At 38.4% G+C, this 72,089-nt stretch overlaps 3 pseudogenes; all 3 read right to left on the reverse strand.

Annotated features, from left to right (window-relative positions):
• Positions 1 to 10,989: 10,989 nt before the first annotated feature.
• On the reverse strand, positions 10,990 to 11,676 carry LOC149162067 (butanoate--CoA ligase AAE1 pseudogene; annotated as a pseudogene).
• A 3,051-nt stretch (positions 11,677 to 14,727) lies between these two features.
• Positions 14,728 to 15,870, reverse strand: LOC149162068 (butanoate--CoA ligase AAE1 pseudogene; annotated as a pseudogene).
• A 21,495-nt stretch (positions 15,871 to 37,365) lies between these two features.
• Positions 37,366 to 37,806, reverse strand: LOC149162069 (putative CoA ligase CCL13 pseudogene; annotated as a pseudogene).
• Positions 37,807 to 72,089: the final 34,283 nt, after the last annotated feature.

Consider the following 72,089-nt stretch of genomic DNA (forward strand, 5'->3'; position numbering starts at 1 on the left):
TGCCATTTTTGGTTGCCAAATTGGAAGCCACCCAGTTGTGAATTCTGCTAATTTCTTCTTCTTCTTCTAACTTAGGGTCACAAAACGACCAAAATTACATTTTTTCTGATGGAGAGATGGAATTGCAGGCAGGCCATGGTTAAAGCCTGACAAATTTGAGTTGAGGTAATCTGAGTTCGATTCCACATCTTTGCGACAATCCGAGCTTACCCGCGCAGAGGGCTTTCTTGCATACCGGAAAAACGACTCGGGCTAGAGAATTTGCCACCATGTTGCCCTTCACCACGCCATAATTGGTATCAAATCCTGCCAAAACCATCTTCCTCTTCAGCTTCCCTCGGGCTCAAACTAGACTCCTTGAAGACACACTGTGTATTGCTCAGAAACTCTTCTTTGTCTCGCCACTAAGGGGGGAGACCTTAGACCTTAGAACACGCAAATAACCTGAGGCACTTGGATATTTGGAGGATTCATTGAGTAACCGAATGGAGGCACGGGAAGTGAGGGAATGAGTGGAATACATGTAATTGGTCTGATTGTATGAATTTTCTCGTTAGGATACGATTCTGGTCATTGAAAGGCACGAAAATGACCCCTGAGGGCCAACGATCTGCACCTTGATGCGACGCTTTCGCTCATCGGATGAGCTCTAGCACTCTAGGATAGGCTTTCTTGAAAACCATGATTGACCTAGTTATGCCCTTGACAGTAAGAAATCCTTGCCCCTTCGTTTGATGGGTACTACAACTCGGTTCGAGTGGCTTGGCCAGTAGTTTTCTTTCCATCATAGGCGAGCCAATTTGCTTGTAGGGTGAGCGAGGGATGGGGCTTGACCTGAACCTTCATTGCAGGTGGGTAAGTCAGCTTCTGGGATTTTGATGAGTGTCCTCTCTCTGATAGTTCTTGGTTCCACTTGGAGATTCATGATCTGTTACTCATCCTTGGGAAAATTCAGAGAGACAAGTGTCAAATGGGTAGTTTCTAGAAGATTCTCTGGGTTTCCACCTAGCCAACTGCCTCTGCGCTTACTCATCACACCCCACAGAAGGGATTTTTAGTATGCATCACACTTTTTGCATGTGGCAGGTCAGATGCATTGCACCCTTAGCACTGAGCAGTCTGTATGGTCCAGTTTTGACTAGTTCTGAGTAGTTTTTCAAGGAGAACTTCTCAGAGATGATGTAATCAGCTGACCTTGATCCTTTAGGGTATGAAACAACACTTTTAGGGACTTATAAGCCCTTGGTTTATGTACATATGTGATTGGGGTTGCAATGCCCAAATATGTCTATAAAAGTTTCCCCCTAAAGCATGAGGTCGTAAATCTTTAGATGTCGGGTGAAATTCTTTATCATGAGGATCCGAGGTTTTTCGAACTGAAAGGCGACCTGTAATAAGATACAATACAATATATTATCTTCATAATATTTTTGTGATCTAGCTGAGGCGGGCATTCCCATGCTCAACTTTATAAATTCACCTTCATGTACATAGGACAGACAATCGTCTGTGTGGCAGACTGATGATTCTGGTAGAGCCATCATCCTTTGGCTTGGATGATTATCTGTGCAACAATGATGTACATTTGGTGTCTTTATTTTCCCGAATATATCGTAGCCCGAATGGATGAAACTAGATCCAGGATCTTCAAAACGCGTTCAATCCTCGCCCGGAGTACAAGTTAATCCATGTGAAATGATGTTTTTGTGTCGAACATGGAAAGGCATCGCCTGATTACTAGCCAATGATGTAAGTTGTTAACAGGTGCGAGAGGAATCACCGATAATGATAATGACCCTTAAGGTACTACAATTAAATACACGTGGTGTGAATACATGAGTCAATGTCGAACACCATGTAAAATATTTCGGTTGAAGGCCATTAATGTAAACCCTTCGCTGGAAGTGAGAAACTTTCCATTGAGTCATGCAAGCTTCAAAGTACTGAAAGGGTTGTTCCTAGGTTGACTTCTTGGATAATGAGCTGACGTCGACAAGAAGTGACCCGTCTAGGAGGGCATTGATGAATCCCACATCTATGACACGGAACGGAGCAAATAATTTTGTGGAGTTGAAAACGATTTGATGATATATGGTTCAGGGTGGCAGTCATGAAAGAATGAAACGTGAAGGTATTGCAGCGGATGAGACACAAGCTGGGTTGGTGAATTCTCTGAGTGACTTCTCTTGAGCATATCGGCGACACTGAAATGTATTGGTAGCGTTAACCCAAAAAATGGATGGTACAGTGGACCAATGGTGATATGACCAGTGAACGGAATAACCCAACCCGACTCAATCATGGTGATGGAGTGAAAGTTTCATGTTGAAGAGTGACCTACTACCAATAAAGTTTCTTCAAGTTTATTTTCCCCAGTCATTTCTGACTAGTATCTCTTTATTTTTGTCAAGCTTGAGGAGGATAACATATGCTTGTTCTATAATTTTCCCTTCGGTTAAACTCGTCGCTACGTTTTAACGAGCCTAGTGACAGTGAAACTCACTCTTGCTTGCATGGACAAGTTTTTATCTATTGTTTTAACGAGTTTAACGACAAAGATAAATCGGTCCTTTTCATTTTTAGAGAGTCTGAAAAAGGACGGAAAGGAAACTCCAGAATTCCTTTTTCATAATGTAATCCCTTAAGTCTGAAAAAGTATAAAACAGTATGAAAGGGATGACTTTTTGATTGTTTTAATGAGCTGAACAAGACAAACGCTCGATCTTTTTGTGTAATGATCCCTCAGGTCCAAAAATATTAAAATCTAGAGAAGGGATAACACTTTTGATTGCTTTAACGAGCTGGAGAGGCCAATTCCTCAGCGATCTTTTCAGATTTTACGATTCAGATGAAAAGAGCTTAAAGGAGACTCGTTTTTTGAGGAACGAGTGATGTTTTCGGATAGCAGCTAGTTCCAGATAAGGTTTGGAACTTTTTCAATCACGACAGTGTAAATAAGGTGGCTAATAGGATCACTCGTCGCAGTTGTTCCTCAAAAGGGATAAACAATCAAATGGAGGCATATGATTGGCTAAAAAAGAGTGGAGGTGATGGTAAGAACACGACCAAGGTTCAAAAGCTGATGATAATGCGATCGCAATGGTTATTTACCAAAGGTGGGTTCATTTTTTAATGAGCTTGAACTCTGATGGAACATATGCCCATTACTACATTTATTTTTTAACGAGCCTTAATTTTGCACAAAACTGCTCATGTCAGTCGTATAATAAGGATGTCTCATCGATAGGTTCATTTTTTAGGGAGCTTGCCTATTAGGCCCCTATATTACTAGTGTAACCCCTTATTGTTATTAGTACAACCCACTTATTATATTGATGTACCCATGTAGTGCCCATATTGTTACTATTGTGCCCCATAGAAGCCCACTATTGTTATTATTGTTCCCTTACATTATTATTGTTATGCCGGCTCTGATTATGTTATGACCCCTTAGACTCCTATATATAGAAAGGAGGTATTTTCATTTGTATCATCCAAGAATTTCTCATTTATGTAATGAAAAGGAGGTTTTCCCCTCGAAGAGGCTAAATTATAAGGTGTTGATCTATCTTTCCTATCTTTTCCTGAGCTGGTTTCATACCATTTGGTATCAGAGCTTTGGATTCTAGGGTTTCGTTGCTCCAAATAGGTCATCGTGGCATTTTCGCTACAAATTTTTTTCTGTGATATTTCAGAAGCTAAAAAAAAAACCATTGGATAATACATCGCACTGAATCTAAGGTCAAAATTTCAGAGCTTTTCGCGCTATATTTGCGGAGATATGATCTGAGGAAGTTGGTCTTTTTGCAAACTCCTCAATTACATTCCAAACAGGGGACCTGAGTAAAATCATCATAACTTTCTCTCTATGAATTGGATTGAAATTTCATAAGAAGGTATAGAAAGAGGATGGACTGTAGTTTCTTTCATATATGTTTTAGAGCCAAAGGTTGAAACAGTGACTCGTGGTATGTCATACAAGTTCGTTCTACTGAACTAGTCTATAATCAGGTCACGGTGGGAGATTTGGCATAACTCTTTCTTGGAGAATCCAATTTGGATCAAACTAGTGGCATTGGAAAGAGGACACATAGGGCTACTACAAGTCGCAATTTCAAAACTTAAAGATCCGAAAGTACAGAGTTACAGCCGTTTCAAGATCGAGCTCCTAAAATCAAGAAAAAGCAAGATGAGGAAGTTTGATGGCAAGGATCCCGTAAATTGGATACTTTAGATGGATCAATATTTTGATCTACATGGTGTACCACTATTACAAAAGGTATGTATTGCATCTTCATATTTAGAACCGGATCAATTTTTATGGTATGAAGGGATTTGTTCTCGTAAACAACTTGTTACGTGGTCAATTTTCACGGAGGAAATGGTAGCACATTATGAGGATACAAAGAGCAACACCTTCTTTAGAGAAACACCACAACAATTGGAAAGAGTAAAAGGGATTTTTGACATAGTGGAAAGAAAAATTATGGAAACCGGGAAGCATATCCTCACAACTATAAATATGGAAGTGTTGTTTCTCCTAGCCTTCCACAACCTGCAAGGGTTACACCACAACAATTGGAAGAAAAAAGAGAAAAAGGGATTTGTTATAATTGTGATAGCAAATGCACTAAAGGTCATAAGTGTGCTGAGAAGAAATTATTTTACATAGAATATGAAGAGGAGGAAGAAAAGGATCAAGAAACATCAAAAGAAGAGGATATAGGCCAGGACCCCACCCTAGAGAAAGAAGAAATGAATCAGACCATATCTTGTAAAGCATTGGAAAGAATTACAACTCCTCAAACTCTCAAGATAGAAGGAAATATCAAGAAGAAAAAGGTGAAATAAGTGAAAGATCACATCGAGAAAGAAGAAATAAATCCGACCATATCTTGTAATTCATTGGTCAAAATTACCACTCCTCAAACTATCAAGATAGAAGGACATATCAAGAAGAAAAATGTTCAAGAAGTGAAAGATCACATCGAGCATCAAGAAATGAATCTGACCATATCTTGTAAAGGATTGGAAGAAATTTCCAATACTCAAACTCTAGAGATAGAAGTACATATCAAGAAGAAAAAGGTTCAAGCAGTGAAAGATCACATCGAGCATCAACAACAAGTTCTCCAACTTTTAAAGGATAATGCCACCTCGGTGCAAAATCAGATGAAACAATAGGTAGATCAACATCGAAGTGAAAAATGTTTTGATGTAGGTGATTGGTTATTTTTACTGCTACATCTCAAGCAAGTTATTATGAGAAGGAAATGTTGGCAATACTACATGCACTTAAAAAATGGCGACCTTACCGAATGGGAAGACTCTTCAAGGATGAGGATGTGGAAGCATTGTTTTGTACTATTTCTATTATCCAACTAGATTGGATAAAGGAAGCAAGGGATGAATGGAAGAAGGATGAAGAATTATGGCCACTTATTCAAAAGTTGAAAAATATCCCAATTCAAAAAATATTGCCAAAAATTGAAGAGGAAGGAAAAATCGTATTGGAACCTGGAGTAGTCATAGAAACAAGAACCCGACAACTAAGAAATCGATCAATTTCAGAGTATCTCATCAAGTGGAAGAACTTACCCGCTGAAGATTCCACGTGGGAGGACAAGAATTTTATACAGAAGCATCAAGAACTACTCAAGCGTTGAGGACAATGCTTTTTGAAGGAGAGGGGCATGTTAGGCCCCTATACTACTAGTGTAACCCCTTATTGTTATTAGTACAACCCACTTATTATATTGATGTACCCATGTAGTGCCCATATTGTTACTATTGTGCCCCATAGAAGTCCACTATTGTTATTATTGTTCCCTTACATTATTATTGTTATGTCGGCTCTGATTATGTTATGACCCCTTAGACTCCTATATATAGAAAGGAGGTCTTTTCATTTGTATCATCCAAGAATTGTTCATTTGTTTAATGTAAAGGAGGTTTCCCCCTCGAAGAGGATAAATTCTAAGGCATTGATCTATATTTTCTATCTTTTATTGAGTTGGTTCCATACCATTGCCCCATTCGAAACTTTGCTCCTGATCCTTTCATTATGTAAGCTAGGAATGACCAATACTCTGAGTTTAAAGGGTTAAGAACCTACAAACTAAGAAAATAAATGGTTTCTTTTCACTTTCATGCAAAAAGGTTTGCATGCCCCCAAGTATAACGAAGTAGAGTTTCCAGGTTACCCTTCAATTTGTAGACATAAAACTTCCTTGGCTCTGTCGAGAAAGGCATACCTTCTTATGGAGGTATCTTATTCAAGTCTAATCCCATTTTCCTAAACAGATGGGTGTGTTAGACTAGTCATATTCCTATGCGGAATCCTACCTTGTAATTGGGGTTTTCCTACTGAAGCAGACCAAGGCGCATGCCCCCTGGGTTTCAGTCGCAATCACTGAATCACTCGTGCTCATCAGGTGGACGGACTGGAGATTGATGAGACATTCCTTGCGCAAAAAGACCAGTTAAGGATGACATTTGACTATTAGCTATGTGTGAGCCGGGGAATGAAAGCTGGTCTACGAGCTGTACCACTCTACCTTCATGCGAAAAACACATCACTCAAAAGAGTGAGGAGACAATGGCTCCCATGCTATAAATGTAGTCATGCCCAAGGAGTAGATTGTAATCTAAAGGTCCTTGGACTACCATTACGTTCAGGTAGACAATTTTCCTTCTCAAAGTTATAGGCAAACTTGTAAGGATCCTAACAGTCAACTAGTTCCTTTGTCGAAGCCTGTCAGATTTTGCATCTTAGGTAGAAGCAATGGCAAACCAAGCACTTTCCAAGCAGTTGAGGAAAGGATACTCATAGAAGCCCCTTCATCTATGATAGTCCCGACCATGATCATTCTGTAAGCTTGTACTATGATTCAGAATGGTACATTAGATGGTAGGTAGGGTCTGCCTAGTAGATTCCAGTCGAAGGAAACGACTAGGTTGCTTGGAGGTGGGACCGAATAAACGGCCAGATAAATCTCTGATGAACTCCTTTCCTACTGTAAAGGAATGGGTAGATTTCCCCCATGTTCATCGGAGTCTGTGTTTACAAAAATAATTTGAACAATGTCGTTCTCATTCTCTTTGGTGACGGTATCATCTGAAGGTGGACCCTCTGAAGACAAGATTGGGTCGACTGCTTTCTTGACCTGTTGACTTTGGTCCAAGGTGGACTCAGAGGGTTTATCTTCAATGATAGGTGCTTCGACCGACAACAAAGGTATGTCAGTCGGATTTTCAACTAGCGATGGACTCGGTAAGAGTTTCTTGTATCCAAGAGGAAGTCGTAGCGGTGAAGCAGGATGATTATCCAAGACTCTTTTAGCTTCGTCTAGGAACGAACAACGGTGGATGGCATGATCACCTTCGCAAAGTCTACAAGGAATTTTAGATCTTCCTTTTTGTCCAGTGACTTCGTTTTCACTAGTTGATGGCATACTCTCAACATGATTGTCAGAGGTTGAGGACACCGGATTGTGCAAGCGGGGAGACCAGTCCCTTAAGATCTATGGGATACAAGGACAATCTCAATGATAGTGGTCCCCTTTGGAAATGACACATGGGTATTTAGGTTTTTATGGTGCAGTGTGTGGATTTTTGCTAGACAATGCTTGGTTGCCCCCTTTCGTCATTGGCTTCTTCTTCTTCTTCTCCTTACCTTTCTTCTTCTTCTTCTCAGTTACTTGGTCCTTAGCTTTACCAGCTTCACCATGCGAAGAGGAAGAAGGAGAGGGAGAAATAAACGAAGTAGAAGGTTGGGGGGTAACTCTAGTATCATCTAGTTGCTGATTTGATTGCTCAGGAATCACTGTGTTTTGAACACAACAGAGGTCTAGAAAAGCCATATCGGCAGGTCAATTGTCAGTCCTGGAAGGGAAAATGTGGCCATATGAGGTGCACCAACATCCCCCCAAGAGGATAAGGGACTAGGATTTCCCCCAAGGGGAAACACTTGATTGGTGGACTCCATTTTCTCAACCAAATACCAACGAGTGAACAGTGGCGTTACTCCGATTAAGATAAATTTTATGATGCTTTGACACAACTTGCTTTTTCAAATTTTAAGAGTCGAGAAAAAGCTAAAGATGACTCTAGTTGCCTTTGATTTTTAATGAGCTTGAAGTGACAAGTGCTCAGATGAAACTTTTATTTTAAGGAGTCTGAAAAGGAACGAAAGTGACTACTCTGGAAATCTAGAGAGAGGGATTACCAAACCAATCACAAAGTTGCAGAATACTTTTTACGGTAGGGCAGTCAATCTTCCCGAATGATATGTTCAGTGCATTGTGATCGATAGGGCAGCAGACACGGCTTCCTAAGGATAAAGGATATAGCATATTGTGGTCTCCAATGTATACTCGACGGTACGTGGGAGCACAAGTCCGTACTGGCACTTGTCGTCTCAAAGAGGAGGAATCAACCAACCTACGATGAAAGCGATAGTTACCAGACTTTATGACGCCAGAATACGTCTCTAGCCTAGACTTCTAAATGGTGTGCGTTAGGTTCCAAATTGTTTTTATGTTCATTGAATTTATTTTACAGTTGATATTTCTTAAGAAGTTTTCCTTTAAGGTTCACTGCGTGATGTAGATATACAATTCCTAAATATGCAATCTAAGATGATAAATAGTCATCTACTCTTCTTTTTGCAATGAAAATCCTAGCTACTAAGGAAATAGAAGTGAAATTCTTTCAACATAGAGCAGAGAGCACAGACTAGATGCATTGTACTAAATCAAAATCAACAAGCAGTCTAAATTCAAATGCACACGCATGTATTTGTTTTCCACTTTCTTAATGTGTAAGTGACAAAAAGAATTCTAAGTAAAAATCTGAACTATCTTTTCTCTCAAAGCGACAATACTGACAATTTTCTCTTCAAAAGATGAAAGGAAGATGAAGACGACACTTTGCGATTTCAAATTCAAAAAATGAAAGGAAGAATAAGACGATACTTTGCAATTTCGAATTCAAAAAATGAAAGGAAGACTACTTTGTGATTTCAAATTCAAAAAACGAAAGGAAGGCTAAGACGACACTTTGCAATTTCAAATTTAAAAAATGAAAGGAAGGCTAAGAGCGACACTTTCAACTTCAATTTGAAAACTGCTTTCGACACTTGAAATACTATTAATTCAAATCAAATACAAGAGTAACAGTGTAATCGACCATCAAAAAGAGTAGGATTATTTTCTTTGACTGAAAACGACACTTGCGACACTTCCAAATCAAAAAACGACAGTTCGATTAAGCTGCTTTTTTGTAAAGGAGAACTGTAAATGGAAAAAAATACATAAAAGAATTCACAATTATTTGTACAATGGAGGCTGAATAATGCAAAGGAAGGGAGTTTCAACAGTGGTATACTGATCACAAACAGAAAAACTCCTGAAGAAAGTGGAAAACAATGAAGAAAAACCAAAATCTTGAAGCAGAAGCAGTCTTATCTGATCATCACACCTGTAACACATAGAAACAAGGATCTATCTCACCTACTGCACACGAGAGGTGCGATGCATCCATACTGTCAAAAGCAGACAGTGCGGTGGTCCAGGGATGAGACTTTAACGTCGTTTCTGGTCACAGTTTGCAGCTTAGTTCAGGGATTTAGGCTGAGCTAATGATAGTCAGTAAATACAAAGTATAGGGACTGATCTAATGAGGTTACTTGAGCCACCACCAGGGCAATTAAGATGTTTTCAAATCATTTGTTCAGTTTATAAACAAAAATTTGAGATGGATTGAAGCAGCATTGATCTACTTTACAGTTGCATAGCAAAAGCAGTTCGAAGGCTAGCTGGCTTGACTTCAGGCTCCATCTGTACTTTATAAAGCAAACAAATGTAAACAAGAAAACAAACTATTCGATCCCCAGCGGAGTCACCATTTTTTTATCGGGAAAACTAGTGTCCATTCAGAGCTGCTAGTCCCACTAAGATGGGTAGCTATCTTAGAAACAAACAAACTAAAGTCAGTTGTGTTTTCTTTTATAAGAGATAGATGAGAAAGAAGTAGAGAGTACCAACTTCAGCCTTTCGCTTGGCTCCTTTCTTGTTTCCTTTCCCCTTTGACAGAAATCCACCACTCTTTCCTCACTTGTCCTGCTTCAAAGAACACCTGTGGAGTCAAAGCAGCATGATACCATCAAAGCATAGATATCTATAACCATAAACAATATAGGATCAAATATATATTAACCATACAAATGCATATATCAAGACAAGATTCAGAGACACACAAAAATATGGAGGAAACTCAAATAGCTTTATTGATAGAAGTAATAGAAGAGAGGATTACAACCCATTGGTCTGACCCAACGCCATCCTCCCAGCATGAAAGCCCTCTTCACCTCATGAAAATCTTAGATCACCCAACTATACAATGTTGCACAGAGAAACCAACAACACTTCTTTACAAAATACAAAATTCTAGCCTCCTGGATCTCTAGGATGAGGGATCCATATATAGATGTTTGCAGGTGGGTGAGTCAGCTTCTGGGATTTTGATTAGTGTCATCTCTCTGATAGTTCTTGGTTCCACTTGGAGATTCATGATCTCTTACTCATCCCTGGGTGAATTTAGAGAGGCAAGTGTCAAATGGGTAGTTTTTAGAAGGTTCTTTGGGTTTCCACCTAGCCAACTGCCTTTGCCATTTGTCTGCTCTCGCTCATCGCACCCCATAGAAGGGATTTTCAATATGCATCGCACTTTTTGCATGTGGCAGGTGAGATGCATTGCACCCTTAGCACTGAGTAGTCTGTATGGTCCAGTTTTGACCAGTTCTGAGTAGTTTTTCAGGGAGAACTTCTCGGAGATGATGTAATCAGCTGACCTTGCTCCTTTAGGGTATGAAACAACACTTTTAGGGACTTAGAAGCCTCGGTTTATGGACATATGTGATTGGGGTTGCAGTGCCTAAATATGTCTATAACATATGTGGAAACCAAGTTCCTCCATTCTGGATAGAAATCAAGAAAGAGGTGGAGAACCACATGTCATAACATAGACAGTGTGACGAAGTAGTCTTCTTTCATGAGGTGGTGCATTTGCAATTATACTTGAAATAGTTCGTGCTACGCCTAAGTGGGTGACTTTGTCTTCCTCAATTGCGTCAAATATATCTTTTGCTTTTACATTTCTGAGAGAAATGTTGGTTCCACCTTGTGCTGCCATACCCCATGGAAAACCCCAACCATTACAGTGAAACATGGGCATAGTCCAAAGGTAAACAAGCCTAAACTTCATTTCCCACATTAAAATGATATTGATTGTATTGATAAAGGCACCTCTGTGGCTATACACAACACCTTTAGGACTAGACGTGGTGCTTGATGTATAGTTTAATGTAATAGCATCCCATTCATATTCAGGCCAGTGAGTCTCAAAATTAGGATCTCGACTTGCCAAAAGCTTTTCATAGTCTAGAACACCTTCATGATCATCATTCAAAGATACTCTAGACTTGTCCAATTCATGAATCACAATCATTAATGGTAATTCCTTTTTCACCTGGGAAAGAATCCTTACTGCCGCTTTTGTAAATTCCAAGAATTGGTAATGCACAAAGACCACCTTAGCTTCTGAATGCCTCAAAATAAAAGACATTGTATGTGCATCATGTCTAATATTTAGAGTGTTGACCACTACCCCTGCCATTGGAACTCTTCCTCCAACATAACAGGGACTATAGTGTTCGATCGAGCATTGACGAGGTATTAGTTGTCGTTGACCGTGTTGTTCACCAAAATTTAATCTAAGGTTTGGGCATTTCAATTTTTCACAATGACATTTTAACGAAATAACCTCACTTGTTTCGAGGCACATTACGATGGACATGGTCATTTTATCCAAATTTTATTAAGTTTATTTGTTTTTCTACTCAAAGTTTTCTTTTGATGCATGTTCAGGGTCACTGTTTTCCTTTCATGCATGTTGTACGTGCCTTGCATGTAGTACCCTGCATGCAGCCAGTTCCAGATGTCTAATGGTTGTGCACAGGCGTCCTTCCTCTGGAGTAGAGCAGTAGAGCAGAGAGTGAGTTTCAGTTTCGAGCTAGTTTTAGGAGCAGAGCAGAAAGCGTCAGGAGCAAAGTAGGGAGTGAGTAGGGGTTTGCCAAGGTGGGTGGAGGTAATTTCTGCTCGTTTACCTCTAGTTTTGTGCATGTGGAGGTAATTTTTGCTCTCCTGGTATCTGGCTCTCCCTATTTCTTCTTGCATGCTTGTTTGATTGAGAGATGCATGTAGTTTTTGCTAGTGATAGTTGCAAGTAGATAGTGAGTAGATTGGTTCGTTATTCGATTTCTTGGGGGTTCTAGTTCACACAGCATGGTTCGTTCGATTGCTTGGAACTCAAATAGAAGCTACCCACCGACTGCAAGAAGTGGGAAGGTTTCTACTTTCTATCGGTTACACCACCATCTTTCTCATTAGGTCGTGGGAACAAGGAGGAAGGGGATCATGGTGTTTCAGTGCTGTTGAATGGGAACCTTTTTCTGTCACTGGGCCTTGTGGCTACCTTTAAGCCTCACACTAGTCTCTATGAGTCTTTTTTACTAACAGCTTTATTGTCCACCTTTGTTTTTTCTGTCCCCACGGAGGCCGCATAGCCCTCATCGATTGCGCCACAGGAGAAACCATCACCTTGCCTCAACTATGGCGGAGAATGAAATCACTTGCCGTTGGTTTGGCCGAACTGGGCATCAGAAAATCTGATGCCGTACTCCTCCTCTCGCCAAATTCAATTCATTTCCCCATAATTTGCATGGCAATTTTGTCCATCGGAGCCGTCATCACGAAATCAAATTTGCTAAATATGGCATCATAGATAGCGAAGTAGGCCAGGGACTTTGTGGTCATATTGGCCTTCACCATGCCAGCTTTGGTACCCAAATTGAAAGCCACCTAGTTGCGAATTCTACTAATTTCTTCTTCTTCTTCTAAATTAGGGTCACAAAACATCCAAAATTGCGTTTCTGCTGATGGAGAGATGGAATTGCACGCAGACCGTGGTTAAAGCTTGACAAATCTAAGCTGAGGTAATCCGAGTTCGATTCCACATCTTTGCGGCAATCCGAGCTTACTCGGGCAGAGGGATTTCTTGCATACTGGAAAAAGGACTCGGGCCAGAGACTCTGCCACCGTGTTGCCCTTCACCACGCCATATTTGTTATCGAATCCTGCCAAAACCATCTTCCTCTTCAGCTTCCTCGCAGCTCAAACTGGACTCCTTGAAGACCCGTTGCTTATTGCTCGGAAACTCTTCTTTATCTCACCACTAAGGGGGGAGACCTTAGACCTTAGAATAGGCAAATAACCTAAGGTACGTGGATATTTGGAGGATTCATTGAGAAACAAAATGGAGGTACGGGAAGCGAGGGAATGAGTGGAATTCATGTAATTGGTCTGATTGTATGAATTTCCTCGTTAGGATACGATTTTGGTCATTGAAAGGCATGGAAACGACCCCTGAGGGCCAAAGATGTACCCCTTGATGAGACTCTTTCGCTCATCGGATGAGCTCTAGCGCTCCGGGACAGGATTGTTAAAAACCCTGACTAACTTGGTTATGCCCTTGACAGTAAGAAACCCTTGCCCCTCCGTCTAATGGTTGCTACATCTCGACTCAGTGGCCTGGCTGGTAGTTTTCTTTCCATCATAAGCGAGCCAATTTGCTTGCAGGGTGAGAGAGGGACGGGGCTTGATCCAAACCTTGACCGACTTATTTTGTTGCTTTATTCATCTGGGACTACTGGAATGTCCAAGGGGGTCATCTCCATGCACAGAAATGTCATCTCTATGGTTTTTATTTTCCTGCGCGTGCAGTGAGGGCTTTCTATTATTTCTTTCTCTAGGTTGGGTTTGTTTTCGATGGTACAAAGGAAGAATGAAACGAAGTGAGAGGCCGCATTAGGGGGGCAGGAGACACTACCTTGATACAATCCACGTGCCTCGACTGCCTTGAATCATTTCTTCAGGACAGTTTTAGAAAGACTCTAGAAGGAGATTCGATCATTTGGATGGATTCAAGTGAGTTGGTTAGCTAGGAGGTAGACACATTGGACATACAAAAGAGACATAGGTAAAGACATTGGGTATGCAAGAAGGATGAGAGGCAGGCAGGTGGTAAAATTGTGGGCCCACGGTATTTTACATGTTTGAAATATATTTTTGTATTATACATTTTTTTTTCATGTGTTACAAGTGTTTGTTTAAAAGCTCTATCTTTAGCTTAATACGTTATAGTTTGTTTTTGTTTTTATGCATTACAGTTTCAGAGGAGTGAACTGCTACAACTTTTGATGTCCAGTTTAATTTGACAGCCTTTGAAGTTCATCTTTATTTGACAGGTATTTTTGGGCTTGCGGTTCAGCATTGTTTAGGATTTCCCTGCATCATTTTCGCACCGTTTTGGATCACTTTGCACTTCAATTAGTGATCTCTTGCAAACCCCAATATTGTGGTATGCATCATTCTTTTATGTGGGAAATGATGACCATTCTTGGTCCTCTCGTACTAGGGCTATGGGTATATAGTTATGTAAATTGCACATTCAGGAAAAGGTCACTAGGTTTTGACAATAATTGTCACTCCATCACCATTTTTTCATTTTAGTGTGGTTTTTCATGTATTTTTTAATCATGATATTTCATTTTTAATGAGAATAAATAACAGTTTCAACTTCGATGCTGCAAATATTCTTGCCCCTAGATTATAATGTCTTTGATCTATCCTTGAGCTCAAGGTAGCTGTCAGAATGAATGACCCCTAAATCACAAGTGTCAAACCATCCATTTTCAAATGCTTTGGCCGTAGCTTCAGCATTTTTGAAGTATTCGTTCATGACTATGCCGCCCTTGATCATGACTTCACCAATTGTAGTATTGTCATGAAGAACACTGTAAATTGTGCTGGGATTCTTGACATCATGTTTAGAAACCCCCAAGTGAGGAACCCCTTGCCGGGTCTTCAGCTTGAATTGATCCTCTGATGGAAGCTTACCCCATTCAGGCTTCCAAACACATGAGGTTATGGGACCATAGGTTTCTGTGAGGCCATATATGTGTGTTATGTGGAAACTGAGTTCTTCCATTCTGGATAGCAATTGGGAAGGGGGTGGAGAACGACCTGTCATAACATAGACAATGTGAAGAAGTGGTCTTCTTTCATGAGGTGGTGCATTTGCAATGATACTTAATACAGTTTGTGCTACACCTAAGTGGGCGACTTTGTGTTCCTCAATTGCGTCAAATATATCATTTGCTTTTATATTTCTAAGCCAAATGCTAGTTCCACCTTGTGCTGCCATACCCCATGGAAAACCCCAACCATTACGGTGAAACTTGGGTATAGTCCAAAGGTAAACAGGCCTAAACTTCATTTCCCACATTAAAATGGTACTGATTGTATTGATAAAGGCACCTCTGTGGCTGTACAGAACACCTTTAGGACTAGACATGGTGCCTGATGTATAGTTTAATGTAATAGCATCCCATTCATCTTCAGGCCAGCGAGTCTCAAAATTAGGATCTCGACTTGCCAAAATATTTTCATAGTCTAGGACACCTTCATGATCATCATTCAAAGATACTCTATACTTGTCGAATTCATGAATCACAATCATTAATGGTAATTCCTTTTTCACCTGTGAAAGAATCCTTACTGCCTCTTTTGTAGCTTCCAAGAATTGGTAATGCACAAAGACCACCTTAGCTTCTGAATGCCTCAAAATAAAAGACATTGTATGTGCATCATGTATAATATTTAAAGGGTTGACCACTGCCCCTGCCATTGGAACTCCGAAATGCATTTCATATGTTGCTAGGACATTTTGAGCTACTACAGCTGTTAGCATCCTATACCAATAGGTTTTCATCTCTCATGATTGACAGTGGAAGTGCCAAAAATGTTCACCTTCCATGCTGCTAAGGTTCCATTTTTGTGAAAGAAGCAGACAATTTAAAAAATGTAAAGAGGGTATGCCTTAAAAGAAAAATCAAAGGGCAAGAAAATGAATTGGTCAATGAAAAAATAAAAGAAATGAACCCCAAACAAAGACCATGAAAGTGGCTAGTCCAAATTGCCACTACTATTTTGATGGGTGGTCCAAACAGCTCAAGTTGGGCCTCACCATGTTTTAAATTGCATGTTGTAGACTAGAGAGGAAGTACCTGTTCAAACAGCTCAAGCTTGACAAATGACTAGGTGGATAGAGAAAGAAAGGAGCCCAACTGCTAAATCTGGGCCCTTGGAAGTCATAAGGGTAGACTTAGACAGGAGGGCAGCAAAAAGAAAAGAGAATTATTAGGGTTTGCAAGGCTAAGTGCACCCATACAAAGGAAGAAAAAATGTTAGGCATAATAGGTAGGGTAGGCAGTTGAAGGTTGCAGAAAGCAAGATCCAAGCATATCACTTGGAATAAATCACAATGATGTCATTAGCAGGAAAAAGGCAAGAGCAGTGGCCTATTTGGCAAACTACTAAACCATCACTAACTTCCCCCTTCCCTTCAAAGTTTTTTATTAACTTCCCCATGAGCACTACAGGATCTGCTTGATCAGTCCTCCTTACACTCTTCATTTATACAAATTTCATATCAGATGTGACTTCTCTCTTTGAAAAGGAGCCACATTTCTTGTGTAAAAATTCTTTTCATTTTGATCTACACCCTAACTAAGCTTGTTTCCTAAAAACTTAGTTTCTATCACTTCCCATTCATATTCCCCTACAATACTAACTGCTAACTGTATCTACACTAAATCCCCTATGTTCCCCTTTTCCCCTACTATTATAACACCATGGTGTATAAACCCTAAACAATGTATAAATATCCCCCCTTTAGCATTATAGCTAAATAGTATCTCTATGGGAGACATTAGTCCACCAGGGACTATAGTCAACCCTGTTTTGGGAATTACTCTAACCCCTGGTTAGACTAATAGCTCACCCTTAACCCTCATTTACCCATTGCCCTAAAAAAATTCATGAGAAACCCCTTTCCCCCCTCTCAAACCTAAGTCTAACTATTTGTTGACCCCCCGACAGATTAACCCATACTCCAACAAACCCACAAAAGCCCCTTAACCAAAGTCTAAAACCCCGAAGTATTAAATTGAATATTTTAATGTGCCGGCAGGTCCCCCCCAACCTGCACGATGGGTCGAAACCCCCACCAACCCTTGATCTCCCGCCCCCTTTGATCCAACGATGGGCGGGCATTGTGAGATTTGAAGCCGTCACCCTTTAACGTCCGGGGAGAGGGCGGTTTTCCCCCCCGTACACGGGACGCGTGGCAAGCGGCGGGGGTGTTCGGAGCCCCCCTCCCTGATACCGCCTTCTCCCAAAAGCGGTGCGGGGAGACCGCTTACCACTCTCCCCGATACTGCCCCTCTGCTGTCATGTCGGTCCTACGTCACCATGACATCGTGCCACCCGCACCCGCCCTCATGCCTCGTGGCCCTCCAGGTCACCTTGCCACCCCGCACCACCCGCCACCGTGTCCCGCCACGGTGGCCTCCAGCTCAGCACCCACGTCACCCTTCGTACCGGGGCCCGCCCTGACGTCATCGGCGGAAAAGCGCCAATGACCCGCTTTTTCCAAAATTATCGTTAAAAACGCGCCAAGGGGCCATTTTATGTCATTTTCACGCGAAAAAGACAGAGAGCCGTTGTGAGCTGTGCGCTGCGAAGTTTGCCTCCAAAACGCCAAATTCAAGGCTCCGAACACCATTATTCGCCAATCCAGCTGTGATTCTGCACCCACTGTTCAACCTGAAGGTTTTCCGCACCATTTATCCAAGTATTCACCGCAATTCTCTTATTTTGCCCCTATTCATGCTGTTTCACTGCAAATTCTCCATTGAACACCTGTTAAATCCCAAATTGAAGATTGTCTCCTAGTTAGTTTTGAGATAAAGCAACCTACATTGCCCCCTGTTCTGAAAATTTGAGATTGAAATGATAATTCACGGTCTAAATTTACAAATTCGTCCTCAAGCTGCCCGACATTGTTCCCTTTTGCCGAGTGCATGCCCAAAATGTTGCATTTCACCAATTTAAATCCTGCCCACCCTCTGCATTTCATCTCCAATATTCACCATTCCTGTGAATTTACCAAAGAACAGTAGAGACAAGTCTGCCTAGCCTGCCTATTCCACCTTGAAGAAAATTTCTAGCATTGTCTACATTGAGTCTGCCACTTGAGCTTTGAGGAACCTTGCAAACCATTGCACTTACCTTGTTCCATTCACAAACTACATAATGGCTGCTCCTGCACCCACAGCTCTCAGTGTTGCCCCCATGAATCCACCAAATAAAGAGCTGGAGTCCCTGCCTCTTGCTGACAGGGACTACCTCATCCAAGACTTTGTGGGTGATAGAGACCACTTGCAGACCTTCAGGGAATTGAGAGATGACTATCTGAATGGAAAGGACACATATGGGATATGGGAATCAAACCTGCCATATTACTTTCTCCCATCTGTGAACATTTTTCCAGAGATTATTCGCCTATGTGTTGAGAATTATGATGCAAATCACAAAGCTGTCAAGACTCCATCTGGGAGCATCCTCTTTCACATTAATGCTGAGTCCATCAACAAGATGCTCAACTTCAAACAAACTCAGCTGTTGTTCCCTTTCTCCATGAACTATATGCTGGATACAGGTGCCAAGATGACCACTGATGACAGGCAAAAGATCACCCAGACATTTATGAGGCCTGACCGCCAGCCCACAGGGCCACCTCCCTACTTATATGTCTATTTTACTGATGTAGGCAAACTTCTACTGGACATGATTTCATATGTGTTGGGCTATAAAACCAGTGAATTTGTTGATGAGACAGTGCTGGTATTACTAGCTGCTTATAGCCCAGGCCAACCTCCTGCCTACAAATATAATTTTGCTAAGTTCATAGCCAACAAGATACATGAGCAGCTTTTCAAAGTAGACAGGGAGGGCATCTTCAAGTATTCATCTTATATCTACCACCTTTTCATGTATTACCAGTCTGAGGCTTTTCCATGCCACATTAAAAAGCTGGATTCTAAAGGAGAAAGAAGATCTGTTATCTTCTAGACATTTGTCTTCCACCAAGTGCAAAATTCACCATATTCATATTGTGAATTCATTGATCGATTTGTTTACCCAGTCTCTTGTTTGTTGATGAGGTCCCCTCCTCCCAGAATGTCATTTGAAATACAGAAAATCCTGCAGCTCTCCAACAATTATAAAATAGGTGATTGGTACCTATACCAGGATCATACAGTCATCAGAATCTATGGCTGTGAGCTCTGTCCATACAGGCTCCCAAAATATGTGCCCATGAGACTGTTTTCCTTGGAGTATTATAGGTAGCTTATTCAATCTGACCTCACTCACTTTCACAGCTCCAAAAAGAAAGCCCATCTCAAGTTCAAGCACCGCCTGGGCCCCTTCATCATGAATAAAAAAGAGGGATGGCAAGATGCTGAGCTAATCCTCAAAGACAAGTACATGCTCTCAAAAAGCTTCCGGTGGATCCCTTATGACCCTGAAGGCTTCATCTGTGCCAGGAGGTTTAAGTACAGGCTGTTAGGCTATGAGCATTGCAAGTATCCACATATTGAACAGTATGCCAATCAGCAAGAATGGCTGCAAGACACTTTAATTGAAAAATTAACTGAAGAAGAGACAATGCAAAAGAATGTCAAGGATTTGGAAAAAACTCTTGACTTGGATTCTGTGCAGTAGGTAATCTTCAAGCAACCAAATCCAGTGGGAGAAGGGACCTCGGCCACAACAACTGCACCAACCACACAGGCACCTTCTACAACATCACCATTTACAGATAAAGGTAAGGGGATAATGGGTGCTGAAGAAGAAACAGTAAAAGAACAGCCTGCCTCCTCAATTGGGCAGCAACAAGAGCAGACCCCTCCACCACAAACTGAGCCACCAGCAGCACCAATCTTGCAGACTCCAGCACACGAGGAGAGGGGTATGAAAAGAGACAGAGAAGAGTCCACTCCTGTAAGTGGATCCTCCCAGCAACCTGAGGCCAAGAGGCAAAGGGTTGATTCCCTAGAGATAGAAGAAATCAGTGAAGAAGTCCTGGACAGCCCAAGAAAAGATGGGGAAGGCAGCCAGCAAACAGGTGCAAGCTCCTTTCAGCAGGAGCAGGGATCATAGCTTGGCTTCGAGGTGTCATCCTCCACTCAGCAGAGCAAGAAGCCTACAAGCACTAGGGCTTCTTTCAAACAAATAAAGGCACAAAACGACTTGCTGAGAATTGAAGTGTACAAACAGTTTCTGAAAGCAACACCAGCCAAGCAAGAAAGGCTAATGTCTGTCTATGAAATTCAAGAGGAGAAAATGATCCTCAGCCACTTCAAACCTAAGGTGCCGCAACCCAAATCAGCTACAGATTATGTAAGAACAAGGGTGGAGGTCATGGCAAAGGAAATTCACCCCATGGACCAAATAGAACTCCACAAGCAAACTGGAGAAATGGTCTATGCCACCTTGGCGGACAGGGCAACAATGGCCCATGAATTAAAAGAATCACTGAAAAATACCAACATTCAGTTGGATTTTGAGAGAATGTCCTCCATGGCCAAGGAGAACAGAATTAAATCACTGGAGGACATCATCATCGACCTAGGACATGATCCTCAGGATCCAAAGGGTGTAAAGGCCCTCCTGAAGAAAAAAGAATATGATCTTAATGCATTAAAGAAAAGGTTAAAGCTGCTGCCCACCGAGCACCCTCAAACAGCAGAATTACAGAAGGAAAAGGAGGCCGATGAGCAGCTGGATCTCATAATGCATCTCAACCAGAAGGTCCTTGATTTGAAGAAGGAACTTGAAGGAGCACTACAAGATAAGCAGGGAGAATCCACATCCCAAGCTCCTCCAACTACTTCAACCACTGCAACAACTACAGAGGCAGCAGTAGCCCCTGTAACTACTACAACAACAACAGAAGCAGCAGCAACAACCACAGCCCCAGAGTCCAGTTTAAACATGGAAGATTTGACTAAGGCTATTAAAGAAATGGAGGTCTAGGCTACTGAGATAAAACAAGCCAAGGAAAAGTTGGCAGAGCTAGAGGCCAAATATGATAAATCAAAGATGACTGTGGCAGAACAAGGTAGGGAAATAAAGGCCCTCAAAGAGAAGATAAAGACCTTGGAGAAAGAGCTCAAACTAGAAAGTGCTTTGGCAGAAATAAAAAGAATTCTATGGGCCCGAATTGACCAATCCATCACTAGACAATGGAAGTCAATTAAGACTGTGCATGAGCAAATGGATTTAATTGGCCAAGCACAGATAGAGATTCAGAAGGCCAGAACAGTGCTGGGAAACAGGCCTGAGCAGGCCAATAGAATGATAGATTTTTTGAACAAACAAACAAAGGAGGAACTGGCAGCCATCAACATTGTCAACAGAACAGAGGCTGTCCTTATAGCTAAAAAGGTACTAACTCTCAGGAACTTTGTACCAACTGTGGAGAGAAAATGCTATGAAATACAGGCTAAGGTGGATGAGTACAAGCTCAAAATAGGAGCACTGCAAGCAAAGGGACTGCCCAGCCTACTAAACAGCACAGGAAGACTGCTCCCCCATGAGCAATATGCCAACAGGATGTCAACCTTTGTTGAAAATCAAATCACTGCATCTGGCAGTACTTCTGAGGAAGCAGGGCCTCCAATAGGGCAGGGCCTTCTGGACAAACTTGAAAATCTGTTTTTTATTGAAAATGAAATCCACCACCTTTTTGAGGTTCCTCCAAATTTTTATAGATATACAGAGGCAGATGAAACTTTGGTGAAGATTCGAAGACACAAAATGCCAAAGGAGGATTGGTGGCAGGAAATGCTTCAAATTTTTACACAATAGCCTCAGTTTCTCGGTCATTGCTAGCTCCAACTCAACAAAATTCAAACGGCAGAATAAAGACAGCATTTAAGGCAGTCGAAAGGTGACTCAACAAAAGAAAGCGGCAGCAAGCAAAAGATAAGAAATACGCAAGTTTTGGGTAGCGCATCTTCAGCCAACTCCAACGCTAACAAAGTCAACATTTTCTGACTATTTTGGACAACTATTATAGCCAGAAGTTACTACAGCATTTATTTTCTCAGCTACAATGCTCCAAGAGTTGGCACGACATTAATGAAACATTTACTCATCAGCTAGATATTTTCTCATGTAAATTATGTATATATACCTCCCCTGGCAACGTATGAGGGGTTGGTGATTTTCGTTCTGAGGCAAATGTATTGTATATTTTCAGATTATCTAATGCAAAAGGCTGGAAAAGCTCAGTGATTTCCTGAATGTTTGATGTCTTGATGATGCTATGCGTGCTGTTGCAGAATTCCTGTGCTGTCTGATGGAACAATAAGTTTTTCTCAATCTATGTTTTGTCTTCTTATGTTTATTAAATCATACACATGTCTCACTAATCTAGCAGTAGAGAAAAGGAATAGTACAGGAAATGTTTTGTTACACCTGGTGCTCAATCTTTATTGCTGAAAATGTTTTCTTCGGAATTGATCATGAACATGAATTCTTAATTGCTCATGTTTTCATTAATTCTATAAATATGATTGTTATGTAGAAATTCTTCACTGCTTCTAAATAACATTCTCACTGTTTCTCCATAATAGTTTGTTGAAAGATTCTTAATTGCCTTTCATAGCCTGGTTACATTACACTTAATCACAGATTCAAAGAATTGTTTCTCAGACAACTATCTGGCTCTGCAGCATCACTACTGTATCAACACAGACATTTAAAACAAATTAAGCACCACTGACTCCATGCCCAATGGCCTAGAACACCCTGGTAAGCACATATATAACTTGACCGAAATCATCATCCAACAAATTCCAAAAACAAAACCTTGAGCATCATAACTAGCCTAAAACATTACACAAACAAAGTTAAATCATAAAGAGAGAGCCCTCTCTGGTCATAGGTAGGCTAGAACTTGTGACCCAAAGATTGGTTAGTGGTTACCTCGGACGTATTCCCTTGGGAGTCAAAGGGAACAACCTGAGTGATAACATAATTGGCGACTCCGCTGGGGACGAGCGTATTTTTCAGCTGCTGTCTGTTTTTAGACAGTGGTTCCAAAAGCTTAAGCAGTCCCTTAAAATAGTTCTAAAAAATATCCTAAAAAACACCAAAAACAAGTTCAGAAGCTGGCTCCTAAGAAGAGAACTAGGCACACCAGGTCAAATCCTGACCCAAATCCCCCACCTGTTTTCGAGAATCCAAATTTGATCCATAAAACTCATAGGAACCAGAAGGAACCAGAACAATCTCCTGAAACTAGCCCTGAGGCAGGGCAGCAAAGTTTTATTCCAACCCCTGTTAAGCCATCTGTTCACCTCCATACAACTCATTCCTCCCCCTCTTCATCATCCACTTCACAAAACATATTGTCTACAACCAACATACAAACTGTTGTTGCTGTCCCTGTTGTTCCAGTTGTCCCACTTATCCCACCAAATATGGCTAATCGTTATGCACCCCTTCAGTTGCCTGGCAATCCTGGGGCCATGCCTCAGGATTACCAAGGCAAAATCACTTATTTTGATGGAACCAGTACGTACACTGCCTTACAGCATACTAATAAAATGCAAGACTACTTTGAGAACTATGAGATAGATGATGATGATGTAAGGATGAGAATTTTTGTCCAAAGTCTGATAGGTGAAGTAAGAACCTGGTTCAGGGCACTGACCCCAAATTCTATAGCTGATTCGGGTGCCCTTTACCAGTCCTTCTTAAACCGATGGGAAAAGAAAAAGGACCCTCTTCACATTTTATCTGAATATGACACCATAAAAAGAGGCCCACAAGAAACTGTCTTGGACTATTGCACTAGATTCAACACTATTTATAATGCCATTCCTCAAAATCTTAGACCTCCACCTGATTTAGCGTTGATTAAATTCCCTGATGGATTTGATGCTGATATGGCATATTAGCTAAGAGAAAGATCCCCTACAACTCTGGCAGACATGCAAAACATAGCTGTTAGTGTAGAGGCAAATCTAATTCCCAAAAGAAACCGGGCAAGGACTGAAAGAAGAACTACTTTCAAAGAAGAAACCTCATCATTTGAGCAAAAGCTAGATGCAATCATTAAAGGGATGGATAGACTTGGAGATAGGGTGGAAACCATAGAAAGAAAATCATCATGGGAAGGTCAAGCAAGCAATATTAGAAATCCAAACTTCAGAAAGAATCAAAATACTAATGTTGGAAGGACTGATCCTGACCAGCATGTCAGACCCCCTTTCCAAGAGAATTATGCTGAGGCTTCAACATCTAGTGAACCTAGTGAAGATCCTCACATCAATCTAATGGGTTTGGACAGTGAAAATCAAAACTTTTTGACACAAGAAGACCAAGAGGTTTACAATGACAGTCAATTCCACACTAAGTCGGGAGAATCTTTCGATTTTAAAGAAGGATATGATGCAGCTGTGTATGAGGTGCACAAACAGTACAAACTAAGGAGTAGAACAATAGATGTACCTACACCCCTCAAACCAAAGGATAATAAGCAACCAAAAAAGATCAATGAAAATACTACTCTCCCCAAATCAGCTGACAGCTCAAACTCACCTGCCACAGAAGTAACTGTGGAGGACATTTCAGAGCAACAGTCCTCTCAAAATCAGCCAGGTTTGCCCCATCAATCAAAGACAAAGGAAGACACTCCCCTAGGAAACAAACATGGCACCAGTTTCACTCAAAATGGACCTAACTATGAGCAGGAGACACCTGATAACTCAGCTGAAAAGGAAAAATCTGTTGCACTAAATGCCAAAATTCAAATGGAAAAACCTTTCAACTTGGAAACAGAAATAAGCAAGCTAAAGATATCAGTTCCTCTTTCGGAATTAGCCAAACATGACCTATACAGACAGCAAATCAATAAATCACTCCAAATATCAGACAATAAAGATGTTGTGAACGTCCTAGATGACCAACCAGAATTGCTGTTTGGGCCTGAGGTTAATGGAAAAACAGAAAATGGAGGGGTACCACCCTTTTATGTCAGTCTAAACATTCATGATAAGGTCCTACATAATGCAATGTTCGATTCCAGGGCCTCACATAACTTAATGCCCAAATCTGTGATGGAAAAACTTGACTTAGATGTCACAAGACCTTACAAAGATCTGTTCTCATTTGAATCAAGCCAAGTTAGGTGTTTAGGCCTGATTAAAGACTTATGTGTCTCCCTGGTTCAATACCCAACCAAAACTATCTTGATGGATGTAGTGGTAGCTGACATACCCCCTAAGTATGGCATGCTTTTGTCTAGATCCTGGGGGGCCAAACTTCAAGGATCTCTGCAATTAGATATGTCCTATGCAACTATTTCAGTATTTGGGCAGGCAAAGAGATTATACCGGGAAACTCTGATGAAATATGTGGTAAGCAGTCAAGAGAAGCCCCAAAACTTCCCAATCTATTCGATACACTCAGACATGGATTCATTTATCCTCTACAATGCTGACATCTGTCACAAAGCTTATTCTGACCTATTAATGACAGTACAGACCGAGGAGTCAGATGAAAAATGTACTTTCAAAGACCAAGGGACTGTGGGAATAGCTGATGAGAAGGCAAAGGAACAGGATACACCAAGTGATTCGCAAGAAACCAACCTACCCATCATCCAACTTTCTAATGATCCCAATTCAAATCTTGATCATGAAACTTTATGGTATCTAGAATTTGACGGCTCTGTAAACAAGCTAGGAGCTGGGGCAGGAGTATGGATCCACAATATGCACAATGACCAAGCTGAGGGCCATGCATATAGACTAAACTTTCGATGCACAAACAACATGGCTGAATATGAAGCCCTCCTGCTAAGTCTGAAACTCATAAAAAACCTAGGTGCAACCAAAATCTCAATCTTCGGAGATTCAGATCTGGTCATACAACAGATGAAGGGAAATTTCACCACAAATGATCTAAGGTTGAAAGCATACAAGGGGGCAGCTATCCAAGTACTTCAGAGCTTCTCACAATCACAGTTGACTAAAATTTCCAGAGAACTTAATCTACATGCTATCAGCTTGGCAACCTTTGCCAGCACTTGTAAGTTGCCTTTCAAAACCAATCATACATTTACTGCTGAAATCAAACACAGACCTTCAGTTCCAGATAACATCAAGAATTGGCAAGTCTTTGAGAGTAACAAAGAGATAAAAAACTTTCTCACTTTAAAGGAAGAATTTTCTGGGATGAATATTGACACTAGCACTAAAGATGACCAACCACAGTTATGCACAATTACACAGAAAATATCAGCTGAAACAGCTGATTTAGTTTTGCATCCTACCACCTTTGACAAAGAAACTATACAGGAGCTGAAACAATCAGATGAAGAAGAAATGGTTGAAGCAGAAGATGAGGTAATTGAGCTGAAATATATTTTTCTGCCCATAGGACTAACCCATTTGGAGGATCTGTTCGATTCGAATTACATCTCAAGAAAACCAAAAATGCAACCATTGAATGCTGAAATAGAAGATTGTAACATTGGGACTCATGAAAATCCCAAAATGGTCAAATTATCCAAAGCATTATCACCTGAGCAAAAACTGAAATACATTGAGTTATTTAAAGAGTTTCAAGATGTCTTTGCCTGGAGTTATGAGGACCTTAAATCCTATGACACATTAGTTATCCAACACACTATCCCTCTAAAAGAAAATCAAAAACCTTTCAAACAGAAGCTTAGGAGAGTTAATCCAGTTCTACTCCCCCTCATTGAAAAAGAGGTCAAACGTATGTATGAAGCTGGAATCATTGCCCTAATCAGATTCTTGAAGTGGATTTTAAACCTAGTGCCTACTAGGAAAAAGACAGGGGAAATTCGGCTGTGTGTTGACCTAAGAAATTTGAACAAAGTATCTCTCAAAGACCATTACCCCTTACCAAAAATGGATCATATCTTGCAAAGGGTAGTGGGAGCTGCTAGGATCTCTTTACTAGATGGTTTCTCACGATTCAATCAAATTCTAGTACACCCGAATGATCAAGACAAAACCGCCTTTACAACACCTTGGGGAACATTCAAATATGTCAAAATGCCGTTTGGACTCAAAAATGCAGGGGCCACATTCCAAAGGGCAATGGATATTTCCTTTGCTAAAGAAATTCATGACTTCCTAGTAGTCTATCTCGATGATTTAACTTCCTTTTCAAAATCAGATCAAGAACACTTAGAACACTTGAGGCAGGTTTTCACAATTTGTAGAAAGTATGGCATATCATTGAACCCAAAGAAGTCACTATTTGGGCTGGAAGAAGCTAAACTCCTGGGGCATATAATCTCAAAAGATGGAATTAGGATTGACCCGGATAGAATTCAAGCTATCCTACAAGTACCACATCCAAGAAACATCAAAGAACTACAAAGCTTTCTAGGAAAGATCAACTTCCTGAGGAGATTCATTCCCAACCTGGCTGAACTCAGTAGACTGCTAAACAATATGCTGAGAAAAGATTCCAAGTTCAAATGGACTATGGAAGCTAAACAAGCCTTTGAGGATATCAAAAGAGCGTTGACAAACACACCAGTCCTCACAAGCCCTAGATTTGATCAAGATTTCCTTATTTTTTCCTTTGCTTCTGAGCATACTATTGCTGCTGTTCTACTACAAAATGATGACCAAGGCTGTGAAAAACCCATTTCATTTTTTAGTAGAGCCCTTAGGGATGCTCCTTTGAAATATCAGATCATGGAAAAACAAGCCTATGCCTTGGTAAAAGCCATCAAGGAATTCAGAATTTATATCCTTTATTCTCATATAATTGCCTATGTTCCTAACGCAGTGGTCAAAGATATTCTAACCCAAGAAGGAATTGAAGGCCAGAGGGGCAAATGGATTGCCAATATCTTAGAATATGACATTGAGATTAAACCTACCAAATTGATAAAAGGACAAGGCCTAGCCAAACTAATGACTGAAACCAATTTTCAAGCCCTTGACATTAATGAACTGGACGACGAACATGAGATGGCGACTCCACAGATCAACCAAGCCTTTATGCAATCTCCCTGGTATACTGATATATGTTTTGTATTATTAAACCTGCAAGCTCCTCCAGGGTTGTCCAGAACCAAGAAAAGATTCTTGAAAATGAAAGCATCAAAGTTTTGTATTATTGACAATGTTTTATTTTGGAGAAATCATGAAGGAATCTTACTCAATTGCTTAACAATAGAAGAAACTGACAATGTACTCAAAGAACTTCATGCAGGTGACTGTGGAGGACACTTATACTGGAAATCTACAGCTGATAAAATCCTAAGGGCTGGATTTTATTGGCCCTCCTTGTTTGCTGATGTAAAGAAATTTGTAATGTCCTGCCACAAATGCCAAATTTTTGAGGGCAAGAGGAAGCTGCTGCCTTTACCACTCAAACCAGTTTCAACTGAGAGACCATTCCAGCAATGGGGTTTAGACTTCATTGGTGAAATTCACCCTTCATCCTCTGGCCAGCATAGGTGGATTCTCACTGCCACAGATTATTTTACCAAATGGATAGAGGCCATCCCTTGTAGGCAAGCCAATGACTCCATTATTATACAATTTCTAGAAACCAACATCTTGTCCGGATTTGGCTGTCCAGACAAAATCATCACAGACAATGCTGCAGCTTTCAAGTCCAAGAAAATGATCAATATTTGTCACAAATATCACATCACCCTAGGTCTTTCCACTGCCTATTATCCTCAAGGAAATGGCCTAGCTGAATCTTCCAATAAAAGTCTCATCAACATCATTAAAAAAGTTTTGGAAGAAAACAAAAAGAATTGGCATAAGAAGCTGGTAAATGCACTGTGGGCAGATAGATTGACCACCAAGAGATCAATTGGCATGAGTCCATATGGACTGGTTTATGGGCTAGAAGCAAAGTTTCCTACATCTTTAGGAATTACTGTGATTAAGTTGCTGCAATAAATACAAGCTGAGCCCAATGACATTCAGAGAAGGATTAATCAAACAATTCATTTACAACAAACAAGAGAAGAAGTCTATCAAAGTGCCCAAGTTATACAAGAAAAGCTTAAAAGAATATTTGACAAAAGAACCAAAGCTGAAGATTTCTTTATAGGAAATAAAGTGTTAACATGGGATTCCAGAAGGGAAGACAAAGGCAAACATGGTAAGTTTGATTTTTTATGGAAGGGACCCTATGTCATCTATGCTATACAAGGAAACAACACTTACTTTCTAAGAAGTCTGGATGGCTAAAACACCGAGGAAGGCCCAGTTAATGGGAGAATGCTCAAGCATTATTTGGACTCCCTTTGATCAAACACTGAACCGACATATATTGTACATAAATATTTGTATTTCCAGTATTTTCAATTACAGCAGATAAATAAAGCAGCGAGTGCATCATATTTTGAGAAGACCAGGATAATACACTATGTTCTTTTTTGGAAAATGTTGATCCTGGCATTTGGGCAGCAAGGAAAACACAAGGTAGTTATCAAGTCATGAAGAGAAAGTTTGAGAAACAGGTAAAAAACAGATCTGCAAATTCACAGCAAATCAGCTTACTGGGTGCTGCCTGCAACTATTTAGGGTCCTAACCATTGGTCTCCAACAACACAGAAATTCAGCCAGCAGCAGGGGAGCAGAAATTCAGGCAATCTGACCTGTTGTTCTTGGCTTTTCACCTGGAAAAGCCATCCCCAAGTGGAGCCACTTTTAGCATCCTATACCAATAGGTTTTCATCTCTCATGATTGACAGTGGAAGTGCCAAAAATGTTCACCTTCCATGCTGCTAAGGTTCCATTTTTGTGAAAGAAGCAGACAATTTAAAAAATCTAAAGAGGGTATGCCTTAAAAGAAAAATCAAAGGGCAAGAAAATGAATTGGTCAATGAAAAAATAAAAGAAATGAACCCCAAACAAATACCATGAAAGTGGCTAGTCCAAATTGCCACTACTATTTTGATGGGTGGTCCAAACAGCTCAAGCTGGGCCTCACCATGTTTTAAATTGCATGTTGTAGACTAGAGAGGAAGTACCTGTTCAAACAGCTCAAGCTTGACAGATGATTAGGTGGATAGAGAAAGAAAGGAGCCCAACTGCTAAATCTGGGCCCTTGGAAGTCATAAGGGTAGACTTAGATAGGAGGGCAGCAAAAAGAAAAGAGAATTATCAGGGTTTGCAAGGCTAAGTGCACCCATACAAAGGAAGAAAAAATGTTATGCATAATAGGCAGGGTAGGCAGTTGAAGGTTGCAGAAAGCAAGATCCAAGCATATCACTTGGAATAAATCACAATGATGTCATCAGCAGGAAAAAGGCAAGAGCAGTGGCCTATTTGGCAAACTACTAAACCATCACTAACTTCCCCCTTCCCCTTCAAAGTTTTTTACTAACTTCCCCGTGAGCACTTCAGGATCTGCCTGATCAGTCCTCCTTACACTCTTCATTTATACAAATTTCATGTCAGATGTGACTTCTCTTTTTGAAAAGGAGCCACATTTCTTGTGTAAAAATTCTTTTCATTTTGATCTACTCCCTAACTAAGCTTGTTTCCTAAAAACTTAGTTTCTATCACTTCCCATTCATATTCCCCTACAATACTAACTGCTAACTGTATCTACACTAAATCCCCTATGTTCCCCTTTTCCCCTACTATTATAACACCATGGTGTATAAACCCCAAACAATGTATAAATATCCCCCCTTTAGCATTATAGCTAAATAGTATCTCTATGGGAGACATTAGTCCACCAGGGAATATAGTCAACCCTGTTTTGAGAATTACTCTAACCCCTGGTTAGACTAATAGCTCACCCTTAACCCTCATTTACCCATTGCCCTAAAAAATTTCATGAGAAACCCCTTTCCCCCCTCTCAAACCTAAGTCTAACTATTTTTGTTGACCCACCGACAGATTAACCCATACTCCAACAAACCCACAAAAACCCCTTAACCAAAGTCTAAAACCACGAAGTATTAAATTGAATATTTTAATGTGTCGGCTGGTCCCCCCGAACTTGCACGATGGGTCGGAACCCCCGCCAACCCTTGATCTCCTGCCCCCTTTTATCCAATGGTGGGCGGGCATTGTGAGATTTGAATCTGCTGCCCTTTAACATCCGCGGAGAGGGCGGTTTTCCCCCCCGTACATGGGACGCGTGGCAAGCGGCGGGGGTGTTCGGAGCCCCCCTCCCCGATACCGCCTTCTCCCAAAAGCGGTGCGGGGATACCGCTTAGCATTCTCCCCGATACCGCCCCTCCACTGTCACGTCAGTCCTACGTCACCATGACGTCGTGCCACCCGCACCCGCCCTCATGCCTCGTGGCCCTCCAGGTCACCTTGCCACCCCGCACCACCCGCCACCGTGTCCCGCCACGCTGGCCTCCAGCTCAGCGCCCACGTCACCCTCCGTACCGGGGCCCGCCCTGACGTCATGCTGACGTCATCGGCGGAAAAGCGCCAATGACCCGCTTTTTCCAAAATTATCGTTAAAAACGCGCCAAGGGGTCGTTTTATGTCATTTTCACGCGAAAAAGACAGAGAACCGTTGTGAGCTATGCGCTGCGAAGTTTGCCTCCAAACCGCCAAATTCAAGGCTCCGAACGCCATTATTCGCCAATCCAGCTGTGATTCTGCACCCACTGTTCAACTCGAAGGTTTTCCGCACCATTTATCCAGGTATTCACCGCAATTCTCTTATTTTGCGCCTGTTCATGCCGTTTCACTGCAAATTCTCTATTGAACACCTGTTAAATCCCAAATTGAAGATTGTCTCCTAGTTAATTTTGAACTAAAGCAACCTACATTGCCCCCTGTTCTGAAAATTTGAGATTGAAACGATAATTCACGGTCTAAATTTACAAATTCGTCCTCAAGCTGCCTGGCATCGTTCCCTTTTGCCGAGTGCATGCCCAAAAAGCTGCATTTCACCAATTTAAATCCTGCCCACCCTCTGCATTTCATCTCCAGTATTCACCATTCCTATGAATTTACCAAAGAACAGCAGAGACAAGTCTGCCTAGCCTGCCTATTCCACTTTGAAGAAAATTTCTAGCATTGTCTACATTGAGTCTGTCACTTGAGCTTTGAGGAACCTTGCAAACCATTGCACTTACCTTATTCCATTCACAAGCTACATAATGGCTGCTCCTGCACCCACAGCTCTCAGTGTTTCCCCCATGAATCCACCAAATAAAGAGATGGAGTCCCTGCCTCTTGCTGACAGGGACTACCTCATCCAAGACTTTGTGGGTGATAGAGACCACTTGCAGACCTTCAGGGAATTGAGAGATGACTATCTGAATGGCAAGGACATATATGGGATATGGGAATCAAACCTACCATATTACTTTCTCCCATCTGTGAACATTTTTCAAGAGATTATTCGCCTATGTGCTGAGAATTATGATGCAAATCATAGAGCTGTCAAATCTCCATCTGGGAGCATCCTCTTTCACATTAATGCTGAGTCCATCAACCAGATGCTCAACTTCAAACAAACTCAGCTGCTATTCCCTTTCTCCATGAACTATCGCTAGATACAGGTGCCAAGATGACCACTGATGACAGGCAAAAGATCACCCAGACATTTATGAGGCATGACCGCCAGCCCACAGGGCCACCTCCCTACTTATATGTCTATTTTACTGATGTACGCAAACTTCTGTTGGACATGATTTCATATGTGTTGGGCTATAAAGCCAGTGAATTTGTTGATGAGACAGTGTTGGTATTACTAGCTGCTTATAGCCCAGGCCAATCTCCTGCCTACAAATATAATTTTGCTAAGTTCATAGCCAACAAGATACATGAGCAGCTTTTCAAAGTAGACAGGGAGGGCATCTTCAAGTATTCATCTTATATCTACCACCTGTTCATGTATTACCAGTCCGAGGCTTTTCCATGCCACATTAAAAAGCTGGATTCTAAAGGAGAAAGAAGATATGTTATCTTCTGGACATCTGTCTTCCACCAAGTGCAAAATTCACCATATTCATATTGTGAATTCATTGATCAATTTGTTTACCCAGTCTCTTGTTTGTTGATGAGGTCCCCTCCTCCCAGAATGTCATTTGAAATATAGAAAATCCTGCAGCTCTCCAAGAATTATAAAATAGGTGATTGGTACCTATACTAGGATCATACAGTCATCAGAATCTATGGCTGTGAGCTCTGTCCATACAGGCTCCCAAAATATGTGCCCATGAGACTGTTTGCCTTGGAGTATTATAGGCAGCTTATTCACTCTGACCTCACTCACTTTCAAAGCTCCAAAAAGAAAGCCCATCTCAAGTTCAAGCACCACCTGGGCCCCTTCATCATGAATAAAAAAGAGGGATGGCAAGATACTGAGCTAATCCTCAAAGACAAGTACATGCTCTCAAAAAGCTTCCGATGGGTCCCTTATGACCCTGAAGTCTTCATCTGTGCCAGGAGGGTTAAGTACAGGCTGTTAGGCTATGAGCATTGCAAGTATCCACATATTGAACAGTATGCCAATCAGCAAGAATGGCTGCAAGACACTTTAATTGAAAAATTAACTGAAGAAGAGATAATGCAAAAGAATGTCAAGGATTTGGAAAAAACTCTTGACTTGGATTCTGTGCAGCAGGTAATCTTCAAGCAACCACATCCAGTGGGAGAAGGGACCTCGGCCACAACAACTGCACCAACCACACAGGCACCTTCTACAACAGCACCAGGTACAGATAAAGGTAAGGGGATAATGGGTGCTGAAGAAGAAACAGTAAAAGAACAGCCTGCCTCCTCAATTGGGCAGCAACAAGAGCAGACCCCTCCACCACAAACTGAGCCACCAGCAGCACCAATCTTGCAGACTCCAGCACACGAGGAGAGGGGTAAGAAAAGAGACAGAGAAGAGTCCACTCCTGTAAGTGGATCCTCCCAGCAACCTAAGGCCAAGAGGCAAAGGGTTGATTCCCCAGAGATAGAAGAAATTAGTGAAGAAGTCCTGGACAACCCAAGAAAAGATGGGGAAGGCAGCCAGCAAACAGGTACAAGCTCCTTTCAGCAGGAGCAGGGATCACAACTTGGCTTGGAGGTGTCATCCTCCACTCAGCAAAGCAAGAAGCCTACAAGCATTAAGGCTTCTTTCAAACAAATAAAGGCACAAAACGACTTGCTGAGAATTGAAGTGTACAAACAGTTTCTGAAAGCAACACCAGCCAAGCAAGAAAGGCTAATGTCTGTCTATGACATTCAAGAGGAGAAAATGATCCTCAGCCACTTCAAACCTAAGGTGCCGCAGCCCAAATCAGCTACAGATTATGTAAGAAAAAGGGTGGAGGTCACGGCAAAGGACATTCACCCCATGGACCAAATAGAACTCCACAAGCAAACTGGAGAAATGTTCTATGCCACCTTGGTGGACAGGGCAACAATGGCCCGTGAATTAAAACAATCACTGAAAAATACCAACATTCGGTTGGATTTTGAGAGAATGTCCTCCATGGCCAAGGACAACAGAATTAAATCACTGGAGGACATCATCATCGACCTAGGACATGATCCTAAGGATCCAAAGGGTGTAAAGGCCCTCCTGAAGAAAAAAGAAGATGACCTTAATGCATTAAAGAAAAGGTTAAAGCTGCTACCCACCGAGCACCCTCAAACAACAGAATTACAGAAGGAAAAGGAGGCCGATGAGCAGCTGGATCTCATAATGCAGCTCAACCAGAAGGTCCTTGATTTGGAGAAGGAACTTGAAGGAGCACTACAAGATAAGCAGGGAGAATCCACATCCGAAGCTCCTCCAACTACTTCAACCACTGCAACAACTACAGAGGCAGCAGTAGCCCCTGTAACTACTACAGCAACAACAGAAGCAGCAACAACAACCACAGCCCGAGAGTCCAGTTTAAACATGGAAGATTTGACTAAGGCTATTAAAGAAATGGAGCTCTAGGCTACTGAGATAAAACAAGCCAAGGAAAAGTTGGCAGAGCTAGAGGCCAAATATGATAAATCAAAGATGACTGTGGCAGAACAAGGTAGGGAAATAAAGGCCCTCAAAGAGAAGATAAAGACCTTGGAGAAAGAGCTCAAACTAGAAAGTGCTATGGCAGAAATAAAAAGAATTCTATGGGCCCAAATTGACCAATCCATCACTAGACAATGGAAGTCAATTAATACTGTGCATGAGCAAATGGATTTAATTGGCCAAGCACAGATAGAGATTCAGAAGGCCAGAACAGTGCTGGGAAATAGGCCTGAGCAGGCCAACAGAATGATAGATTTTTTGAACAAACAAACAAAGGAGGAACTGGCAGCCATCAACATTGTCAACAGAACAGAGGTTGTCCTTACAGCTAAAAAGGTACTAACTCTCAGGAACTTTGTACAAACTGTGGAGAGAAAATGCTATGAAATACAGGCTGAGGTGGATGAGTACAAGCTCAAAATAGGAGCATTGCAAGCAAAGGGACTGCCCAGCCTACTAAACAGCATAGGAAGACTGCTCCCCCGTGAGCAATATGCCAACAGGATGTCAACCTTTGTTGAAAATCAAATCACTGCATCTGGCAGTACTTCTGAGGAAGCAGGGCCTCCAACAGGGCAGGGCCTTCTGGACAAACTTGAAAATCTGTTTTTTATTGAAAATGAAATCCACCACCTTTTTGAGGTTCCTCCAATTTTTTATAGATATACAGAGGCAGATGAAACTTTGGTGAATATTCGAAGACACAAAATGCCCAAGCAAGATTGGTGGTAGGAAATGCTTCAAATTTTGCCACAATAGCCTCAGTTGCTCGGTCATTGGTAGCTCCAACTCAGCAAAAGTCAAACGGCAGAATAAAGACAACATTTAAGGCAGCCGAAAGGTGACTCAACAAAAGACAGCGGCAGCAAGCAAAAGATAAGAAATACGCAAGTTTTGGGTAGCGCATCTTCAGCCGACTCCAATGCTAACAAAGTCAACATTTTCTGACTATTTTGGACAGCTATTACAGCCAGAAGTTACTACAACATTTACTTTCTCAGCTACAATGCTCCAAGAGTTGGCATGACATTAATGAAACATTTACTCATCAGCTAGATATTTTCTCATGTAAATTATGTATATATACCTCCCCTGGAAACATATGAGGGGTTGGTGATTTTCGTTCTGAGGAAAATGTATTGTATATTTTCAGATTATCTAATGCAAAAGGTTGGAAAAGCTCAATGATTTCCTGAATGTTTGATGTCTTGGTGATGCTATGCGTGCTGTTGCAGAATTCCTGTGTTGTCTGATGGAACAATAAGTTTTTCTCAATCTATGTTTTGTCTTCTTATGTTTATTAAATCATACACATGTCCCACTAATCTAGCAGTAGAGAAAAGGAATAGTACAAGAAATGTTTTGTTACACCTTGTGCTGAATCTTTATTGCTGAAAATGTTTTCTTTAGAATTGATCATGAACATGAATTCTTAATTGCTCATGTTTTCATTAATTCTATAAATATGAATGTTATGTAGAAATTCTTCTCTGCTTCTAAATAACATTCTCACTGTTTCTCCATAACAGTTTGTTGAAAGATTCTTAATTGCCTTTCATAGCCTGGTTACATTACACTTAATCACAGATTCAAAGAATTGTTTCTCAGACACCTATCTGGCTCTGCAGCATCACTACTGTATCAACAAAGACATTTCAAACAAATTAAGCACCACTGACTCCATGCCCAATGGCCTAGAACACCCTGGTAAGCACATATATAACTTGACCGAAATCATCGTCCAGCAAATTCCAAAAACAAAACCTTGAGCATCATAACTAGCCTAAAACATTACACAAACAAAGTTAAATCATAAAGAGAGAGCCCTCTCTGGTCATAGGTAGGCTAGAACCTGTGACCCAAAGATTGGTTAGTGGTTACCTCGGCCGTATTCCCTTGGGAGTCAAAAGGAACAACCTGAGTGATAACAACAGCAACCTGTCACATTAATGAATAATATAATTTTAGGAACGTAGTCTAACATCATTTAAAAAAATTGTTAAACCCAATAAAAAAGTAGGCTTTATTTATTTTCTGAGGACTCATTCTCAATATCAAATTTTCATGCTATTTCTCTCGACAATAGACATGAATGAGACTGGCTCTTTTCCCTTTCTTCCATTATCGTGTGCTTGCTTTTTTATGTCAGAAATGATGACCCTTCTTGGTCCTCTCGTACTAGGGCTATGGGTATATAGTTATGTAAATTGCACATTCGGGAAAAGGTCACTAGGTTTTGACAATAATTGTCACTCCATCACCATTTTTTCATTTTAGTGTGGTTTTTCATGTATTTTTTAATCATGATATTTCATTTTTAATGAGAATAAATAACAGTTTCAACTTTGATGCTGCAAATATTCTTACCCCCTGAGGTTAAAATGTCTTTTGATCTATCCTTGAGCTCATGGTAGCCGTCAGAATGAATGACCCCTAAATCACCAGTGTGAAGCCATCCATTTTCAAATGCTTTGTCTATAGCTTCAGCATTTTTGAAGTATCCGTTCATGACTATGTTGCCCTTGATCATGACTTCACCAATTGTAGTACCGTCATGAAGAACACTTTCCATTGTGCTGGGATTCTTGACATCTTGTTTAGAAACCCCCAAGTGAGGAACCCCTTGTTGGGTCTTCAGCTTGAATTGATCTTCTGATGGAATCTTACCCCATCCAGGCTTCCAAACACATGAGGTTATGGGACGGTAGGTTTTAGTAAGGCCATATATGTGTGTTATATGGAAACTGAGTTCCTCCATTCTGGAAAGAAATTGGGAAGGAGGTGGAGAACCACCTGCCATAACATAGACAATGTGAAGAAGTGGTCTTCTTTCATGAGGTGGTGCATTTCCAATGATACTTAATACAGTTGGTGCTGCGCCTAAGTGGGTGACTATGTGTTCCTAAATTGCGTCGAATATATCTTTTGATTTTACATTTCTGAGACAAATTCTAGTTCCACCTTGTGCTGCCATACCCCATGGAAAACCCCAACCATTACAGTGAAAATTTGGTATAGTCCAAAGGTAAACAGGCCTAAACTTCATTTCCCACATTAAAATGGTACTGTTTGTATTGATAAAGGCACCTCTATGGCTGTACGCAACACATTTAGGACTAGATGTGGTGCTTGATGTATAGTTTAGTGTAATAGAATCCCATTCATGTTCAGGCCAACAAGTCTCAAAATTAGGATCTCGACTTGCCAAAAGCTTTTCACGGTCCAAAACACCTTCATGATCATCATTCAAAGATACTCTATACTTGTCGAATTCATGAATCACAATCATTAATGGTAATTCCTTTTTCACCTATGAAAGAATCCTTACTGCCGCTTTTGTAACTTCCAAGAATTGGTAATGCAGAAAGACCACCTTAGCTTCTGAATGCCTTAAAATAAAAGACATTGTATGTGCATCATGTCTAATATTTAGAGTGCTAAGCACTGCCCCTACCAGTGGAACTCCGAAATGCATTTCATAGGTTGCTGGGACATTTGGAGCTACTACAACAACCTGTCACATTAATGAATAGTATAACTTGAGGAACGTAGTCCAACATCATTTAAGAAAACTGTTAAACCCCATAAAAAATTGTGCCCAAGCATTCATTTTAAACAAAACATTACAGTTCATGGAAGGATACATATTGCTTACCAAGCAATCCCCATCCTTTTCAGTGAACAACTGTCATGGCATAGGCAAGTGCCATGGGTTATATTGGTTTTAATTGGTGAGACTGAGGAGCTCTATAGAACACACACGAGCTCTTGTCGAGGGGCATATGCAGAGATCTTACTGGTACTAGTGATCTGTGAAATTGTCCAGATTTTCTCTAAGAATGCAAATGCTTATTCTGTAGAGGCTGAAAGACTGACCTGAAAGGCGACAATCCTTGCCTGTAGGCATTAGTTTACTAAGGCCTACCTACCATACAAGAAGAATGAGTAATATGTCGAATCCCACGGGGAGCAACATCCTCATTGTGAATTGTTGTTCTGTTTGAAGATGGAATTATGGCATGGTGCTATACAAAAGCTAGTGATAACTAGAAACCTTCAATGACCTTCAATTCATTAAAGACACAATGCAATCTAAACCGTAAGGAAACTGATGATCCAAGGGTAGTATTTCTATATAATGTGCAACAAAATTTCAAATATTTTTTTTTTTTTTTTTTGTAAGCTGAGGTAGTTCTTATTATTTACATCCAACAAGTACAAGTACAAAACTCAGGAGTCTCAACCTGCCCCGCAGGGAAACCAGGTTTGTTGACAGCACTGATCCAGAAGTTCACTTTCATTAACAAAAGTTCAAGATATTACTAGACGTCTTTTACAGTTTAGCTCTACTTTAAATGCTCCACTTATTCTACTTCTCCTTAGTACTACCGATAACAACCTAGCGTAATGGATCCTAGGGGACATCAAGATAAGTTCTACAAGAGACAAACAAGTTCAAAGCAACATGGGAGAAGGGACAAAGACCTTTTAAACTTAAGCATACTTTTAACCTTCTTTGTCAGCTTTCCTGGGCTGCATTGCTTCCAACATATCCTTGATATCTTTAAGCTGAATATTCTGAATCTTGACTATCTCTTCGAGTTTGGCTGACTCCTGTTTCATCGCAGCAGTTTCCTGGGCCATTTCTATCATTTCTGTTGCCACCTTTTCCATCGCCTTGGCCAGGAGATGTTTCATCACCCAGTAGATGTGAAGAGCCCGGCGATACAAGGTGAGCCGTCCTCTTGTATTCCCCGGGTCCTGAAGTTGAACCGACCATTCATTCATTTCTGGGTCCGACGGTTCTTCAAGGATCTGCTCTTCCATAGCCTCTACTATATTTCTAAAATGCGGGTGAGAGTCATAATTATCAGCTTGCTCTGCTTCATTCAGAGCAGTATCTATTGTGCGCTGTCTTCGTCTCCTCCTTGCCTGTCGCCTATTTCCTTCCCCCATGTCTGCTGGTTTTCTGGGTCTTCCTCTGCCTCTCTTTGTCCGGTTCTTCAGATCTACATTTTCCTTTGCTTGAGGGGGATTAACGCTGCTCGGGCCTTGTTCACTGCATTTTCTTTTATTTCCTTTTCCCTGCTCGCCATTCATTTCCTCCGGGCTCTCCACTACTATTCCTTCTCTACCGTTAGTCCCTCTGCCGTCTGATGCTATATCTACCCTCTGGGAGCCTGAGTTAGCCTGCCCTTCTTTCATTTTTCCTCTTTTGTCTCTCTGCCTCCTGTTATTTTGTCGAACTGGTTCTGCCTGCTCGTCTTTTGTAACTCTGGTTAACCCGCATCCGCTACTATTTTTATTTCTATCGTCTCTTGCTGTTAGATGTCGGGGTACCTGACCATCTTGCTTGTCCCATCGTCGTCCCCTGTTGCGAAGTGATTGTGGAATCAGTTCGCGCTTTGGGACCCGTCCTTGCCATACCTTCAGTCGAATAATTCCTCCTGATGTGGTACTGCGATCCCCTGTCTCCTGACCTTTCTGACTTGCCGTCTCTGCGGGCCTATCTCTCAGGTTTCTTCTCCACTCAAGAGTATAATTACCTCTATTCGTCCTGATCCTTGTCATTATCAATCAATTGCTTAAGTCCTTCCCATCTTGCCAGCGCTGCCTGTGTCTGCCAGCTGTCGTCGATGCTCTCTGTGTTGTCTTTACATCCCCAGTTCGCTAGGCAATCCGCAGGTTGATTTCCACCTCTCCTGATGTGCGACACTAGTTTATAATCTATGTCCTTTAGTAGTTCAGCAATATCCTGGATGATACTAGCATTTCTCCAGCTTGTAGCAACCTTATCCCAGTTCTTCCCTTTATTTAGTTTGTTAATCGTTTCTACCACTAGGGTGGAATCTCCTTCAATTTCCAGCTTTCTATAACCAAGTCTTTTGGCTATTTTGATTCCTTGGTAGGCTGCCATGAATTCAGCCTCGTTGTTGGTCATTGTACCTCCATGGTCTGCGTATATCCATTCTGCTGCTCCCTGTTTATTTCGAAAAATGCCTCCATAGCCCGCTGGTCCAGGGTTTCCTTTCGCAGCCCCATCGAAGTTTAATTTCATAAATCCCTCCGCTGGTTTTTGGAACCTAACAGGGCTCTGAGTCACCATGTGTTGTTGTGGTTGCTTAGAATGCTGATAGGTCATCCCTTGCTCTAAGTTTAGTCTTCTCAGCACTGTCATCTCTGTTTCTGATGTTGTCCAATCTTCATCGTTCCAGTGTTCTGCTAAGATTGTTTCCCTCACTTGTTTTAATGTTTTCTCCCATATATCTTCAGGCTTAGATACCTTGTTCATGAAGATACGGCTATTCCTCTCCTTCCACAGATGCCATACATTAAACCCAGCCATTAGGCTCCAAGCTCGGCCTACTATTTTACTGTTGAAGTTTCCTTCTCCTCTTTCAATCAGGGTTGAGATGATATCCCGATGATTCCTTTCTGTAGACGAGAAGAGCTTTCTTGTATTTTCCCATTGGAGTTGGGCAATCTGACATCTGATGAGGAGGTGTTCTTGATCTTCCTCCTCTTCATTACATAGACAGCATCTGGAGGGTCCGTAGAATCCTCTGTTTTGAATTCTGTCCCAGGTTAGTATCCTTTTTCTCCCTATCAGCCAGACAAACATTTTTATTTTAGGCCACCATTTTGTTTTCCATAGCTTTTTCCAGTTGAGGTTTTCCTCCTCTCGCTCCGTCAAGGTTTTTATTTTATAAGCTTCTTTTATATTGAAGGTTCCTTTTGTTTCTGCACCCCACCGGAGGATATCTCTACCTTCTCTTTTCTTTATTCGTCTCGAATCCATTTCTTTATTGAAATTCGCTCTTTGTTCCTCTGTGGAGTTTTCTGCCCAATCTTCTGTCGATTTCCAACTTCTCCATTCTTGGTCGTCTTGCTCTTCAGCCCAATAATCCTTCACTGTAATAAGGCTACTTATTTCTCCGTCTCTTTGAATGTTGCCCAGATTTTGATTGTGCATGAGCTTTTCTCTCTGTTGCCAGGCTTCGTTCCAGAATTTCGCCACCTGTCCCCCTCTAATTTCCCAAAATATATGCTGGTCAATTAGGTCTCTGTTTTGAATGGTTAAATTCCAAATATCCGAGCCACGGGGCATCTCTTGCTTTCTGAGGATTCCTTCCGGAGTGCGGGGCATATTGTATTTGGATGACCAGATCTCTTTCCAGAGATCTGACCCTCCCTGAATCCACCTCCACCTAAGCTTGGTCGCCAGAACCTGATTTAAAATCCAAGGGTCCTTGAGATCCAGTCCTCCTTTCTCATTTGGTTGGGTAAGGCTGTCCCATGAGCACAGTGCCCATTTTCTCTGTTGCTTCGGTCCCCCCCATAAGAATTTTCTGTATATCTCCACCAATTTATTACAGGTTCCTTTCGGGGCTGCCATTATTGATAACGAGTAAGTTGGGATAGCCTGAATGGTGGCTTTCAGGAGCACCACCCGCGCTGCCAAATTTAGGGAACGGAAGGTCCAGTTATCCAGTCGTTTTGATATTTTTTCTAGTATATGTTTCCAATTCCCAAGTTTCCTTGAGGATGAATCTAACATTATTCCCAGGTACTTGGTGGGAAGATCTCCTTTCCTGTAGCCTAAAACATGGGTTAGGTGATTTTTCACCGGTTCCGCGGTGTTGAAGAAGAAGGTTCTAGATTTTTCAGTGTTGATTTCCATCCCTGTGCCTTTCATAAATATTTCCAGTATTTTTTTGATTTGTTTCACCTCTTTCCACATTGCTCTACAGTAGATCATTATATCATCAACGAATTGCTGGTGTGTTACAGTCGTTTGATTTCCCCATAGCTTGAGGCCTTGAATTTTCCCCTCTTCCAGTTCCTTTTTGAAGAGTCGCCCTAATCCTTCAGCAGCTATGATAAAGAGGAAGGGAGATAAGGGATCTCCTTGTCTCAGACCCCTTGAGGCGTTAAACGTGGGTGTTGGTGATCCATTCAACAGGATGGAAAAATTTGGCGATGAAACCATGCTCATGACCCAGTTAACCCATCTGTCGCTGAAACCGAAAGCCTTGAGGATCGTTTCCAGATATTTCCAATTCAATCTATCATAGGCTTTGGAGAGGTCTAGTTTGATGAGCATCCCTCTCTCTTTCTTTGTCTTCAATGTGTGAATCACTTCCTGAGCCACCACTATCCCATCTAATATCTGCCTTCCTTCCACAAAGCCCGTTTGCTCTGGCGAGATGATGCTTGGTAATATCGATTTTAACCTTTGGGCCACCACTGAGGATATGATCTTATATATGACATTGCAGAGTGCGATGGGACGGAAGCCCTCAGCCTGCTCTGTCTGATGAGTTTTAGGGATAAGGGTCAGAAGGGTTGCATTAATCCCTGGCCAGACCTTCTGGTTTATTCTGGCTTCTTCCACCACTTCCACGACTTCATCAGCTAAGAAATGCCATCCCACATGAAAAAACTCCACAGTAAAGCCGTCCGGACCTGGGGCTTTGTTTTTTTTCATATTTTTGACAATGTCTTCCACCTCAGCTTTAGTTATCCTTCGCATTAAGGCCAAATTTTGATCTCTAGTTACTATGGTCGGTATTTCCCTTCGTATCTTGGCTATGTCTTCTGTTCTATCTGCTGATGGTTCTTTCAAAATTGTTTTAAAATGCTTTAGCAATTCGTTTTCAATATCTTCCTGTTGGATGATTCTGTTCCCCTCCTGGTTTTTCAGAGAGAAGATTCTGTTCCTCTGTCTGTGTTGTACCATTGCTTTGTGGAAGAATTTCGTGTTCCTCTCTCCCTCCCTGAGCCATTGCACTCTTGATTTTTGCTTCCAGAGTATTTCTTCCTGTTTTCTTCTCTCCTCTAACTGGGATATTATTCTGCCTACTTCTTTGGATCTTTCCTCTTGTATGCCGTCTGTTATATCTAATTGTTGCATTTCTGTCATTTTTACTTCTAGCTTGAATTTCTCTTCCATGATATTGCCAAATTCTTCTTTATTCCATTTCTTGATCTGTGCTTTTATTTCCTTCAGCTTTAGTTGAAACCTGTGAGTCTTGTTCTTTCCTATCACCCTGCTATCTTTCCACCAGCCTTCTAATCTTTCCTTTAGATCTTCACTTCTTAGCCAGAAGGCCTCGAATCTGAAGGGCTTTTTATTAGGTCTTTGTTTCAGATCAATTTCTAATTTGATCGGCCAATGATCCGAACCGATTACTGGGAGAATGGTTGCTTCAATGAAGACATCCTTCATCATTATTTGTTCTGAGATTAAGAATCTATCTAGGCGGGATGCAATTTGTTTTTCACCGCCTCGTCTGTTGTTCCACGTGTGTACTCCATTATTGGTTGATATGTCAATCAGTTTCTGTTCCTTTATCATATCTCTAAATTGTTCTCCTTCTTTGTCCAGTCTTCTTACCCCTCCCCTTTTTTCCCCTATCTCTTTGATAAGATTAAAATCTCCTCCGATGATCCATTGCTTTCCTGGGATTAGGCTTCTAAGTGTTTTTAAATTTTGGAGAAACTTTTCTTTTTCATTTGGGATATGAGGTCCATATACCCCTGATATGAAGACTTCCTCTTTCGTTCCTAGAATATTTACTTTTCCTGTTAGTATTCGATGGAAGCTTATCCAATTACTGATCCGAACCTCATCTGGGTTCCATAAAATAACTAGTCCTCCTGCACAACCGGTGGCATCCTGTCCCATTATCTCGTATCTAATTTTATTTCGGTTCAGGATTTCCTGCATTTTTTCAGTACTGATTTTTGTTTCCTGTAAGATCATGATACTCGGTTTTTCCTTTTTAAGTCTCTCCTTTAGGTATCTTTGTTTGCCTCTGCTATTGAGGCCTCTTATATTCCAGGTTGTAATTATCATCTTAACAATTTTGTGTGGGTAGTGAATACATCCGATAAGGGTATCACTTTTCCTGAGCTGACCAGTGCTTCCCCCACTTCTTGTAGTATTTCAATCAATGTTTTCCTTCCTCTCTTTTTCCCGGGCTTGCCAGAGCTTCCCACTCCTAATATCTGATGTCCCTGTTTGTCGGGTTGTTGGTTCTCTTTCTCTGCTTTGTCTCCTTTTCTTTTTCTTTTCTCCTTGTACCTTTGAAATGCCTCCTTATACCTCTGTTTTTGTTCGTCTGGTATGAATCTTTCATCAATTCTTTTCCATGCCTGTAATAGTTTTGCCATTACCTGCTCTTCTTCATCTCCTATTTCCTTCGGTGGATCCATCTCCATTTCCCCTATTTCCCCTATTTCTTCCTGCGATACCTCTTCTGTTTCATCGCCTTGCTTTTCTCCCTTTTTCTCTTTTTCTTTATCGGCTTGTTCCTCCCCTGTTTCCATTTCCTCAACTTCTTCTTCTTCACTTACTTCTGTTTCCTGTCCTTCTTCTTGCAATACTGTAAACTTGTTTGTGGTTTCATTTTTTTGATCTTCTCTCTGGGTTCTTCTTTGCCCTTGGTTGTTTCCTTGTCTGTTCCTTCTATGGACTGTTTGGAAGGCCCCTTCTTCTTTGTCTTCATTTCTCCCTTTCCGTTTTCGTTCTTTTTCCTCTTCTTGCTCCTTTTCAGCTATCGTGATAGGGCAGTCTCTGTGCAGGTGGCCATATTCATGGCATCGTCTGCATCGGAAGGGGATGTGTTCATAATCCAAAGTTTGGTTCCATATTTCATCATGGTACTCCAGTTCTATTGAATCTGGCAGGGGTTCGGTGATGTTCATATACACACAAATTCTAGCGAATGTGGTATATTTTCCTCTCTTAGTGGATTCCGCCACTTTCACAAAAGATCCTATGGAGTTTCCAATCCCTTGAAGGATGTCTGGTTTCCAGAACTCTGACGGGAGGCCAAAAAGACGGATCCACACCGGGGCCGCTAATAGTTTTTCCTTATCTGGATTATAGCATTCTACCCATTCTCTTATGAACAGGCCCGCATTATTCATGAAATGAGGCTGCTCCTCGAAGACCTTATTCTTGTCCTCTAGATTTGAGAAGATGACTGTGAAGAAACCTTTTGCCCCCAACTTGACATCTACATGACCTTTTGGTTTCCATTTCTGCTGTATCCATCTTATGAGGTTTCTCTCATTCGGCCAAAATCCTATGAATTTACAAATTAAAGCATAATCTTTCATATAGCTCCTATAATCCTCTAGTGAGTTTGATGGAATCACAAACCTGGGTCTGGTCGTCGCCCTTGGGAGACATTTGCTTGGTATGCCAGTTCTTCTTTGAGTTCCCGCGGCTGAGGATTCTCCTTCATACTTCCGTCCGTCCCCGTTCGGTCGTTCCTTCCGAGCTTCTCCTGTTATTACTTCTTTGTAGGAGGGGATCTCTCCCCCCCCATTTTTCGTAGCCATTATTTCCGCTCCAAACCCCTTCCTTTGGGTTCTTCGCGGATTTCTTTCAGGTTAATGCTTATTAGCAGTGGAAACCCGGTGAATAAGTCCTGCTGCCCCCCTGGGTTCTCCGTGCCTGTGATCGTCTGAGCGTTGGCCAGTGGTCTAGACTGCCCTGCCGTCAGCGAGCATCTGGGGCCTCACCGAAACCCTAGCGCCATCGAAACCCTATCTTTGAGGTTACTCATGTGCGTGTTCCTTACATCAACAAAATTTCAAATATTGGGATATGCCTTGCAATAAGATATTTTTGCAATATGACAAAAATACAAGTCCAACCGTGCACATAAAATATTGGGTAAAAGATATTGTGTAACATGGGTGTAGATAATTAAAATGATGATTTTATGCAACCTCTAAAAAATTAGAACTCAGTAAAATTCTCATTTAGAGTTCCTTTTCATGTGCTGTTTTCTGGGGGGCTCAAGCTCCATTCTTATCTGTTGTGTCGTTTGCATTTTGTTTCTAGGGATGAAGCTCAGTTTTGTTTAGGCTCCATTTTCATTTTCCATTTTCTAGGGTTCAAATGACAAGTGGGGCGAGCTCAATCTACAAGTCAATCAAGTTATAGCATTTTTCACAGGTCTAGTTATAGCATTTTACACAAGCCTACATGTCCTCACCAACTTGCTATCCATCAACAAAGGACTCAGTTGCAACTTTTCCATCCTAGTCATTTTCATTGTCTCTCCACTGCTTCCTTTATCAAGTTATATTGCTTTCCACAGCAATTTTTTCATTTCCAATTCCTTTTGTCATTTCTAAATATGACTTGCTGCTAGAAATATGATATTTATTTGGCAACATAATGTAAGAGCCTATTGTTTTAATATCTATTTTGTTGGAAACAATCATCTTCAGTTTTTGCTGATCTGATCAATTTTTTTTGCAAATCTATAGATAACAACAACAGTTAAAATTGCTAAATTAATTGAGTTTTTGCGAAGACAATTGCACAAGGCAACTCTGGTAAGCAATTGAAAATGATGGAAGAAATAATAGATGTTGACAGTTACAAATTGAAATTACAATGCATTGTGCCTGACAACATTGATTGTGTATTAAAAAGAATGGTCTCTTTAGACTAGATGCATTTTCATATACTGTAGGAGATTGTCTATTTGACTCATTCGGAATGCTTCTACATTTTCGTTATACTTCAAATCAACTACGAAATGGGTTAATAGAACATTTTCTTTTTTGCTTAAACAATAATGATGTTGAGGCAATAGAGTCATATGAATATGAACTAGCACCTGACTTCCTATATGAGTTACATGGAATTAATGATATTGGTACATATCTTCATAAAATGCGTTGTTTTGCATCTACAAATATAAAGGAGTTTGAACGAGGTCTATGGGGTGATACCTTTTGCATACGTCGGTTTGCTAAATGGCTAGATATATCAATTGGAGTTTGTTCATTGACAAGGCAAATAAGATATTTGCTTTTTAATCAACATGAAAATACAATTCCATATTGCATTCTCTTTCATGATGCAAATCTTGTTAGTGGTCATTATGAACCATTGCTTTACCAAAGGTTTCCAATATGCATTTCTAAACAATCTAATATCTACCTATCATCTATTTGCAAATATATTGAAATTCATTGGATGCATATTGCACATAATATGCTTTTAAGTGAATTAACGATCGCAAAACAAATGACATCTAATTACGGTGACAATCTCTTTAATGAAATTTGCTATTTAGTAGCAACATAATTCGATGCACAGTGTTTGCGACTTTACATTGTCCAATTTTTTTGCAATGCACTTATGCATAAGAATCAAGATGCATTTCATTGTTTAGAACAATACCTAATAGTTGATGTGATACACTATGCAATGAATAACAACTGGCAACAATATCTCATAAATATGGAAATGCCATATGAAAAAGGGAAAGTAGAAGGTGGACCATTCTGTTTGTAATGGATATCTATCATATTCAAAGTCAATATCCAAGTATGGTCCTTTGTTGCTAATAACTTTGTTAGTTATAGTTCTGCTCATTCGGGATGCAATCGTGTTGTTAACATCATGTCATTTAGAACATATACATTACATATTCATTACCACGCAATGATACAAAAATATATTCGCAATCCTCAACAAGTGTACATGGAAGCAAAAGAGGATTGTAATCAATTGCGTCATAAGCATATACTATAAAAACAACAATGTATATCTCAAGTACATTTTAACAATAATATTCAATTTGAGATAGCATCTCATTTAGAACAAATGCGACCAAGTAAGCATCATAGGCTCAATTATCACAAACTGAAGCAATTCATATGTACAAAAAGCAAATGCAGTGATGTACATAACAATGATAACATCTTTTGTCATAATCATATACTAGAAAATCAACAATCTAGTTCTCGCATAAGTAACTTTGGTAAGAAATTGGAAATGATGGAAGAAATAATAGATGTTGACAATTACAAATTCAGATTACAATGCATTGTGCTTGACAACATTGGTTATGTATTAAAAAGAACTGGTCTCTTTAGACTAGATGCATTTTCATATACTGTAGGATATTGTCTATTTGACTCATTCGAAATGCTTCTACATTTTCATTATACTTCAAATCAACTACGAAATGGGTTAACATAACATTTTATTTTTTTCTTAAACAATAATGATGTTGAAACAGTAGAGTCATATGAATATGAACTAGCACCTGACTTCCTATACGAGTTACATGGAATTAATGATATTGGTACATATCTTCATAAAATGTGTTGTTCTACATCTACAAATATAAAGGAGTCTGAACGAGGTCTATGGGGGGATACCTTTTGCATACGTTGGTTAGCTAAATGGCTAGATATATCAATTGGAGTTTGGTCATTGACAAGGCAAACAAGATATTTGCTTTTTAATCAACATGAAAATACAATTCCATATTGCATTCTCTTTCATGATGCAAATCCTGTTAGTGGTCATTATGAACCATTGCTTTACCAAAAGTTTCCAATATGCATTTCTAAACAATCTAATATCTACCTGTCATCTTTTTGCAAAGATATTGAAAGCCATTGGATGCATATTGCACATAATATGCTTTTAAATGAATTAACGATCGCAAAACAAATGACATCTAATTGCGGTGACAGTCTCTTTAATGCAATTTGCTATTTAGTAAAAACAGAATTCGATGCACAATGTTTGTGACTTTACATTGTCCAATCTTTTTGCAATGCACTTATGCATAAGAATCAAGATACATTGCATTGTTTAGAACACTACCTAATAGTTCATGTGATACACTATGCAATGAATAACAACTGGCAACGATATATCATAAATATGGCAATGCCATATGAGAAAGGGCAGGTAGAACATGGACCATTCTATTTGCAATGGATATCTATCATATTCAAAGTCAATATCCAATTATGATCCTTTGTTGCTAATAACGTTTTCAGTTATAGTTTTGCTCATTTGAGATGCAATCATTTTGTTTACATCATGTCATTCAGAACAGATACATTACATATTCATTACCATGCAATGATACAAAAATATGATCGCAATTCTCAACAAGTTTACATGGAAGCAAAAGAGGACTGTAATCAATTGCATCATAAGCATATACTAGAAAAACAACAATGTATATCTCAAGTACATTTTAACAATAATATTCAATTTGAGATAGCATCTCATTTAGAATAAATGCGACCAACTAAGAGCCGTAGGCTCAATTACCACAAACTGAAGCAATTCATACATACAAAAAGAAAATGCAGTGATGTAGATAACAATGATAACATATTTTGTCATAAGCATGTACTATAAAATCAACAATCTATTTCTCGCATACAACTCAATAACAACATTGAATTTTAAATAGCATCTTGCTTACAAAAATTTCCCAAGTGTCATAAGCTTACTTATCACCAAATGAAGCAATTCATACGTACAAGAAGCAAATGCAATGACATATGCAAAAAAGCATCTTCTAATAAGAAGACAAGAATGACATTTCTTGGATTAAAACAAATATTGCGCAACATCGGAAACAATAAGAAAAATACAATAAGCAAACAAATCCATCCAAGCAAGAAATATGCAAAATACATTTATATGAAATAGGTTGAAGACACGCCTAGGAATACATGTGCAGTTTGTACCAGATTGCATTTTGCAAAAAATATCAGATGCTTCACTACAAAATTGCAAGAAAAGCATATGAATTTGACATTGAAAAATAGGACCTTCAGCAATGAAAACATATGTGTTGCTTGCAAAAAAGCACTTCAAAATGGAAAGCTTCCACAATTTGCAACACCTGAACAAATAAGATGTAACATTCCATTACCAACTGTAAATACACTTTCAGATCTAGAAGAAAGACTTGTGTCACTAAGAATTGCATTTGCACAAATCAGACAATGGGGATATAAGCGATCACAGATTGGCTTAACAGGATCAATTATCAATGTACCAGTTCATATGGACGTTGTGCAAAAAGCATTGCCGCAATATCTAAGTGATACAATGACAATTGCAGTTGCATTGAAAAGACGATTGCAATACAAAAATGCATACCAAACAGGTAAAGTACATCCAATTTCTCATGAAAGAATTGAACGAACTATGCTTTAGAAGTCTTTATAAAGCTGAGAACATTTGTATAAATGAGAATTGGACCCATGTTTTACAAGAGAATAATGAATACATCGTACAAAATGCAAACAGTGACAATGAAAGTGATACAAACAGTGATGCAAATAATGAAGCACCTACTGAAACATTGGTGCATGGATTAATAGAGTCACAATGCATCTACGATTTGCAAGACAAGATTATTGAACTGGCACCTGCTGAAGGACAATGACCACTGGGGATTTTCAAGGACAAATATGCAGAAGAAATGAACTTTCCAACATTATTCTACGGTGATGCGCGTGATGATGACATCACAAATAGGTTTAGCTACCAAAAAATTGTACAATGGGAATTGTTACAAGCAAGTGGTGACTTCTCATATCATACAACAAATTTGTTTTTCAAGACAATGCGAATAATTATTGATAAAGTGCTTTCTTGCATATGGGTACGAATAAGAAAAGGACAACTAAAAGGGAGAAAAATATTAGCAAAAGATTTCAAGTATCGAGAAAATTTGGAAAATTTATTGAAATATGATATTGGATACATAGATTTCAAAAAAATCCCCATATCTTATGATCATTTGGAACAAATTAAGAAAAACATATTTGCAGTGATACGACAATTGGGACCTCCAACTTTCTTTGTGACATTTACAAGTGTAGAACATCGATGAAAACCACTAGTAGATACACTAGTCACATCGTTTAGAAATAAAGCAAGTAAAAATGATACTGATACATTAGAAGATGATGACATTGACTACCTTAAAAGAAAATATCCAGTCACCAGTACTATAGACATAGAATTAATGTTGTAAAGCGAATGATATGTCAGGATAGTACATTCTTTGGAAAAATATCTGATTACTATTTCATAATAGAATTTTAAAATAGAGGAACTGAACATGAACTTGGAATGTTATGGATAGAAAATGCTCCAATATATGTAAAACAAAGCAATTCAAAAATTGAGAAGTTTCTTGAAAATTACATAACTTGTGATACAAATCATTTGGAGCCAGATGTTGCTAAATTGCATAAACATCACCATACAAGAAGCTGTAAGAAGTGAAAAAATTCAAATTGTAGATACAATTTCCCCATGCCACCAATGAAATCAACAATGATCATTGAGCCAACCAGTGTACAGAATAAAAAACTCGCAGAGAAATCAATATCACTTTTGGAATTTTTGGAGCAAACAAACTACAATGATTCAATAACCCACGACAATTTCCTGGTAGAAATAGGACTAATAGAAAGTGAGTACATATAACTATTACAATGTACAATAAAGCAACCAACAATTTTCCTGAAACGAAAACCTTCTCACATTTGGAATAACAGTTTTGCAAAGGCTATGCCTACTCTATGGAATGCAAATACAGATGCACAATTTGTGCTAAATGCATATGCTGCAGCATCATATTGTAGTTCATATATGACCAAAATTGACAAGTCTATGATAGATTCATTTATAAGAATACGCAAAGAGCGTGAGAAAAATGAAATTGATGCTATGCAAATGATTCGTAAACTCGGAAATGCATTACTCCATCTCCAACAAATGTCAGCTCAATAAGCAATGTATATAGCACTTTCATTTCCATTGAGTTGTAGTTTAAGAGAATGTATATTCATAAACACATCTGTAGTTGATGAATGCACATTTATGCTTAAACTGCCTATTCTCTTGAAACAAGAACCTGATGATTCAGAGGATGTGATGTGCCATTCCATTATTGACTACTACATTGGATGCCCAAGCTCCATTAACAAAATTTTCCTTGCAGAATTTGTATCAAATTACAAGAAAGATGGCACACACATATCAAAAAGGAAAAACCAAATGTTATACGATTTGTCAAATATAAAAAATACAATGATATTGAAAACTTTTGTAGAGAGAAATTATTATTATATATGCCATTTGAAAATTGTGAAAATAAATTGAAACAAGAGTTGCCTACATGGCTATCTGCATATAAATTACATGAAAAAACAGTTCAGACCAATGAAGCTAAATTTACATATAACATCAATGCAACATGGGGTGATTTAGAGACTGCAACAAATGAATAAATTAGTTCTTTGAATGCTAACCAAATAAATATGTGAAACCAAGAGAACAGTTCCCATTATGAGGAATATGATTTGCAATCAGACTTGCAATTTCCAAAACAATTTGAAATGAAGAAAAAAATCAATCTTGGATTTCAAATAACTGCTCATCCATTTTTAATGGAGAACAATGAGTATTACAAACTCAGAAGAATGTTGAACAAAGAGAAACAAGCAATTGTAAAAGATGTTGGAATTAAAAAAAAAACCCAAGGAACCAATTTACCTATTTATTACAGGTGGAGGAGGGGTAGGCAGAACACTCACAACAAAAGCAATTTTCCAAATGATTATACAAATTTATGATTCACCAAACATAATTGATCCTATGAAACCAAAAGGTCTAATATTAGCATATACAAGAAACACTGCATATAATGCAGGTGGAACAACAGTCCATTCTGCATTGCTAATGCCTTTTAACAAGTCTCAATTGTTGCCACTTAGCAAAGAAGTATTAGACAACTTATCAAAGCTATATCAAGAATTGCAGCTAGCTTTCATAGATGAGGCCTCTATGATTGGTAGTCGGTTCTTATATTCTATTGAAAATAAATTTAGAAACATAAAACATGTCCAAACCAAATACTTTGGAAACATTGACATCATATTTTGTGGTGATTTCTATCAAGCGCAACCTATTCAAGACTCTCTTATTTTTGAACAACCAAGAATCAACAATCAAACAATAACACATGATTTTTGGAAGGATAATGTCAAGTGCTTCCAATTTCATATGACTATGCGACAAACAAATGAGATATTCATATCAGTTTTAAATAGAATGCGAACAAATTGTCAAACATCTGATGATATAACATATATTAATACAAGTTGCATGCGCCCTGTACCAAATGATCCAACATTTCCCTATTTATTTTACAAAAACAAGGATGTTGCAATGCATAACAAGAAAATGTTAATGCTCATGCCTGGCAATGAAATTTTAATTAATGCAATTGATGAAAATGAGGAGAATAACAACAATTTTCCAACACATCAACATACAGCTAATTTGCCTTCACAACTTGTGATAAAGTTGAACATGTTAGTTGAAATGTATGCTTGCAATTATGATGCACCAGATGGGCTAGTAAATGGTGCAGATGGAATAGTTAAATCATATACCCATATAGATAAGGTCGATGTTCTATGGATTAAGTTCCATGACCCTAATATTGGTCATCGACAATCTAGAAAACTGGCTCATTTGTATACTTCAGACATAGCACATAATTGGACACCAATATTGCGAATATCAAAAGCAATTCCTATCACACCAAAGATGGCTCATTTGAAAATATGGAAACAATTTCCAATTCAACTTGCATGTGCACACACAATACATAGATCACAAGGCTTAAACTTGGATAGGCTTGCATTCGACCCTACTAGAGTACAAGTGCATGGCCTAGTATACACAGTGCTATCACGTGTCAGAAACATAGAATCATTGTATTTGCTTAATGCTCTTAAAGGAAATAATTTTAAGGTTAAGAAAAAGTAAATTGTGAAATGCAGCATTTGCAAACCACTGCAAAATGGCAATTGGAATATGACTATTAATCAATACAATCAATGCGATCCATCTTTATTCTTTCATTGAACACTCGTAATCTTCATGCACATATTAATGACATATGCAATGATTATGACACAATGCAATCTGATATCTTATGCTTACAAGAAACACATATGTCATTGTGTATGAAAAATGAGTACTTCAAAAATTTCAATTGCATCTCAAGTTGCATTAAGCATGGAGTAATGATACTGATAAAAAAAAATATCATTATCCTTGAACATGCCCATTTTTAAGAGCAACTTGTAGAGGCATTGCTCGCAAAAATAAAAGTTCATGGATTAAAAATTGCAATACTCAATATATATGCATCATCACATGCAAATGTGAACAATATTTTGAATTTCATTGCAAAAACTTTATGCCATTTAAATATAAAAAATATCATATTTATATTAGGGGACTTCAATATTGATATGGTGCATTGCAATCAAAAAACAAAGCAGCTAGAAAGCTACATGGAAAACTACAATCTTCATTTCCTTATTGAAAAAACTAATAACATGCATAAATCATTCATTGACCATGTTTGGGCAAATCTAGCTAATATAAAATATAGAATTTTCATATTAGATACATATTGGTCTGATCATGATACAATATCTCTTGTCCTTCAGCTATGATATACACATGAAACACTTTACAAAATTGCAAATTTTGATACTTTTGCAATACGTCATTGTTTTTACCACTTCTATTTTACTAAAGCATATTAGCATATTCTCTCTGTAATAAACCAAATAATAACACCATATATATTATGCATTCTATTGTACATTTACATATATGACCTCATATATTCGTCAATGCAAATTGTGCCAATGAAACCCTTTTCAATTAAGCAAGACAAGCATCCTATTGTAAATTTACACATATGACCTCATATATTTTTGAATGCAGATTGTACCAGTAAAACCCTTTTCAATTAAACAAAATGAACAAGAAAAAAGAACAACAACATGGAACATGAACGAAGAGAGTATATTCTTCTTGCTTTTCCTTTTCTATGGTTTTTATGTTCTTGTTCACTTTTTACTTTTATATGCTCTTTTAAATTGAACTAAATATATGCTACTATTCTATAACATAGCATAAATCTTGAAAAAGGAAAAGAAACAATTGAAGAGATAGAGGGCATAACCCAAATAGAAAAGGCAAGCCAACCACTTGTTTTGAAAAGGTATGTCTATGACAACTATACAAATATGCTAATTTGTATTTAGAATATTAATGTTTACTATATATGCATTATGTTTTTACATATGTATAATTAAATGTATATAAATTAGAAAATTTTGGACGAGTGGAGAAAGCACTAGTAGTAAGTCCCCCCACACAATGCAGCAACAATACATGTACATGTTAGATATCATAAATTTTTTATTGATTGCTTATGCAAAATACATGTGATAATATCCACATCATATTGAAATATGCAATTACCTTTTTTAGTCCAAGTGAAACAAACACAACAAAACTTGATTCAACAAATCTATGAAATGATACATCAGAAAAGTATGCATATGAAATACAACATTGTAATATATTTATACTTCTACAATTTATAGAAAAAACATAGCATTGTAAAGATGTTTATAGTAGTATCTAACTAAGCAATTTTTATAGGCAAAAACAAATACTCCCAATTAAAGTATCAATTGAAGATCTCAATAGTCGTAGAATTGGACATCTATTTTTTGGAGACATAATGGTTGTGCATAATGCATTTCTTGATAAAGCAAACAAATAACGTCAAATATTACGGGCCGATTTGACAGATGCTAAAGGAATGATGACTATAATGTTAAATGTACCTGCACATCTAGTTGAGCGACATGAACAAAAAATTTTGCAAGGCAACAACATATCAATTACAAATTTCAGGATATTGCCTAAAACTGTTTATGATCATGGTGACTTTGACAAAATAATTTCGCTTAATGAATCAAGTATCATAGAAACTATACCTGAGGTTTGCAAAGAATATTGCTTCATTCCCGATACAACCATTAGGCAATTTGCAAACAAAAAAGAAATGTACCGAATTGGTTGCTGCAGCCGTTACACTTGTCAAACATGTTGGATTGCATTACATACTCCATATCAAAGACGGAGATTCTGAAAATGACAATGAAACAGTATGTGTTTGCATATTACTTATTCCTAATTTTCAATAGATAACATGCATCACTTCAATATATAATTATTGTAATTTGTCTCTTGCACTTGCAATTGTTCAACACATACGAACAATGTATTTGCATATTACTTATTCGTAATTTTCGATAGATAACATGCATTACTTCATTATATAATTATTGTAATTTGTCTCTTGCAGGTGCAATTGTTTGACACCTACGAACAATATTTTCTTTCAATGGAAGAACAACTGAAAAAGGGAGAGTTCCCCTTGATCCTTTTCAAAAATATAAAAAAAAGGACAAACACAAAAGAAAAAATATTCAGAGTAACAAAGTCAATATTCATGACTGAACTTAACACAGATGTAGTAAAGAATCTCAGAAAACTAACTACATCTACCTATGCTATAAGTAATACAATAATGATCTTTTTACTAACTTTGTATTTCATATGTAATAATGTAGATTAACATTTGAACATTTTATAAACAGATCGAAGGTATTATGATGGTAACAAATTCATATTCAACTCCTTTCAAACCTGTTTGTGCTATTTGTAGTTCTCCAATCAATTCATCCATACTTATAACCAATGGAACAATCTACTATTCACAATGCAATAATAATTGCCCTTTCATCTACAAGCACTATATAAATGTTGTAATAGAATCTATTACAAATAACATTGTGCATTGCATTATGAGATAGACTTTACTACATGACTTACTTCCTCATTTAAAACCAATGTCATATGAAGCATATTTGGAATAGAAAGCTACCACTATATACATGTTACGTGACTTCAAAATTCACACCAAGTTCACACTCAATGAAGATAGTGAACTATTACATGTCGGCTAACAAATGGAAGGTACATCAACATATGTCGTAACATATTTCCTTTCAAATATGTCCTCTGTTCAATTCACAATGTTATCATTTTATTATAACTAACTATTTGTTATACAGATCACAAAATCAAGGAACATGGAAACTATTGGAATCCAATAGCTTGTACAATGCAATTAACTGCCTTCACTTACACAACAAATGCAAAAGTGATATGAATATGTTTCTTCATATTATGTTGCTATTGTGACAGACCTATTTAACTTGCAGTTTCCACTCATTTACCAAGAAAATGTACTTATGGCACAATATTGTTGTACAATATTTTTTGATTATATAATGTTCCATAATTCCTATTGATTATCTAAAAACAATTGTCCTATTTTTGTCCTACTTCCACTCAATTTTTTTACAAAAGTCTCTCTGAAATTCTCAAATTCATTACTCTAGTTTTGATCATTCACTGCATTTTTCTTAGCATGCAATAAGTACATATCCTATATGCTATAACATGTCTATAAAATATCCAACTAAGGAGCTCACACAGGATAATCCATTTAGACCTGTGTAAGGACAGGTAAGTTTTTTTTCAATATCAAAATGTGTTTTCTTCTTTCTCGTAAACGTCTTAGTGATTTATGGTTATTTTTAGGTATAAAAATGAACATATTTTAAATTTTATTTTGAGAATATGTATAAGTCAATAAAAATATGTTTTAGGTTTTATTTTGAAAATAGATATAAGGAAATTAATTTTTGGAAGTAAAAATTTCTCAAATCAAAAGGTAGTTGAATATTGTATTGATCTTCAAAGGAGTCGTCTGTTGCTGCTGGTTCTAAGTAAGTATCATAGCTTGCTTATTTATTGCCATTTATGAATACTATATTCTATGCATTAGTTAAGATTACAATCAATACAATGAATCAACTTGAGATCTTTCTTATCCCACCTTATAGCTCCATAACATAGATAATTGTTTCTTATGTCAGCTTACAGCTCTACAACACTTATTTTAAGAAGTGGGTAGTAAATCTATTATCATATAGATGCATCAATATTCATGGAAGTTTTGTCATCAAATCTATGGTTAGATTTCAATGTTAGCTACTTAACTATTTGTTGTATTTTAACTCATAAGCTTCATCCTCCAAGTATCATCGTCGAAGTATCATATGCATTTCCTTAGTTCATGCATCTTCATATTATTTTACTTATACAGGTAATAGATGTAATAATAGAGGTAATAGAATCAACTATACTTACACAGAGTTTTCCCTCTTGGCCAATATTCTGAAGTCAAGCATGAGGCAATGTGCTTGCATCGAAGTAGCAAATGGTTCAGTTTATCACATTATACTAGGCCTTTCATCATCCATGAAATCCAGCAATTAGCTGAACTGGTAACTTTATACAAAAGCTCTCAGTCCTTTCTTTCTCCACTTTCATTGTGTAGTATATATTCCGTGGCCATTTTTCAAGTTTCGGAATGCTCCAGGATTGTAATATGTTTTCCATTTTTACATTTCACAACATTTTTCAATATGTTTTCCCTTTTCACATTTTACAACATTTTGTAATTTGTATATTGATCATAGGAAACACCTACTGTGAAGGCTATTCGTGATATTAGTTTTGCATCACAGGTGATTGGAGATATGAGTGGGGCAACTTCTTTGGATGACCTATTAGCTGATAGGTATTCTAAACTAGACTGCTCTATCATCCCAATGGAGAGAGGTCATGTTGATTCTATTATGATCCTGAAATACTTGCAGAAGACTTACAAGCCATTCAAAATAAAAAATGAGGTGATTTAATCTATTATGACCTGTACCAAATTCTGCTTCTACCTGTATTTTTTGTTTGCTCACTGGATTGAGATTTTGCTCTCGATTAGATGATGAGCCTGTAGATTAAATTTTCTTGCATAGCCTTTTGCATTAATGTGCATAATATCTACGCTCTTCAAGGCTTTGGACCTACCTACAAAGGACGCTGCGAAGTTGCCCAACAAGGTCCTGTTGTGGTGTGGTATGCTCATTCCTTCCTCTTAATTTTATATACATTGAATATGCAGTGTCATAGTTCCAGGTTTATAAAGGATCTCATCAAATCTCATCCCACCAAAGTAAGGAACCATCTCTGGATTTCCTTGAGACTGAAAATATGATAACACTACGCATGAGGCAATGTGCTTGCATATAAGCAGCAAATGGTTTATTTTATTGCATTCTACTAGGCCTATCACCATCCACGAAATCCAACAATTAGCTGAACTGGTAACTTTATACAAAAAGCTCTCAGTCCTTTCTTTCTCCACTTACATTGTGTAGTATATATTTTGCAGCCAGGATTGTAATATGTTTTCCATTTTTACATTTAACAACATTTTGCAATACGTTTTCCCTTTTCAAGTTTTACAACATTTTGTAATTGTATATTGATCACAGGCAACACCTACTGTGAAGGCAAAGTTTTCTCGGGGTGGGGGGTTAACCATTTTGGTGGGTAACAAGGTCTACAAATATTGTGATCTTGACAATAGTTTATATCAAATTATTGCCATAATTCCTCATTTACATCTAGTTTCTAAGACATGAAATTATGCATTGCTCTATCAATGCTTACATATTTTTTTAATCAACTCTTACTCTAGAACAATCATCTAGACCAGGTTCATCTTGAGAAGGAACACTACTTCCACTAGCATGAATAGTGTTTCTTTTAGCCCCTTCTTGTGCAATATTTGATGTGATACAATGAAGAGGTGAATTTTCAAAGAGTTTTTATGTGCAACTAATGTAGAAGCATGACCATCTACCATAGAATGTAAAGGGTTCCTTCTGAGGTTGTTAATGCTATAAGTTTGATGGGAAGAAAAGAGCATATATGCATTAGCTTTTTGCCTTAACTCAGTTAATGTGGGGCTTCTCGACTTTCTCCACTTTCATTGTGTAGTATATATTCTACAACCATTTTTCAAGTTTCAGAATGATCCAAGATTGAATTATGTTTTCCATTTTTAAATTTCACAACATTTTGCAATATGTTTTCCCTTTTCACATTTTACAACATTTTGTAATTTGTATATTGATCACAGGCAGCACCTACTGTGAAGGCAAAGTTTTCTCAAGGGGGTGGGGGGTTAACCATTTTGGTGGGTAACAAGGTCTACAAATATTGTGATATTGACAATAGTTTATATCAAGTTACTACCACAGTTCCTCATTTACATTTAGTTTCTAAGACATGAAATTATGCATTGCTCTATCAATGCTTACATATTTTTTTTGATCAACTCTTACTCTGGAACAATCATCTAGACCAGGTTCATCTTGAGAAAGAACACTTCTTACACTAGCATGAATAGTGTTTCTTTTAGCCCCTTCTTGTGCAATATTTGATGTGATACAATGAAGAGGTGAATTTTCAAAGAGTTTTAATGTGAAGCTAATGTAGAAGCATGACCATCTACCATAGAATGTAAAGGGTTCCTTCCGAGGTTGTTAATGTTATAAATTTGGTGGGAAGAAAAGAGCATATATGCATCAGCGTTTTGCCTTAACTCAGTTAATGCTGGGCTTCTCGACTTTATCCAATCCAAGGAAATAACTTCTTGATTCAACTGTTTTTTAATGAAAAAAAATGCATCATGTTCTTAGTGCACCATGTGAGCAAGTTCAAACAATAAAGTCTTATTAATGCTCTCATACCTTAATCCTTTTATGTCAGATGTTCTTAGCCATAAAGATGTTTCTTCCCCATTCTTATTTAATCCAAGAAAATCTTTAGGGTTGATCCTTACATAACCAACAGGGGCTAATTCTGTCGTAATTCCCACCCTCCATCGAAGCTTCTTTCATGATAGCAATTATACCCGGATCACTGACAAGTCTGTGCATGATTCGTAATGCCTTTTCTCGAGGAGGGTTTAACTCAATTCCAGGAAGAAGCAGGCACATGGTGTCTGGTGCTATATTTGTCAACTCTTTAAGTTTAATACCTAATTCTCTAAAGGTTGATCCTGCATTTTCCACCAGTTCCAGGCCATGCATAGATTGTCCTCTATGGATTGCCTGTTTCAAACTGCAAGTCAACACGTGTTTCACAGTTCGGTGCACAGTATTTCGTCGCCAATGGACACACCTAGGAGCTCCAAATAGATGTGGTACAACATTATTTTCCATATATTCAATCATGTAAATGCTTACAAGTGGTTGTTTCATATTAAGAAGATAGCTTGCAAGAGCATTTTCCAATTCAGCTTTTCGCACTCCAGTTGGACCCATAAACATGAAACTAGCGATTGGGTTGTTAGGGTCAGAAATTCCTGCTCTTGATCATCAAATTGCACCAGCAATAGACTTCACTACAATATACTGATCGAAAACTTTCTTGCGGAGCTCTCCCTCCAAGAAGGCACGCTTCTCCCTCTCCAACTGCTACAAATTTGAAACTGGAATACCAGTCCACCTACTCACAATCTCTACAATATAACTTTTTATAACTTCCTCCTGAAGGATTGAATTAAAAATTTTGTTTCTTTTCAGTTTCTTCCAATTGTCGTTGAAGAGATATGAATGTCCCATACTTCAGTTTAGTTGCTTGATATTAGTTTTGCATCACAAGTGATTGGAGATATGAGTGGGGCGGCTTCTTTGGATGACCTATTAGCTGATAGGTATTCTAAACAAGTCTACTCTATCATCCCAATGGAGAGAGGCCATGATGATTCTATTATGATCCTGAAATATTTGCAGAAGACTTACAAGCCCATCAAAATAGAAAATGAGGTGATTTAATCCGTTATGCCCTGTACCAAATTCTGCTTCTACCTGTATTTTTTGTTTGCTCACTGGATTGAGCTTTTGCTCTCGATTAGATAATGAGCCTATAGATTAAATTTGCTTGCACAACCTTTTCATGTTAATATGCATAATATCTATGCTCTTCAAGGTTCCAGACCTACCTACAAGGAAGTTGCGAAGTTTCCCAACAAGGTCATGTTGTGGTGTGGTATGCTCATTCATTCATCTTAATTTTATATACATTGAATATGCAGTGTCACAGTTCCAGGTTTATAAAGGATCTCATCAGATCTCATCCCACCAAAGTAAGGAACCATCTCTAGATTTCCTTGCGAGTGAAAATATGATAACACTAGACTATGATCATAATATTAGCATGATATTTTGCAGGAACTAGGACATGCAACCTTGTAAGACATTTGAAGAATGGCTTGCTCCCTGCTTGCCCCTGCACCTGGATACATGGTTTTTAATTTTCTTCTTAATTATGCATGACAAAGTATTTTAAGTAACATATATATGGAGGAGCTTCTACATATTTATTTGGGGTGCAATAGTTTCTGCCCCTGCACCTGGATACATGGTTTGTAATTTTCTTATTAATTATGCATGACAAAGAATTTTAAGTAACATATATATGGAGGAGCTTCTACATATTTATTTGGGGTGCAGTTTGGTAGAGGCATATACTTCTCAGATGTTGCTGCAAAAATAGCACAATATGGATTCCATGGCTTGGACAAACCACAAGGGTTTCTTATACTTGCAGTGGCATCACTGGGAGAGAAAGTTATTGAGATGTCCAAGTGCCCAGAGGTACTGAAATTATGGCAACTCCCCATAAATTGATTTAGATGATGAAGGATTTTCTATTACTATCTTTTCTAGTTAATCTGATCTGCAATTGATGCAGGATACAAAGGAATTAGAGGAGAAGGGTATGGGTGTCAAAGGATTAGGTAGAAAGACAACAAATGAGAATGAACATTTCACCTCGAAAGATGAAATTAGGGTGCCCTGTGGATCTTTGATTCCTTCTGGACACAAAGACAGTGCTCTCGCTTACAATGAATATGTTGTTTACAATCCAAAACAGGTGCCCCTGTAGTCATTCTCATTGAATTCTCTTTATAGAAAAAAGATGGATTAGAACAAACAAGTGCATGAAGACCCTAAACCTATCTTGCTTTTACTTTATTTGCAGGTGAAGATGATGTTTTTGGTCAGCGTGAGGTTTGAGAAAATTCAGTAAAATCCTTTGTAGCAACTTCTAATATAAAGGCAATAACAAACAAATGCGATGAACAGGAGTCTTCAACAGACAATAGGTATATACAGTATTAATTAAAGTCATAGATTATATAATGTTATGGGTAATGATTATCATTATTTGGAATCTATTTGCAAATAGTCTCACCAGTATGTAGTTGTTTTAAATTTTTCTTGTGAATCAAGAATTCTGTTTGGGAATATTTCTTGATGATGTTTCTGCTATTGCTTCAAGTATTTTTCATCAAAAAATTCATTTTTAGGCATGATGTTGTTCTTGTTTTAACTTTTTCCAACGTCATTTTGTTGCTTTTTAACATTTCCTTATAAATGGAGGGTTTATCTTTGACATCACTCTATTTGTGCTTCAATGTTATGGTCAATTCTTTGTCATTTGTTCTTGTTTTTTAACTTTTCCCTGTAATCTCAGGGTTCATATTTGACATAGATTGTCTGTTATTCCTTTCAACATTCTCTTGTTAATTCAAAGCTCATCTAAGGAATTACTCGTTCTTGTTTTAACATTGTTCTAAATTCATTCTTGTTTGTTGTTGTTTTAATATTTTTTTAATTTTTCCATGCTAGATAATAGCAATAGTAAAAATTGCTAAAGTAATTGAGTTTCTGCAAAGACAATTGCACAAGGTAACTTTGGTAAAGTAATTGGAAATGATGGAAGAAATTATAGATGTTGATTGTTACAAATTCATATTACAATGCATTGTGGCTGACAACATTGATTATGTATTAAAAAGAAATGGTCTCTTTAGACTAGATGCATTAAAACTAGAAGTAAAGGACTTTTCGATTACATCTCTTTTAGCACATAAGCTCCAAAAAGGCTCGTTCCACAAGGTTGAACAAGCCTACACAAACATCCATTACCCACTGTCTTTCAATCTTTTCAAATGATTACCTCTTGCTTGCAGTAAAATATTTCCAAAAACTCAGTTCTATTCACACTTAAACCTGCAAAACATAACTTCTTTTTGCATCTATATATTGACATAAATCTCTCTGCTTCACATAACATAGCTTCAATTTGAATACCATTCCTGATCAATGTACTAACAAGCTACATGGAGTCCATTAGCATAAGCGATCTTACTCAACTGGCAGCATTGTTTCTTTTAACACTTGTTCTCATGACTCTTCTGATTATGGACATCCTAAAGTAGAAGCACAAAGGAAAAGGAAACCAACAAACAACCACTAACAATAACATCTTGAATGAGGAGCATAGAAATCTATGACAAGTCCTCGACTATTAGACTATCCATCTACTACTTCTGCCTCTATAACATCCATGCTAGGTAATAGAAATACTCAGAAAATGTTTGCATAGTCAACAACTTTTACCTTAACACGGGTAAATTTATCATGCATTGCACATGGGGGCCAGAACTACCACAAAATCATGTAGAATTTAGCTAAAGAATCTGTAGGCTGGAGATGCTATTACTATTGGGTTTGGTGTATTTTATGCTGGTGCAAAATTTGTCATTGTTGTAATGAATATTGCCCTCAAGCCTATTAAAAAAATAATGCCTATCCAATTGTTCATCATATGATGCTATCCACTACAACTTCTGATTGATATTATATTACAATAAACTTCTACTTTGTAGCTACCTACTTGTACTATGGCTCTACCATTGGCATTCTTCATACAATTCGAACATCATGGCTTGCTAGTTGTACCTTTTGGGTCATTGTAAGCAATTCCTAATCAAGGTCATGAATGAGTCATTGTAAGAAATTCCTGCAGACAACTACTACAGCTAAGCAAGCCCATGGATAAGATTTTTTACTACAACATAACCAAGAAGTTCAAAGCTATTGCATTGAACCACTAAACCTAACTCAAAGTCACTACTGTGCCTTACACTCCAAATTTGTCCATAGAATAAATTGCCAACTACAACAAAACCGAGAATTTGGAGCCTATCGCACTCAACTGCTAAACCTGACAACCAATCTCCTTTATTGTTTTCCCAAGCACTTAATTGGGTAGACCAAAGTTCGTAAAGCTAGTTGTAACTTTGCAAAAACATCTAGTCTCCTCATTTATGATTGGCAGCTAATGAAACTCTTGCAATCTAACACCAGGGTTTTATTTGCGATTTGCCTCTGATGTCAGATACATCACTTAATTCCCGATTTTATTTTGTTGTCACATACATCATTTTCTTTGCGATTTGCCTATAATGTCAGATAGATCACTTAATTTATTTTCGTGTCACGTACATCATTCTTGCACTAATTGCTAACATTCCAAAATTTTGTCAATTTGCATATCGAATTATGCACATCTTCAAATCTAATCCCGATTTGCTTTTGCTATCACATACATCATTTTATTTGCGATTTGCCTCTGATGTCAAATAGATCACTTAATTTCTTTTCATGTCACGTACATCATTCCTGCACCGATTTTTGACATTCCAAAATTTTGTCAATTTGCATATCGAATTCCGCACATCTTCAAATCTAATCTTAAAAAACAGCCATTTATCAAGAACCACCCCCAATCTGACAACGCTACCAATTGGTAGATGTCTCTAGACCAATTTTTCAATCAAGCTTTTGCATCACCCAACTTCTAAAATGGAAACATCATCGATTTGATAGCTCTACCAGTTAGTAAATGTCTCTGGAGCTTTTCAACTTTTCAAGAAAGCTTTTGCAATTGTACAACTATGGTATGCCTTCTGATCTGTCTCTAAAAGAAAATTCTATTTCCTTTGGATATTTGCATCTATACTGATGTTCAAATTGAATTTTGTACGATTCAGGTCTGCTATATCTGATTTCTTCCTTTATCAATATGTCAACATCAAAAACAGAACTATTATGTCAACATTAGAAAAAGAGTTATGCTTTACAAATGAAAAAATCCATCTCCAGGTAGGTTTCCTTTAAAAATAATTGTCTCTATCTCAACTTATTGTAGTGCATAAATATTCATCTGCCACTTCTTCTTCCATGATCTCATCTGGGTGTAAGTTGCTGCAGAGTGTAAGCATTTTCTTATGTCTCCTTTCCTTACGTGTAGAGACCGAGCATTGCTGCTAGAATTGGGAAACTCGAGTTACAATAACATGAGAGAACATTATTAATTGTTACTTTGGAGAAATTCTATTTTCCTGACTGTAACAGGTGGTCTTCATGAGAGTCCATAATATTACATTGTTAACAAGCGCTTCGGGAACATAATATTACATGGCAACAAGTTCAAAATGGATTCAAGTAGCTTAGGAATTACATCGATTTCCATGTTCATTCATCAGTTCTCAATTGATTCTCTCTGTGTTTAATGGATTCAAGTAGCTTGGAAATCACAGTGGAATTTCTTTCCACAACAATACTTCTTTGTACCTATGGACTTTATCTCAACTTAACTGGATTTCATTTCTGACAAGAGATTTCCTTAATAAATTCCTCTTGACAAATTTGACTGTTATAAAACTTTGCAAAAGAATACCCTCGTGTATAGCTCACTACACAAGAAAATTTATTTTTGAAGCATAATTCTTATACTTGCAACTTTCTTTTCTCTGTATAGACTTTCTAGAAAATAAATTGCATGTGTGAAGGGTCTATATTCCACTCTTGGATTCATTTTGTTCGAGAGTTATGTGAAGGACTATTGAACCTAGTAGTCACAGGACGAAACAAACACTGAGGCAGTACAAATTTGTCACAGGACGAAGCAAACCCTGAGGCAGTAAAAATTTGTACATGGGTCCACATTTGCTCCCGTTATGGTCCTTAGAGAGAGTGCATTGAAGGTAGATATGTTACAGTTGGTAGAATATGATGAATGTGCTCCCTGCATGTTCTCTAAGACGAAAACTTACAATTATTTGACAATTTCCTTATCCAAATGATTTTGGATGAGTAATTTTTTCTTAAATTTAACTGATTTTCAAACTGGGATTTGGTCAGTGTTATTGAAGAGTGAAATAGAAACTGATTTTCTCTTTCAAAGAATAACAAGGATTGGTGTGAGCTTAAACTCTACCTTATAGACCTTCAAATACAAATAAGCTCTTGTATCCCTATTTCAATCACATAATTTAAATGAATATAATGTCATTTTATTAGAAACATGCAATGAGTATGAAATAGATCATCATAATGGCCATTGTAGCCCAGCTTGGTGAGAACTTAAGTAGTTTATATATGAATAAACACATGCACATGAAAACAAACATCAATTGAATTAACTACTTGTTGTACCTTAACTCATAAGCTTCATTGTCCACGTATCATATGCATTTACTTAGTTCGTGCATCTTATGTTGAGTTCTTGGAATAGTTCAAATTATTTTGATAATAAAAACTTTGATCTGTTCTACCAAGAAGGTCTACGGTTCCAGCCTGTATAGCCCTATACATTCCACTAAGTGATACTATCTCCCAGTCCTTTCTTTCTCCACTTTCATTATGTAGTATATATTCTGCAGCCATTTTTCAAGTTTCAGAATGATCCAGGATTGTAATATGTTTTCCATTTTTACATTTCACAACATTTTGCAATATGTTTTCCCTTTTCACATTTTGCAACATTTTGTTATATGTATATTGATCATAGGCAACACCTACTGTGGAGGCTGCTCGTGATATTAGTTTTGCATACAGGTGATTGGAGATATGAGTGGAGCAGCTCCTTTGGATGACCTATTAGCTGACAGGTATTCTAAACTAGACTACTCTATCATCCCAATGGAGAGAGGCCATGATGATTCTATTATGATCCTGAAATACCTGCAGAAGACTTAAAAGCTAATCAAAATAAAAAATGAGGTGGTTTAATCTGTTATGCCTTGTACCAAATTCTGCTTCTACCTGTATTTTTTGTTTGCTCACTGGATTGAGCTTTTGCTCTCGATTAGATAATGAGCCTATAGATTAAATTTGCTTGCACAACCTTTTCGTGTTAATGTGCATAATATCTATGCTCTTCAAGGTTCCAGACCTACCTACAAGGAAGTTGCGAAGTTTCCCAACAAGGCCCTATTGTGGTGTGGTATGCTCATTCTTTCCTCTTTATTTTATATACATTGAATATGCAGTGTCACAGTTCCAGCTTTATAAAGGATGTCATTAGATCTCATCCCACCAAAGTAAGGAACCTCTCTGGATTTCCTTGTGACTGAAAATATGATAACACTAGATTATGATCATAATATTAGCATGATATTTTGCAGGAACTAGGACATGCAACCTTATAAGACATTTGAAGAACGGCTTGCTCCCTGCAATAGTTTATGCCCCTGCACCTGGATCATTTTAAGTAACATATATATGGAGGAGCTTCTAAATATTTATTTGGGGTGCAGTTTGGTAGAGACATATACTTCTAAGATGCTACTTTGGCAACTACCCATAAATTGATTTAGATGATGAAGGATTTTCTATTACTATCTTTTCTAGTTAATCTGATCTGCAAAGATGAAATTAGGGTGCCCTGTGGATCTTTGATTCCTTCTGGACACAAAGACAACCCTCTGACTTACAATGAATATGTTGTTTACAATCCAAAACAGGGGCCCCTGTAGTCATACTCGTTGAATTCTCTTTACAGAAAAAATATGGATTAGAACAAACAAGTGCATGAAGATGCTAAACCTATCTTGCTTTTACTTTATTTGCAGGTGAAAATGATGTTTTTACACTGTGTTCAACTTAATGCCATGTAATAGACACGTCTTATAAAATATTTTTGAATATTCCATTCAAATAAAGATGGCCTCTGGTTTATGATATTAATGTGTTTATATGTCTTATAAAATATTTTTGAATCTGCAATTCAAATAAAGATGACCAAAGATGGCTTCTGGTTTGTGCAAAGGTTATGGTGCATAGCAAAGCCTACGTGTTAATATTAACTTCACATGTTCTCAATTAGGAGTTGACTCTGCTATTATCAAATGCGCATTTAATGGTATTGTTACTGCAATAATGTTGGGCTTGTGATCTTCACTGACATAAGTAAGAATAGGCCGTTTAAAAAACCATTTATGCAGTGGCCTATTTTATTTGAAAAATCACTCACATGGATTAATGCTAACCGGGGACTATTTGTGCAGTTGCCTATTTCTTTGAAAAATCACTCACATGGATTAATGTTAACCAAGGACTATTTGTGTAGTGGCCTATTTCTTTTGCATTTTGGTGTGAAGGTTCTGGGCTTTGCAAATACTCATCAGAGTTTTTTTTTATCAATTTTCTCTTTCAAATTAGTTTTGGTTCATCGTTTATGTTCAATAAACGCTCACATGCAAATTTGCCGGTATGCTCAAGACAACTGAGATGCAACTCAAAGAACTGCAGTTTCTCAACCCTGGCAAGGACTACCGCTACGACAATGGCTCCCTTGTTATATTTGGCAATGTACAGATTTTGATGAAATTTTGATTCCACTATTTTTTTCTAAGGTTGGATAATCTCCTCTCCTGTATTTAGGTCCAAAGCACATACAGATTACTATATTAATCTCAATAGGGATCACAAAAACCCCTTCTCTATTGCTTTTGCCCCCAAAATTGGCTTTAATCCTATCAAGTTTTTGCCCCATGTCACTTATAAACACTTCTACACATCAACAAAAAAAAACATTATCTTATACGAGAAATCTTACAGCTACAGAAGAAAGATATTTCGTATTAAAAATATAAATTCTGAAAGAATGGAAGCACTCATAAGCTCTTTAGTAGACAAACCTGAACATAAAATCCATTTGTAAAAACACAATAATAATGAAATTGTTTCTTATTTTCAATGATACTTACAGCTAAACAATTTTTGTTGCAAAAAGCTGTAATAAATAATGCTATTGAGATGCCCTAAACTACAGCTTCATCCCAACTCCAATCCTCATTCCCTTCTATAGTGACCTTCCAAGGAGAGAGAGAATCAAGATGAACTATTGCAATGGTCTAAAAATGGTGAACAATTTACATCATATACAATAAAATTGGATTATGTAAACATGTCTTTTAAAATATTAAAACTCTCTTCAATGATATTTGCATTCTAAGAAAAAGCCATGTTAAAAGATTTTTCATAAAACCAAAAATATAATAATTACATTTAAACAGTATAAAAATAATTTTAAAATGTATACAAATAATTTTAAAAAGATTAAATGAATATAAAAGTAAATTTTTTAAAATTAATTAAAAAAAAATGGTATCGTTTAATTGGAGTTTTGGGTTAAAATCAATATTTTTTTTTTTGGTAAAATCTCTATCTTTTGATTATAGATATGGATTCGGATTCTATGTGAAAAACCCCTAAGGCAAACTAAAATGTCTTTCCCTATTTTTAATGAAAATATGATTATTAAATAGTTCATAGGAATTTTGTTATGAAATACTATATAAAACCATGAGATTCATGTTTTAAATCCTCTTGGGTCAATCCAAAAAAATGTTATTATTAGACATTTAGTTCTCATTTATCTCTAATGGGGGCAGATGAACATGGTACATGGGATCTCGGGGTGGGTGTCTCCCACCCCAACGAATCCCATGGAGATATAGGTGGGGGGTGGTGTGCCTCCCCCATGCGCAAGCTTGTGTGGTGTAAATTCTATTTATTGTTGAGTTTTACCATGGATCGTCTTTGGTGCAAGAGAAGAGTTATGAAAGAGAGTGTAGTATTAGTATTGGCTTTGTTTTGGTCGCTGGAACCTTGGTTCTATGCCCCTATTTGTTGCTATGGTAACTTCACTCACTAGTTTTGGTCGGTGTTCGATAAATTGAGAGGGGAGCCCAACAATGGTGATTCCTCCATTTTGGGATAGCTGACGTTAAAGAATTTTGTGTTGAGACTCTGGGTTTACAAGTGTTATGGATGTCGAGAATTAGGGGAAGATCTCTTTTGGTTATTGATAGTGTGTCATCAGGGAAAGGGAGAGAAAAGGCATCAAACCAGTGGAGCGGCGAACAAGAATTTATAGAGCGTCAGCCTCTTGGTTATGTAGGGTGGTGACTAGGTCCTTGGTGTGGTTTTCATCGAGGAAGCATAAGGCATAGGAATAAGGTATTACGATTTTTCTTTCTAAAGTGGTTTCATTTCATGTTTAATATACTATGTTGGTTATATTGGCATTCTTGTCCTTTTCCTGGCGGTAATACATATAATTCCACTCATTTTCATGGTGGTAATACATATAATGCCACTCATTTTCATGGTGCTACATGTTTTTAGTTCTGGGATCATTTTATTTGGGTCATG

The sequence above is a fragment of the Pinus tabuliformis genome, chromosome 5_2 (assembly GCF_031772625.1).
Source record: "Pinus tabuliformis cultivar Carrire ecotype Pingquan chromosome 5_2, CPIR1, whole genome shotgun sequence".
Taxonomy (NCBI): domain Eukaryota; kingdom Viridiplantae; phylum Streptophyta; class Pinopsida; order Pinales; family Pinaceae; genus Pinus; species Pinus tabuliformis.